General features: G+C 39.6%; 1 long non-coding RNA gene and 1 pseudogene across 1 annotated transcript; one reads left to right on the forward strand and one right to left on the reverse strand.

The window, feature by feature from the left end:
- The first annotated feature begins 15,639 nt into the window (after positions 1-15,639).
- Positions 15,640-16,806, forward strand: LOC107766382 (large ribosomal subunit protein uL10 pseudogene; annotated as a pseudogene).
- Positions 16,807-31,550: 14,744 nt separating this feature from the next.
- On the reverse strand, positions 31,551-34,600 carry LOC107766383 (uncharacterized). The gene is made up of 3 exons (XR_001643681.2): positions 34,043-34,600; positions 32,490-32,777; positions 31,551-31,732 (listed from the first exon to the last, which is right to left on the reverse strand). It is a non-coding gene; the product is annotated as an uncharacterized LOC107766383 (long non-coding RNA).
- Between the last annotated feature and the right edge of the window lie 37,489 nt (positions 34,601-72,089).

Here is a 72,089-nt window from a genome sequence, read left to right on the forward strand (position 1 = left end):
TATGTTGCGAGATTGCCCAAATAGAGATTCTGGGGGAATGGCACAACCAGCGAGTTCAGCAACAGGATCATCTATGTCCGTGCATCCTTCAGGGCGCGAGTCTCAGTCTTTGGCTGGTAGAGGTCGAGGCAGAGGTAGAGGTTCCAGTTCAGGTGGTAATCAGAACCGTATCTATGCTTTAGCGGGTCGACAGGACCAGGAGTCTTCACCAGACGTTGTGACAGGTATATTAACCATTTGCTCTCACGATGCTTATGCTTTGATAGACCCAAGATCTACTTTATCGTATATTACCCCATTTGTCGCGAGGAAGTTTGGTATAGTGCCTGAAATACTAAGTGATCCTTTTGCGGTATCTACACCGGTCGGAGAATCGATTATTGCTAGACGGGTTTACCGAGGTTGTACGGTGACAATTTGTAGTCGTCAGACCTCAGCTGACCTAGTTGAGCTAGAGATGATGGATTTTGATGCTATCATGGGCATGGACTGGTTGGCAGCTTGCTATGCCACAGTTGATTGCCGAGCAAAGGCAGTCAGATTTCATTTTTCGGGTGAGCCAGTCCTTGAATGGGTAGGTAATACAGCAACACCCAGAGGTAGGTTTATTTCCTATCTGAAGGCAAGGAAAATGATCGCAAAAGGGTGCATTTATCATATTGTGCGAGTTAGAGATGCAGATGCTGAGATACCTACACTTCAGTCTATTCCCGTAGTCAAAGAGTATGCAGATTTGTTTCCAGATGAGCTTCCAGGTATTCCTCCAGAGCGAGAGATTGATTTTAGCATCGATTTGCTTCCAGGAACTCAACCAATATCCATCCCTCCATATAGAATGGCACCTGCCGAATTGAAGGAGTTGAAGGAGCAGTTAAAAGATTTGTTGGAGAAAGGTTACATCAGGCCCAGTACCTCACCTTGGGGTGCACCGGTACTATTTGTGCGGAAGAAAGACGGCTCGCTGAGGATGTGTATCGATTATAGGCAGCTGAACAAGGTAACTATTAAGAATAAGTATCCACTTCCAAGGATCGATGACTTGTTTGATCAGTTGTAGGGGGCTAGATGCTTTTCAAAGATAGATTTGAGGTCGGGGTACCACCAGGTCAGAGTTCGGGAAAAAGATATTCCGAAGACAGCCTTCAGGACCCGATATGGCCACTTCGAGTTCCTTGTCATGTCCTTCGGGTTGACTAATGCACCCGCCATATTTATGGACTTGATGAATAGCCTATTTCGGCCATTTTTAGATCTGTTCGTGATAGTATTTATTGATGATATTCTTATTTATTCTCGTTCAGAGGATGAGCATGCGGACCACCTGCGAGCGGTAGTCCAAACCCTCCGTGATCGTAAGTTGTATGCTAAGTTTTCTAAATGTGAGTTTTGGTTGAAGTCTGTAGCATTCTTGGGGCATATTGTATCAGATGAAGGTATAAAGGTGGACACTCAGAAGATTGAGGCCGTGAAATCTTGGCCTAGACCTACCACTCCGACAGAGGTTCGTAGCTTTCTAGGCTTAGCAGGATACTATTGGAGGTTCGTAGAGGGTTTTTCTTCCCTTTCGGAACCATTGATGAAGTTGACACAGAAAGAAACTAAGTTTCAATGGACAGAGGCTTGTGAGCGGAGTTTCCAAGAGCTTAAGAACAGGTTGACCTCAGCTCCAGTTCTAACACTTCCAGAGGGTCTAGAGGGTTATGCCGTGTATTGTGATGCATCAGGTGTCGGGTTAGGATGTGTCCTGATGCAACATGGGAAGGTAATTGTGTATGCTTCAAGGCAGTTGAGGAAGCACGAGAGGAATTATCTGACCCACGACCTCGAGTTAGCTGCGGTTGTCCATGCACTTAAGATATGGCGGCATTATTTATATGGTGTTCATGTTGATGTATTTACTGATCATAAAAGCCTACAATATATCTTCAAGCAGAAAGAGTTGAATTTGTGACAGAGGCAATGGCTTGAGTTATTGAAAGATTACGATGTAAACATTCTCTACCATCCAGGGAAAGCTAATGTTGTAGCAGATGCCTTAAGTCGCCGATCTATGGGTAGCTTAGCACATGTAGAGCCCGAGAAAAGACAATTAGCTAGAGAGATTCATCAATTGGCTTCGTTGGGGGTTCGGTTAGTAGATTCTGAGGATGGTGGAGTTGTACTCCAAAACACTGCAAAATCATCCCTCATAGCTGAAGTCAAGGAAAGGCAGTACGAGGACCCAGAGTTGGTCGAGTTGAGAGAGCGAGTTCCGCAGCAGAAGAAGCCATTGTTAGAGCTCAAGGGAGATGGGGTTCTCAGATACAGGGGTCGTTTGTGTGTTCCAGATGTAGCAGGGCTACGAGACAAGATTATGTCAGAGGCACATTATTCATGATATTCCATCCATCCTGGATCGACGAAGATGTATCATGACATTAAGGATATGTACTGGTGGAATGATATGAAGAAGAATATTGCTGAGTTTGTCGCCCAATGTACTAGTTGCCAGCAAGTGAAGGTAGAGCACCAGAAGCCCGGAGGGCTGATGCAGACTATAGGGATCCCGACATGGAAATGGGAGGCGATAAATATGGACTTTATCACGGGTTTACCTCATTCTAATCGTAAGTTCGATTCCATATGGGTGATAGTCGATAGGCTCACGAAATCAGCTCACTTCCTACCGGTCAGATCTACATATACAGCAGAAGATTATGCAAAGTTATATATTAAGGAGATAGTGCGGCTACACGGAGTACCAGTTTCTATTATATCTGACCGTGGGGCTCAGTTTACAACACATTTTTGGAGGTCATTTCAGAGAGGTCTAGGGACTCAGGTGAATCTCAGCACAGCTTTTCATCCACAGACTGATGGACAAGCCGAGCGCACAATTCAAACGCTCGAGGATATGTTACGAGTATGTGTGTTGGATTTTAAAAGAAGTTGGGATGAACATCTACCTCTTATCGAGTTTGTATATAATAACAGTTACCACTCCAGTATCCAGATGGCTCCGTACGAGGCTTTGTATGGGCATAAGTGCAGATCTCCTATAGGGTGGTTTGATGTTGGAGAATCTGGGTTACATGGGCCAGACCTAGTTCAGCAGGCCATAGAGAAAGTAAAGCTTATCCGGGAGCGACTGTTGACAGCTCAGAGTCGTCAGAAGTCATATTCTGACGTGCGGCGACGAGACTTAGAGTTCAGGATTAATGACTGGGTATTCTTAAAGGTATCACCTATGAAGGGCGTGATGAGGTTTGTCAAGAAAGGCAAGCTTAGCCCACGGTATATTGGGCCTTATAGGATCATTCGGAGAGTGGGCCAAGTAGCTTATGAGTTAGAGTTGCCCTCTGAATTGGAGTCTGTCCATCCGGTTTTTCACGTATCTATGCTACGGAAGTGCAATGGCGATCCTACCCGAGTGGTGCCCACAGATGATGTACAGATTACAGAGGACTTGTCATACGAGGAAATTCCAGTTGCCATCCTAGACCGACAAATCCGCAAGCGATGAAATAAGGAGGTAGCTTCCGTGAAGGTTTTATGGAGGAGCAAGAATGTAGACGAGATGACGTGGGAATCGGAGGAAGAAATGAAGTCTAAATACCCCCACCTATTTCAAACTGAAGATATGGTTCGAGATGGGACGCTATAACATAGCTCTATGTAGGCTAGCAGGTCATCAGGTAAGCTTTTATTTTTCACTTTCAATATTTATGATTTACGGTCGGTGAGGCAAATTGCTGCTATTTATAAAGATTGGCCATGTGTGGCACGCATAGTATGTTTTCTGGCTGCGTGCAGGTTGGTTTTAACCTAGTGTACGAAGGATACTCTGGCAAAATTTTCCAAAGTCTCTAAGAGTAAACATTCGAGGACGAATGTTCCCAAGGGGGGAGTGATGTTACACCCTATATTTTTGTACGTAAAAATGCGTCGTAAGAAAACTAATGTAGGACCAAAAATGAGATAATATTTAAAAGTATATAAAGTAAGTTAATCATGTTACCTATGAGGTTACAAATATTGAAGATCATGAACAACAAGTACAAAGAGGGTTGGACAGTTCAGAAGCTAAAGCAATTGAATAAAACAATGTTTCGTCGAAAGTCGACAAGTTGGGAATGTTATAACATATACCTTTGGAGTGAGACTAGGGTGTTTAACATGATAAGGAGATTATGTTATGATTTATATTTGTCGTATGACATCCGTGTGTTATGTTTTAATGTCAAGCGAGTTGTGGAACAAAAGTCGATGAAAGTCATCACAAGTTACACTCATAAGTTTTACTGAAACTTTGGGTCAAATCTAACTGCAATTTTCTCCCAATATACTTAGAGTTATGGGGTGTTCCATCCATCAAATTAAAGATCTATGAGTCTATTTTCCAATGCATTAAACCGTTTGTCAATACGACATCGGAGTAGTGAGATATGGGCATGTTTGCGATACTGCGCAAGCTGCTAGGTGACAAGTAGGTGTGTCACCTACTTGCTTAAATGAAAGCCCAAAAATGGGCCATTTCGGGTCGTCCAAAGAGGCCTTTTAAAGGCCTATTTTCTTCATATATTAGACTTAAAATAGAGTATAATAACCAGACATAAGCTCTGCAAAGAATCCTCCCAAATATTTTCCACAAACCCTAATTGATTTTCTCTCCCTTTCAAGTTCTAATTGGAGGTAAAACCTAGAGTTTGAAGAACCAAGATAGGAGCTGAGTTATCCAACAAATAAGGTGAGTTTACTGATCTCTTTCATCCATTTTTTCTTCTGTAAATTCATGGTAAGTCGTTCTATACTTGTAAGAACTCACGGGACGGTGATCGGAAGCCGTGAGTTCGAGTTATTCACTTGTAGCGGACTGTTTTGTGGACTGTTTTGTGTTGCTGTTGGGCTGAGTGTTTTACTACTGTTTTGTGGAGTTTTGGAGGAGGAAGGGGGTGTAGAAACACCATATGAATGTAGGGTGGTTGGCTGGTCGTTCGTCATAACATTTCCGGGTCGTTTGACACTACTACGGTGGTCGTTTTGTGTATGAAGAGATTGGGGTGTGTTGGGCTGTTTTGTAGTATTTGATGGCGTATATAGGGCTGAAAAATGGTGTACATATGTTGTTATTGTTCTGTTCTTGTATTGTTGGTGCTATCTTGAATTTGGAGGAAGTAAGGATTATAGGGGAGATGCTGCCCGTTTTAATACAAAATAAGTTTGTCGTTCGTTGTGCGATAGTTGTACCTTTCGTAACTTAACGATAGTATTATTATCATTCTTGTAGATTAAGGTGCGAAGAGGTGAGTTCAACTTGGTGATTGGAAAGATTGTGATAAGGTATGTTAAGGCTAAGCCTTCCTTCATTTTGGCATGATCTCGTAGCTACATGTGTTAGTAATGAGACAAAAGAGAAGTTCATATTCATGAATTTATTCACACTATTCTAGTCTCATAAGTTACAATATTATTCCTTATCGAGATTCTATATTCAATTTAGTATTGTCTTATTCCAGTCAAGAGAGCAGAAAGCCTATATATACAGTATTACAGTATTTTCATTACCATCGAGCTATAATCGATGGGCAGGCCCCTATTGGGCAACCTCTGATCAGATGAAAAGTTATATACCGAGCCTACTGTGGCCGAGCGCCTATGAGCGAGCCCAGCATGGTCGAGATACATAGCCTAGTATGGCCGAGCGCCTATGAGCGAGCCTACTACGGCAGAGCAGTTATATATACCGAGCCTTATAAGGCCGTACAATTATTTTACTTACTATATTGAAGGAGTTGAGTCAATATCAACAGGTAATTATATCTCCAGATCATCTTTGACTCCCAATTATTTTCAGTTATTATGTTATCAGTTCAGTTTCAACTTTCAGTTATGCTATCGCCTTATATACTCGGTACATTATTTTGTACTGACGTCCCTTTTTCGGGGACGCTGCATTTCATGCATGCAGGTTCAGATAGACAGACGAGTTAACCTCCTCAGTAGGTGTTTCCAGAGTTTAGCCTGATTGGTAAGCTCCACATCCTTCGGAGTTATCGGGTCTAAGTTTTTGTGTGCATCTTATGTATGTATTTATATATATAATATGGGTAGGTCGGGGCCCTGTTCCGATCACAATATATCTATCAGTAGAGGCTTGTAGACATATCCTGTTGGTTAGTGCAGTATGTTGGGTTTGTAGGCCTGGTATGTATAATTTTGTGGTTTGTCAGCTGTAGTAGCTATGACGGCCTTTTCAGCCTAGTTTTATATTGATGTTTAGTTAGCGCTAGTTTCCATTCAGTTTTATATTTTGCTTCGCAAATTGTCTTGCAAGGTGGCCCCATGGCCAAAGTATGACATTATATGTTCAGAGTCCCTTAGTCGCAATTTGGTACGCTAGGTTAGGTGAGGCACCGGGTGCTTGTCTCGCTCCTAGGTTCGGGGCGTGACAGAAACCCCATAATACATGTTATGTGATTGGTATTGAGGTGGCGCACATGCTAGGTGACGGGCGTGTGAGCGTGCACCATGTGAATTGGGACTCTGTTGCTTCTATGGCACTGTATAGTGGTCCTACTTTGTTGATGTCCGTGTTTTCACCATGTGATAAAGTAATTGAGAAGTCAATCATGCTAGATATCATGTTTAGGCTTTATGACGATATTGCTAGGACCCATAGTGGTCGTTTCTTGCTATAATTTCACTGATTTCATTGATATTTCATACCTAGTCATATTCATGCATTTATATTATATCTCAGTCTCAGTTGTTATTTATTGATACATCATATCATTGTTGTCTCGCTAGTTTCATGACATTGTGAGCCTGTGAGTGAGACCGAAGAGATTGATGACTGAGTAAGGCTGGGGGCCTGTTTGTGAGGATATTGATACTATAGCACGTGAGTTATCCGTGCGGATGCAGATATTGATATTATGGCATGTGAGTTGTCCGTGCAACACGTGTGTTGTCCGTGCGGATTATAGCGCTTGGGCGATAGGAGCCCCTCTGGAGTCTGCACACCCCCAATGAGCGCAGTCAACTATATATATGTGGATCGGGTTGCACGCCGCAACGGGCCTTATGGTCATATGTGGATCGGGCTACACGCAGCAATAGGTATTGTACAACGCTGAGTGATTGAGTGTGCGGAGCTTGAGCATAGTGAGAGAGACTGCGAGACAGTGAGATTGAGTACTCTGAGAGTGTGAGTACATGAGCTCATCATTAAGATGCATTGCATTTGACATGCGTACTTGAGATATATGCATAGAGATGCATTTCCTTCTGCTACCCGGTTTTGGTGTCATTTATGATTTTACCTGCATCATGACATGTAGGCATAGAGACGTACTGTCACGCCCCGAACCTAGGAGCGAGACAAGCACCCGGTGCCTCACCTAACCTGGCGTACCAAATTGCGACTAAGGGACTCTGAACATATATGTCATACTTTGTCCATGGGGCCACCTTGCAAGACAATTTGCGAAGCAAAATATAAAACTGAATGGAAACTAGTGCTAACTAAACATCAATATAAAGCTAGGCCGACAAGGCCGTCATAGCTACTACAGCTGACAAACCATCAAATATACATACCAGGCCTACAAACCCAACATACTGCACTAACCAACAGGATATGTCTACAAGCCTCTATTGATAGATGTATTATGATTGGAACAGGGCCCCGACCTACCCATATTATATATATAAATACATACATAAGATGCACACAAAAACCTAGACCCGATAACTCCGAAGGATGTGGAGCTTACCGATCAGGCTAAACTCTGGAAACACCTACTGAGGAGGTCTACTCGTCTGTCTCTCCGAACCTGCATACATGAAATGCAGCGTCCCCGGAAAAGGGACGTCAGTACGAAATAATGTACCGAGTATGTAAGGCAATAACATAACTGAAAATCGAAACTAAACTGATAATATAATAACTGGAAGTAATTGGGTGTCAAAGATGATCTAGAGATATACTTACCTGCTGATAGTGACTAAACTCCTTCAATATAGTAAGTAAAATAATTGTACGGCCTTATAAGGCTCGGTATATATAACAGCTCTGCCGTAGTAGGCTCGCTCATAGGCGCTCGGCCATACTAGGCTATGTATCTCGACCATGCTGGGCTCGCTCATAGGCGCTCGGCCACAGTAGGCTCGGTATATAACTTTCCATCTGATCAGAGGTTGCCCAATAGGGGCCTGCCCATCGATTATAGCTCGATGGTAATGAAAATACTGTAATACTGTATATATAGGCTTGCTGCTCTCTTGAATGGAAGAAGACAATACTAAAATTGAATATAGAGTCTCGATAAGGAATAATATTGTAACTTATGAGACTAGAATAGTGTGAATAAATTCATGAATATGAACTTCTCTTTTTGTCTCATTACAAACACATGTAGCTACGAGATCATGCCAAAATGAAGGAAGGCTTAGCCTTAACTGTCACGCCCCGAACCTAGGAGCGAGACAAGCACCCGGTGCCTCACCTAACCTGGCATACCAAATTGCGACTAAGGGACTCTGAACATATAATGTCATACTTTGGCCATGGGGCCACCTTGCAAGACAATTTGCGAAGCAAAATATAAAACTGAATGGAAACTAGCGCTAACTAAACATCAATATAAAGCTAGGCCGACAAGGCCATCATAGCTACTACAGCTGACAAACCATCAAATATACATACCAGGCCTACAAACCCAACATACTGCACTAACCAACAGGATATGTCTACAAGCCTCTACTGATAGATATATTGTGATCGGAACAGGGCCCCGACCTACCCATATTATATATATAAATACATACATAAGATGCACACAAAAACCTAGACCCGATAACTCCGAAGGATGTGGAGCTTACCGATCAGGCTAAACTCTGGAAACACCTACTGAGGAGGTCTACTCGTCTGTCTATCTGAACCTGCATGCATGAAATGCAGCGTCCCCGGAAAAGGGACGTCAGTACGAAATAATGTACCGAGTTTGTAAGGCAATAACATAACTGAAAATCAAAACTGAACTGATAATATAATAACTGGAAGTAATTGGGAGTCAAAGATGATCTAGAGATATACTTACCTGCTGATAGTGACTAAACTCCTTCAATATAGTAAGTAAAATAATTGTACGGCCTTATAAGGCTCGGTATATATAACTGCTCTGCCATAGTAGGCTCGCTCATAGGCGCTCGGCCATACTAGGCTATGTATCTCGACCATGCTGGGCTCGCTCATAGGCGCTCGGCCACAGTAGGCTCGGTATATAACTTTTCATCTGATCAGAGGTTGCCCAATAGGGGCCTGCCCATCGATTATAGCTCGATGGTAATGAAAATACTGTAATACTGTATATATAGGCTTGCTGCTCTCTTGACTGGAAGAAGAAAATACTAAAATTGAATATAGAGTCTCGATAAGGAATAATATTGTAACTTATGAGACTAGAATAGTGTGAATAAATTCATGAATATGAACTTCTCTTTTTGTCTCATTACTAACACATGTAGCTACGAGATCATGCCAAAATGAAGGAAGGCTTAGCCTTAACATACCTTATCACAATCTTTCCAATCACCAAGTTGAACTCACCTCTTCGCACCTTAATCTACAAGAATGATAATAATACTATCGTTAAGTTACGAAAGGTACAACTATCGCACAACGAACGACAAACTTATTTTGTATTAAAACGGGCAGCATCTCCCCTATAATCCTTACTTCCTCCAAATTCAAGATAACACCAACAATACAAGAACAGAACAATAACAACATATATACATCATTTTCCAGCCCTATATACACTATCAAATACTACAAAACAGCCCAACACACCCCAATCTCTTCGTACACAAAACGACCACCGTAGTACTGTCAAACGATCCGAAAATGTTATGACGAATGACCAGCCAACCACCCTACATTTATATGGTGTTTATAAACCCCCTTCCTCCTCCAAAACTCCACAAAATAGTAGTAAAACACGCAGCCCAACAGCAACACAAAACAGTCCACAAAACAGTCCGCTACAAGTGAATAACTCGAACTCACGGCTTCCGATCACCGTCCCGTGAGTTCTTACAAGTATAGAACGACTTACCATGAATTTACAGAAGAAAAATTGGATGAAAGAGATCAGTAAACTCACCTTATTTGTTGGATAACTCAGCTCTTATCTTGGTTCTTCAAACTCTAGGTTTTACCTCCAATTAGAACTTGAAAGGGAGAGAAAATCAATTAGGGTTTGTGGGAAATTTTTGGGAGGATTCTTTGCAGAGATTATGTCTGGTTATTATGCTCTATTTTAAGTCTAATATATGAAGAAAATAGGCCTTTAAAAGGCCTCTTTGGACGACCCGAAATGGCCCATTTTTGGGCTTTCATTTAAGCAAGTAGGTGACACACCTACTTGTCACCTAGCAGCTTGCGCAGTATCGCAAAAATGCCCATATCTCACTACTCCGATGTCATATTGAAAAACGGTTTAATGCATTGGAAAATAGACTCATATATCTTTAATTTGATGGGTGGAACACCCCATAACTCTAAGTATATTGGGAGAAAATTGCAGTTACATTTGACCTAAAGTTTCAGTAAAACTTATGAGTGTAACTTGTGATGACTTTCATCGACTTTTGTTCCACAACTCGCTTGACATTAAAACATAACACACGGATGTCATACGACTAATATAAATCATAGCATAATCTCCTAGTTATGTTAATCACCCTAGTCTCACCCCAGTGGTACATGTTATAACATTCCCAACTTGTCGACTTTCGACGAAACATTGTTTTATTCAATTGCTTTAGCTTCTGAACTGTCCAACCCTCTTTGTACTTGTTGTTCAGGAATAATATTGTAACTTATGAGACTAGAATAGTGTGAATAAATTCATGAATATAAACTTCTCTTTTTGTCTCATTACTAACACATGTAGCTACGAGATCATGCCAAAATGAAGGAAGGCTTAGCCTTAACATACCTTATCACAATCTTTCCAATCACCAAGTTGAACTCACCTCTTTTCACCTTAATCTACAAGAATGATAATAATACTATCGTTAAGTTACGAAAGGTACAACTATCGCACAACGAACGACAAACTTATTTTGTATTAAAACGGGCAGCATCTCCCCTATAATCCTTACTTCCTCCAAATTCAAGATAACACCAACAATACAAGAACAGAACAATAACAACATATATACATCATTTTCCAGCCCTATATACACCATCAAATACTACAAAACAGCCCAACACACCCCAATCTCTTCATACACAAAACGACCACCGTAGTAGTGTCAAACGACCCGAAAATGTTATGACGAACGACCAGCCAATCACCCTATATTTATATGTTGTTTATACACCCCCTTCCTCCTCCAATACTCCACAAAATAGTAGTAAAACACGCAGCTCAACAGCAACACAAAACAGTCCACAAAACAGTCCGCTACAAGTGAATAACTCGAACTCACGGCTTCCGATCACCGTCCCGTGAGTTCTTACAAGTATAGAATGACTTACCATGAATTTACAGCAGAAAAATTGGATGAAAGAGATCAGTAAACTCACCTTATTTGTTGGATAACTCAGCTCCTATCTTGGTTCTTCAAACTCTAGGTTTTACTTCCAATTAGAACTTGAAAGGGAGAGAAAATCAATTAGGGTTTGTGAGAAATATTTGGGAGGATTCTTTGCAGAGCTTATGTCTGGTTATTATGCTCTATTTTAAGTCTAATATATGAAGAAAATAGGCCTTTAAAAGGCCTCCTTGGACGACCCGAAATGGCCCATTTTTGGGCTTTCATTTAAGCAAGTAGGTGACACACCTACTTGTCACCTAGCAGCTTGCGCAGTATTGCACAAATGCCCATATCTCATTACTGCGATGTCATATTGACAAACGGTTTAATGCATTGGAAAATAGACTCATAGATCTTTAATTTGATGGGTGGAACACCCCATAACTCTAAGTATATTGGGAGAAAATTGCAGTTACATTTGACCCAAAGTTTCAGTAAAACTTATGAGTGTAACTTGTGATGACTTTCATTGACTTTTGTTCCACAACTCGCTTGACATTAAAACATAACACACGGATGTCATACGACTAATATAAATCATAACATAATCTCCTTATCATATTAATCACCATAGTCTCACCCCAAAGGTACATGTTATAACATTCCCAACTTGTCGACTTTCGACGAAACATTGTTTTATACAATTGCTTTAGCTTCTGAACTGTCCAACCCTCTTTGTACTTGTTGTTCATGATCTTCAATATTTGTAACCTCATAGGTAACATGATTAACTTACTTTATATACTTTTAAATATTATCTCATTTTTGGTCCTACATTAGTTTGCTTACGACGCATTTTTACGTACAAAAATATAGGGTGTAACACGTACTTTCCTCATGCTATCTAAAAATGAAACATCTTACTTATCATTGAAATGAGTTTTGGAAAAAATCACATTTTTCAAACTTACTCGTATTTTGGCATTTTCGGTAAAAGATTTGGGTTTTCACTGAGATACTTGAAAAGAAATGCATATTTTTTTCTGGAACAGTGACCGAGCTAAGCATTTTATTTCTGAGATACCTCTTTTATTACTTGTACTATGTTGTTATGAACTGTTGTGGAATATTGGTATTGGACCCGACCTTTGTGTTAGCTCATCACTACTTTCAACCTAAGGTTAGATTTGTTGCTTAATGAGTACATGGGGTCGTTTGTACTCATACTACACTTCTGCACCTTGCATGCAGATATTGACTGCTAACGTAGCTGTGATCGACGGGAGCCGGAATTGAAGATGTACCTATGTTCCGGTTGTAGCTGCCTCTTGCTCATGGTAGCCTTAGATCTATGAAACTTTGTTTATGTCTTTTCAATCAGATGATGTATTTACTTCATTTCAGCTTTGTAAACTCTATTCTTAGAAACTCATGATTTATACTACCAGTACTTGGAAAATGTATAAGATTCATATAATTTCTTTACTTGACTGTCTTATTAAATATCATTGGAATTAGACAGTTGTTAATTGGCTTGCCTAGCTGGTTGGGTTAGGTGTCATCACGACTAGTTGGATTTTGGGTCGTGACATTCCCCTGGGCTGGATTGGCCTTATACAATACTGGGCGACTGACTGTCAGTTGATGTGTACATATATATGAGGGATGGTTCTTCCCTGGGTTGGATTGGCCATATACAGTACTGATTAATTGAGTATTTTTAGATTGTGAGTACACGAAGTTTTCATTAAGGTGTATCACATACGGTATGTACATTGGCATTTAGATACAGAGATGTAATATTCCTCATATTGTTCAGAATTGATCTATTTTTACTTATGCTGAGTTTACCTGTTGAACTTGAAAATATGCCTACATTTCTGTACCGTTATTTCTATACTGGATTGTACCTGCTAAGCTAGTCACTACTTTTAGCCCAGAGGTTAGTCTTGATACTTTATTGAGTTGGTTGTACTCAGACTACACTCTGCACCTCGTGTGTAGATCCAGGTTCTCCCGGATACGGCGGTTGCTAGACTTGGTGATTTATCTGTTGGAGACTATCAAGGTAGCTGCTTGGCTTCCGTAGACCTTGTCTCTCTTCCCTTCAGTTATTATGATGTTCTTTATTTTTCAGACAGTATTCTTATCAGTCAGACTTTATTATTATTAAGATGCTCATGTACTCAGTGACACCGGGTTTTGGAAGTGTATTTTACATCAGTATGTTGGATTTTTCTATTAAATTTATATATTATATTTTCAAACTTAAAATAAATTGTGGCTTATTGAGGTTGTTAGCTTGCCTAGTATTGAGATAGGTGTCATCACGACATGCGGATTTTGGGTCATGACAGTGGCGACATTTTTGACCCACAGGGTCGCGTTGCTATTAAATTATTTGTTTGAATTGTAATTCTCTTTACTCAGTCACATCCATCATTTGCATATCATATCTTAGTCTCTTTTGTCATTCATTGATACATCATATCATCATGTCGGGTTGATTTTCATGTCAATGAGAGCCTGAGAGACTGGAGAATTTGAGTGATATTATATGGATCGGGTTGCATGTTGCAGCATATTTTATTTATTTATGCTTGGATCTGACTATTATAGCGCTTGGGCTGAAGGAGCCCCTCCGGAGTCTGCATCCCCCACAGTGAGCGTAGTTCATTTATATTGAGGGATAGATCTTTCCTGGATATGGATCTTGTCCGAATCATTTATATCTGGGGATGGATCTTCCCTAGGGTTGGATTGGCCTTATCAGCAAGATTGTCCGTCCACACGGTGTGCCAGTGTCTATCATTTCAGATTGGGGTACGCAGTTTACATCACAGTTTTGGAGGACAGTACAGTGGGAATTAGGTACCCAGGTTTAGCTGGGTACAACATTTCATCCTCAGATGGACGGACAGTCCGAGCGCACTATTCAGATATTGGAAGATATTCTACGCGCTTGTATTATAGATTTTAGAGGTTCCATGGATACGTTTCTGCCACTGGCAGAGTTTACCTGTAATAATAGCTACCAATCGAACATTCAGATGGCTCCGTATGAGGCTTTATATGGAAGACGGTGTCGGTCTCCGGTGGGTTGGTTTGAGCCGGGTGAGACTAGGCTATTGGGTACTAATTTGGTTCAGGATGGTTTAGAGAAAGTTAAATTGATTCAGGAGCGGCTCTGCATGGCACAGTCTAGACAGAAGAGTTATGCCGATCAGAAGGTCCGTGATGTTGCTTACATGGTGGGGGAGAAGGTTCTACTCAAGATTTCGCCCATGAAGGGTGTGTTGAGGTTCGGGAATAAGGGCAAGTTGAGCCCTCGGCATATTGGGTCGTTTGAGGTGCTTAAGAAGATTGGAGAGGTGGCTTATGAACTTGCATTGTCGCCTAGTCTATCGAGTGTTCATACAGTATTTCATGTATCCATGCTTCGGAAGTATGTCGGGGATCCGTCTCATGTTTTGGATTTCAGCACAGTGCAGTTGGATGGTAATTTGACTTATGATGTGGAGCCGGTGGCCATTTTAGTCCGGCAGGTTCGAAAGTTGAGATCAAAGAACATAACTTCGGTGAAAGTGCAGTGTAAAGGTCAGTCAGTCAGAGAAGCTACTTGGGAGACTGAGCGAGAGATGCGGAGCAAATATCCACACCTATTTGAGACTCTAAGTATAGTTCTAAACCCGTTCGGGAACGAACGTTTGTTTAAGAGGGGGAGAATGTAACGACCCGGCCGGTGGTTTCGAGTATTACAACCTCGTCTCCCCATTTACTGCTCAAATTGTGCTTTACGGTTGTTATTTGACTTGCCGGGGTAATTGGTTCGGGTCCCGTGAGGTTTTGGAATGACTTGCGACACTTAGTTCCAAGGTTTAGCACTTAAGTTGAAAAGGTTGACCGGATGTTGACTTATGTGTAACGACCCCGGAAAATATTTGCTAAGGAAATTAAGGTTTCATGGTGTCGAACTAGGCTCAGACCTTTTAGGTTGAACAATGTGCTGGTGAGTAAAAAAAAAAGATATATATATATATATATATATATAACATAGCAAACCAACATTAGGGTTTTTCGTTCTCATTTTCCAGCAAACCCGAAATCTGAATCGAAGAGGTTAAAGTGACGACGACGTCGTTGCTGTCCGCCTTGGCTGAACTCTGAAACCAGTCTTGGCCCTCATTTTGTTGTAACACCCCCAAATCTCTTCCTTTCACTTTTTAGGGGTTTGTTAGTTATTAACTTATTATGTACATTCACATACAGTTAGTTTGTTGTATCTCATCTGAAGCTTTATCAATGGCACCCAAAGCAACTAAGGCCGAGAAGAAGATCGCTTATGACTCAAAGATGTGCCAACTTTTGGATGAGTACAATCAGGTGCTCGTGGATGCTGCTGGCAACGTTGGATCCAAGAAGCTCCAGAACATTAGGAAGGGTTGAGAGGTGACTCCATTGTTCTCGTGGGAAAGAACACTCCATTGTTCGAATCCACGCTGAAAAAACCGGCAACAACACCATCCTCAATTAATCCCCCTCCTTGTTGGTAACGTGGGATTGATCTTCACCAAGGGTGACTTGAAGGAAGTGAGCGAGGAAGTTGCAAAGTACAAGGTTGGAGCACCTACTCGTGTTGGTTTGGTGGCACCAGTTGATGTTGTGGTCCCTCCTGGCAACACTGGACTGGATCCCTCTCAGACATCTTTCTTTTAGGTGCTCAACATTCCCACCATGATTAACAAGGGTACTGTTGAAATTATCACCCCTGTGGAGCTCATCAAGAAGGGTGACAAAGTGGGTTCCTCTGAAGCTGCTCTGCTTGCCAAACATAGAATCAGGCCCTTCTCATATGGTCTTGTTGTTCTCTCTGTTTATGACAATGGATCTGTCTTCAGTCCTGAGGTTCTTGACCTGACTGAGGATGATCTCATTGAAAAGTTTTCCATTGGAGTTTATGGTTACCTCCTTGTCATTGGCCATCTCTTACCCAACTTTGGCTGCTGCACCACACATGTTTACCAATGCCTACAAGAATATGTTGGCCATTGCTGTTGAGACAGACTATTCTTTCCCTCTGGCTGACGAAGTGAAGGAATACCTGGAGGATCCTAGCAAGTTTGTCGCTGTTGTTGCTGCTCCTGTTGCAGCTGCTGGTTCTGCTGCTGCTCCTGCTACTGCTAAGGAGGAGGAGAAGGAGGAGCCTGCTGAGGTGTCGGATGATGACATGGGTTTCAGCTTGTTTGATTAAGTCTTTTGTTTGTGATGTTGTTTACTTGTTTGATACCTGAAATGATCTTTATCTCCGTTATGTTTTAAAGATTTGAACAATATGTTAGATTAGGTTATTAAGTGTTAGTTGGATAGTTGAAGTTTTGGACTATAATACATATATATATATATATATATATATATATATATATTTGGTTGCGACCGCATAACAAGTATGCGGGCTGCATAATGACCGCATACTGAAGTAGTGATGCTCAGTTCCGGAGAGCCTTTTGCGACCCATTATCCGGGCCGCATAAGCATTATGCGGTCGTATATGTGATCGCACAGTGTGTTTCGGGACTTCATTTTTCTGGTTTTATAAACTTGACCCCATTCTTATAAAACACTATTAGGGTCATTTTAAAGGGTTTCATTTGATATTTTAAAGATAGGTGAGAGCATCTTGCAGAGAGAAAGTGAAGACCTAGCCATTTGTCCATCAATTCATGTTCAAGGTTTGAAGATTTCACAAGGATCTTGTTAGGGCTTCAAAGAGGTAAGAATTTCTAACCCTAGTCTTCAATTTCGAGTTTGGGTAAAGATAGGTGATTGGGAGTATGATTCTTGGATGTAAGAGTATTATTTATACATACACGTACCAATAAGGTTTGTGAAAAGATTGTTGAGTTCAAATGGGTAAAGATTGGGTTGAAAAATTTAGAAAACCCTCTTAGTTTAATTTGAAGATTTGAGGGTCGAGTTGATGTCGGAATTTGGTGAATTTTCTATGGTTTAACTCGTGGTTGGATGGACGTTCATAATTCGTAATTTTTGTCGGGTTCCGAGACGTGGTCTCCACGGGTGATTTTTGAGTGCAATTTCGGATTTTATTGAAAAATTAGCATTTTCATATGAAATTAATTCCTATAATTTGTTTTGACTGAATCAAATTATTTGTGGCTAGATTCGAGGTATTTGGAGGTCGATTCGTGAGGTAAAGGCATTGCTGAATAAAGAATTAGACGGTTTGAGGTAAATAACAGTTCTAAATTTTGTCCTGAGAGTATGAAACCCCGGATTATGTGTCATGCGATCGGTTTTTAGGTGACGTACATGCTAGGTGACGGGTGTGTGGGTGTGCGCTGTAGGGATTGTGACTTGATCAAATTTCATGAAACTGTGTAGTTGAATAATCTGCTGTGATCTGTACATTCTCTATATAATAGAGATATTGAACCATATATCATGTTCAGATTATGTGTTGGCAATCTATTCTTATCATATTTTTTGAGCATACCTTTCACTTGCTCTTCAGTTAGTGGGTGACTCACACCTCTAACCGGAATGATGTACCAAGGCATTTTTTCTTTCTTCTTTGGTATACTTCTTCTTTGTCTCCTTAGGAATATAAGGAAAGTGGTGGATAAATTTCCAACAAGGGACGCTTCATATATATAAAAAGGCCAGCTTAGATTCCGTGATAAGTCTTTTTCTGGGCGACTGTTTTTGCTCGGATAAAGATTAAGAATTTATTCTTTCTTTAGCCGTTTCCTTCTTCCTTTAACTAATTATTAGGATTAGGATGAATGTGTATTAACGCAAACTATGTTAGGGTAAAAAGAAACTAAATAATCTTAATTAAATATCTAATAATTCTATTCCTCCTTTCTACTACACCATTCTGTTGAGGTGTGTAAGGAATAGTTAATTATCTTGTGATGCCTTTTCATTACAAAATTCTTCAAATTATCATTATAGATATTCATGCCCTCTATCAGTTCTTAAGGTCTTAATCCTTTTGTCTAATTGATTCTTACCTTCATTCAAATATTTCTTAAAGCATTCTAGTGCTTCAGATTTATGAGAAATCAAATAGACAAAACCAAATAGCGTGAAATCATCAATAAACGTAATGAAATATAAAACACTAGATGTAACCCTCACATTCATTGGACCACATATATTATAATGGATTAATTATAATGAAAAATCAGCTTTCTTAGCCTTTCCAAATGGTTTACATATAATCTTTCCGGTAAGATAATTTTCATAAGTTGGCATTTCAATTTTCGAGAAAGAACCTAAATGTCCTTCCTTAGCCAATCTATTAATTCGATCCTGCCCTAGGTGACCTAATCTTGCATGCCATGTAGTAACATCAACACCATTATGTCATAACCCAAACATCTCTCCGAGACATGTCGTGATAGCACCTAGTATCTACGACTAGGTAAGCCTAACAGATTGCGGAAACATCAATAATGGAAGCAAAACAAAACAGCTAACTGCATTAGATACTGAATAACCAATAATAATGCCGCTCGGCATATACAATAACCAAAACACTAGACGTACACAGTTTCCCAAAACCTGAAACCTCGTGAATCACAAACTACATAAGGAAACCTAGTATCTCTATACATCAGAGTCTAACAAAAGAAATACAGAAGATAATGGACATGGGGAAGAGTAGAAAGGGACTACGAGGTCTGCGGACACGGAAGATATACCTTGAAGTCTCCAAAGCTGTCTTGACTCAGTGATAATGCGGCTAGTAAGAAGTACCAGGATCTGCACACGAAAACATATGCAGAAGAGTAGCATGAGTACACCACAACGGTACCCAATAAGTGCCAAGCCTAATCTCGGTAGAGTAGTGATGAGGTCAGGTCAGGCCCACTGGTATATAATAAATAAAGTAGGAGAATATAACAGTATAATAAGAGACTGAAATTTAACAAAAGGAAAATACAGCGAAATAACAGTACAACACACAGGGATAAACAACAGGGGATCTCTCGAGATACCGTCTCGTAGTCCCAAAATAAATATGCAGCGAGAACTCCCGAGGTACCGCCTCATAGTCTCAAAAGTAAATATACAGGGAGAACTCTCGTGGTACCGCCTCGTAGTCTCAAAAGTAAATGTGCAGGGAGAACTCCCGAGAAATCGCCTCGTAGTTTCAAAAGTAAATGTGTAGGGAGAACTCCCGAGGAACCGCCTCGTAGTCTCAAAAGTAAATATACAGGGAGAACTCCCGAGGAACCGCCTCGTAGTCTCAAAAGTAAATGTACAGGGAGAACTCCTGAGGAACCTCCTCGTAGTCGCAAAAATAAATATACATGGAGAGCTCCCGAGGAACCGCCTCGTAGTCTCAAAAGTAAACACACAGCTCAAACCGACAAATACAATACTTAACAGCAAGATTTCTACAGTTATACTGATAAAGGACAAGGAAAAGCAGGAAAATCAGCTAGGCATGCTTCACAAAGTTCAAATAAGCAGTTAAAGCACGTAGACATGCGATATTAGACTAAACAGGATAACTACGCACATTGGAATAGCTCAATTAGGAATGAAAACACACTAATACTCATTTAAACGGTATAACTCAAATTAAAGGAAAACCAGATAGCTACTCAGTAAAATAAAATAGGTTTTTCAACAAATAGCCCGTGTACGTACTCGTCACCTCACGTTCACGGCACTCAAATATCACAACAGTACCAAATCCTAAGGGGATTTCCCCCACACAAGGTTAGGCAAGCCACTTACCTCGAACCAAGCTCAATCAATCGGTAACAATGCCTTTTCCACGAATATCCGACTCCGAATGGCCCAAATCTAGCCAAACCCAATTACATATCATAAATACAACAATAATAGACTAATCTAATTAATGAAATCAAGACTTTAACAAAAATTCCATACTCCGTCCTAAAAAGTCGACCCGGGAACACGTCTCGAAATCAGGCAAAAATCACAAAATCCGAAAGCTCATTCACTCACGAGTCCAACCATACCAAATTTATCAAAATACGACCTCGAGAAAACCAAACTCTTCAAATCCCTAGCCTCAAACTCCAAAATTCCACCTTAAATACACACAAACTAGGTGGAAACATAAATGGGGAAGCAAGATTATTGATAAAAAATAAGTACAAGGGACTTACCTCACGAAATCCCTCAAAAATGTTGTCAAGAAATCGCCAAACCCGATCTCAAAATGATAAAAATGGCCAAAATCTCGAAATCTCGCTTAAGTAGGTTCTGCCTAGGCATTTCCGCACCTACATAGACTGGCATCGCACCTGTGCGGAAAAATGAGCATTTCTGTGCAAACCACTTACTCCCCTCTGCATCCGCACCTGCGATGATGGGGCCACACCTGCGAGTGCGTGCCTGCGGAATCTTGTTCGCTTCTGTGGTCCCTCTTCGCACCTGCGGTTCCTCTAGTGCATCCGCGGACATCGCAGATGCAGCATTTTCCATGCACTTGCGACCCCCACCCAAATCTCCCAACTCCACTTCTACTATAAACCTTGCACACGTGCGAACCCGCACCTGCGGTCTCCCCACCGCAGGTGCGAAATACCAGAAACCAGAAGCTTCAACCATTTGCCCAAGTCCAAATTCAATTAGTTAAGCATCCGAAACACACCCGAAGTCCCCCGGGACCTCAACCAAATATACCAACAAGTCCTAAAACATCATACGAACTTAGTCAAACCCTTAAAACACGTCAAACAACAACAAAAAAAAATGAATCACCCTCTAATAAAAAATTAATGAGCTTGAAACTTCAAATTTCTACAACCAATGCCGAAACCTATCAAACCACGTCTAATTGACCTCAAATTTTTCACACAAGTCGTATTCAACATTACGGACCTACTTCAACTTCAGGAATCGGAATCCGATCCCGATATAAAAAAGTCCACAACCGGTCAAAATCTCTAAAAATTTGACTTTCGCCAATTCAGGCCTAAATTAGCTACATACCTCAAATTTACAGTCTGGACACGCTCCTAAGTCCAAAATCACCCAACGGAGCTAATGGAACTGACGGAACTCCATTCCGGAGTCATCTTCATATAGTTCCGACTACGGTCAAAATCCTAAGACTTAAGCTTCTGTTTTAGGGACTACGTGTCCCAAGACACTCCGAAACCAAAAACAAGACCTCCCAGCAAGTCACATAAGCAGAAACAGATACGGGGAAAGAAGAAAATAAGGGATCAGGGCTATTACTCTCAAAATGACCGGCCAGGTCGTTACATCCTCCCCCTCTTAAAATAACCGTTCGTCCTCGAACTAGCATAAAGACATACCTGAAGTGGTGAAAAGATGAGGATAACGATATGCATATCCCGCTCGGTCTGGATAATGCGCTTGGACCCAACTCCTGCTGTACAGCCCTCCACAATCATGATGTAAACTGCGTACCCCGGTCAAAGATGATAGATACCGGTACGCCATGAAGCCTGACAATCTCGCGGATATAAATTTGAGCCAACTGCTCGGAAGAATAGATAGTCATCACAGGAATAAAATAAGCTGACTTGGTCAGCCTGTCCACAATCATCCAAACTGCATCAAACTTCTGCTAAGTTCGTGGGAGTCCAACAACGAAATCCATAGTGATCCGCTCCCATTTCCACTACGGAATCACTAACTTCTGAAGCAACCCACCTGACCGCCGATGCTCAAACTTCACCTGCTGGCAATTTAGACAGCGAGCAACAAACTCCACTATGTCTTTCTTCACCCTCCTCCACCAATAATACTGCCTCAAGTCTTGATACATCTTTGCGGAACACGGATGAATGGAGTACCGCAAATTGTGAGCCTCCTGAAGAATCAACTCTCGCAAACCATTTATATTGGGCACACATAACTTGATCTACATCCTCAATGCACCATCATCCCCAATAATGGCCTCCTTAGCATCACCGTGCTAGACCGTTTCCTTAAGGACAAGCAGATGGGGGTCATCATACTGACACTCCCTGATACAATTATAAAGAGTAGACCGAGAGACCACATACGCCAATACTCCACACGGCTCAGAAATATCCAATCTAACAAACAGGCTAGCTAAGGCCTGAATATCCAATGCCAATGGCCTCTCTGCTGCTGGTAGATATGCTAAGCTCCCCAAACTTTCCGTCCGACGACTCAAAGCATCGGCCACCACATTATCCTTCCCAGGATGGTACAAAATGGTGATATCATAATCCTTAAGAAACTCCAACCATCTCCACTGACGCAAGTTATGATCCTTCTGTTTGAACAGATGCTGCAAACTCTGTTGATCGGTGCAACTCTCACAAGGGACACCGTACAAATAGTGACGCTAATTCTTCAAGGCATGAACAATAGCTGCTAACTTAAGGTCATGGACAAGATAGTTCTTTACATGCACCTTCAGTTGTCTGGATGCGTAGGCAAGCACCCTACCGTCCTGCATTAACACCGCACCGAGACCAATCCGCGATGCATCACAATATACAGTATAAGACCCCGAACCTGTAGGCACCAATACTGGGGCTGTAGTCAAAGTTGTCTTGAGCTTCTGAAAGATCTCCTCACATTCCTCTGTCCACCTGAATGGAGTACCCTTCTGGGTTAGCCTGGTCATAAGTGCTATAATGGATGAGAATCCCTCTACAAAATGGCGGTAATACCCCGCCAAACGAAGAAAACTCTGGATCTCCGTAGCTGATGACGGTCCAGGCCAACTCTACACTGCTTCCACCTTCTCCGGATCCACCTAGATCACATCACTCGATACTGCATGACCCATGAATGCCACTGAGTCTAGCCAAAACTCATACTTTGAAAATTTTGCATATAACTTATTTTCTCACAAGGTCTGAAGCGCAGTCCTCAGGTACTTCTCATGATCCTCCCGAGTCCGAGAGTACACCAGAATATCGTCAATAAACACAATGACGAATGAGTCAAGATAAGGCCGGAACACAACGTGCATCAAGTGCATAAATGCTACTGGGGCATTGGTCAGCCCAAATGACATCACAAGAAACTCGTAGTGACCATACCGAGTCCTGAAAGCAGTCTTCGGGATATCTGGCTCCCGAATCTTCAACTGATGATAGCCTGAACGTAAGTAAATCTTGGAAAACACTCTGGCACCCTGTAACTGATCAAATAAGTCATCAATACGAGGCAATGGATACCTGTTCTTCACTGTGACTTTGTTCAACTGGCGGTAATCAATACACATCCGCATAGAACCATCCTTCTTCTTCACAAATAAGACAGGAGCACCCCAAGGTGACACACTTGTCCGAATGAAGCCCTTATCAAGAAACTCCTGTAACTGCTCCTTCAACTCCTTCAATTCAGGAGGAGCCATACGATATGGAGGAATAGAGATGGGCTGAGTGCCCGGCGACAAATCAATGCCAAAATTAATACCTCTGTCGGGCGGCATGCCCGGAAGATCAGCTGGAAACACATCTGGAAAGTACCTCACTAGTGGGATTGACTCAACTGTAGGGGTTTCAATACTGACATCTCTCACATAAGCTAGATACGCGTCACACCCATTCTCAACCATTCATTGAGCTTTAAGAAATGAAATAACTCTGTTGGGAGTATACTCTAAGATACCTCTCCACTCTAATCGCAGTAAACCTGGCATAGCCAACGTCACTTTCTTAGCGAGACAATCAATAATAGCATAAGGGGACGATAACCGGTCTATGCCCAAGATAACATCAAAGTTTACCATGCTGAGTAATAATAAATCGGCTCTGGTCTCAAAATAACTAAGAGCAATCAAACACGACCGATATGCACGATCCACAATAAGAGAATCTCCCACAAGAGTAGACATATAAACAGGGGAACTCAAAGAATCCCGAGATACGCCTAAATACGGGGAAAAATAAGAGGACACATAGGAATATGTAGATCCTGGGTCAAATAATACTGGCGCATCTCTATGACAGACCGGAATAATACCTGTAATGACAGAGTTAGAAACAACTACCTCTGTTTGAGCCAGAAGAGCATAATATTTGGCCTGGCCTCCCCCTCTAGGGCAACCTCGGCCTCCCCGATCTCCAACTCGAGCTGGCTGAGCATGTGGGGCAGTAGCTAGTGCTGGAATCATAGCCTGAGGACCCTGTGGAGCACGCTATGCCTGAGAAGTCTGTGGAGGTGCACCCCTCCTAATTCTGGGATAGTCCCTCACCATATGGTGAGTGTCGCCACACTCAAAACAAGCTCTCGGAGAGCGTGACTGGCTCGGGCCAGGTCTGCTGGACTGACCGCTAAAAGCACCCTGTGTAGGACGCACACTGGACACTGGCGGTGCATAATAAGGCTCCTAGGTCCTGGAAGGGGCTGGAACAGCACTAGTGGCTGGAAGAGCTGAATGAACGGGGCGACTCACATAACCCCTACCATGGCGAGCTGTTGGGGCATGAGCACCAGAATAAAAACCAGTCTCTCGAGACCTCTTGGCCTCTCTCTCCTCTTTATCACAGGCAAGCATGCCCTCCAATCTCCTGTCGATAGTCACAGCCTGATAATAAGAAATATCCATCTCTAACTCCCTGGCCATACTTATTCGGATACTGCGGTGGAGTCCCTCAATAAACCGTCGAACACTCTCTCGAACTGTTGCAACCAAGGCCGGTGCATGTCAGGCCAAATCACTAAAGCAGATTGCATACTTTGACAAAGTCATAGCACCATGGCGCAGCTGCTCAAACTCCGTGCGCCATGAGTCCCTGAGGCTCTAAGGGACATACTCTCTCAAAAACATGTCCGAGAACTGAGTCCATGTAAGTGAAGCTTCCTAATCCGGACTACTCAACTTATAAGCACGCCACCATTGATAGGCTGCTCCTCTAAGCTGGAAGGTGGTAAAAGAAACCACACTCGTCTCCTCTACGCCAATAGTATGGAGAATATGATGACACTCCTCCAGAAAACCCTGAGCATCATCCGTAGCCAATTCGCTGAAGGTAGGTGGGTGGTACTTCTTGTACCTCTCAAGTCTGAGCTACTCCGCCTCAGAAGAGGTTGTCCTAGTCTCATGCTAAACTAGATCTACTGGTATAAATATACAGGGAGAACTCCCGAGGTACCGCCTCGTAATCTCAAAAGTGAATGTGCAGGGAGAACTCCCGAAGTACCGCCTCGAAATCTCAAAAGTAAATATACAGGGAGAACTCCCTATGAACTGTCTCGTAGTCTCAAAAGTAAATGTGCAGGGAGAACTCCTGAGGAACCGCCTCGTAGTCTCAAAAGTAAATATATAGGGAGAACTCCCGAGGAACCGCCTCGTAGTCTCTAAATTAAATATACAGAGAGAACTACTGAGGAATCGCCTCGTGTTCTAAAAAGTAATCACATAGCTCAAACCGACAAATATAACACTTAATAGCAAGATTTTTATAGTTATACTGATAAAGGACAAGGAAAAGCAAGAAAATCAACTAGGCATACTTCACAGAGTTCAAATAAGCAGTTAAAGCACGTAGACATGCGACATAGAGGTGGCGTTCGCGAATGCTTGAGGAGGTCGTGCATCGCGATCGCGAGCAAGGAGCCGCGTTCTCGTAGAAGGAAGACCGGCTTGGGGTCATCAGTCATTTAGCCTTCGCGTTCACTGATCGCATTCGCAAAGGAGGAATTGGCAGTTGGGGAGATTTGTGCTTCGCAAACGCGAGGAACCTTCCGCGTTCGCAACGAAGAAAGAACTGGATAGACTGTTAAAAACCTAAACCAAGGGTTAGAGTTATTATTTCATATTTTGAGTTGTAGAGCTCGGTTGTGGGCGATTCTGGAGGGGATTTCAAGATTAGGATTGGGGTAAGTGTTTTTGACTTAGATATATTATTATTTCATGATTCCATCTTTATTTTTAGCATCTAATTAGCGAATTATAGTGAAGAAATGGGGGATTTTGTGGAGACTTTTCAAAAATAAAAAATGGATGTTTGAATGTAGATTTGAGGTCAGAATGAGATGATTTTGGCATGGTTGCACTCATAATCGAATGGGTGTCTAGAATTTATGTATTTTGTCAGGTTTCGAGGTGCGTGCCCGGGGTTGACTTCTTGGTTTTGGTTAAAAATCTTAGATTTATCGTATGGAATGAATTCATGTAGCTTGTATTGATTATAATAAAATGTTTGTGACTAGATTCGAGTTGTTCGGAGGATCATTCGCTAAGAAAGGTCTTGTTGGAGTAGCGAGTTGTACGTTTTGAGGTAAGTCACATTTCTAAACTTGGAATTGAAGGTAATTATCCCTCGAAAATATGTTATTTGTGTTGTGTTGGGGTGACGGGCGTGTGGGCATGCACTGTAGTAACCATGATCCGGGTGGCATTTTTGTATGGAGTTGCTATCAAGTCTTGTTTTATCCGTGTAATCCCTACTTGTTAGAGTAATTGAACTGTGATTCATATTAGAAATCATGTTAGGCTATGTGCTTATTCGGTTGTGACCTAATGAGGCTATTTCTATTATTTTTGAGTTATTAACTTTAACTGCAATTATGTACTCAGTCATAATTCTTCATTTGTATATCATATATCAGTCTCTGTTATCATTCACTATTACATTACATGTTATCATTATTTGGGCTGACATGTACGAGATCTGCGAGCCCTTGAGACTTGAGATATTGATGATTGCGTTGGTCTTGAGAGCCAGTTTGTGAGTGTTATTGTGGATCTGGCTGCACGCTGCAGCATGCCTTATTGGCTTATTTATTATTGTGGATCGGGCTGCACGCCGCAACAGGCCTTATAGGCTTTATATTAGCGCCTGGGCAGGATCCACCCCTCCAGAGTCTGACATACTAGCAGTGTACGCAGGAACAATGATGTATATATACACGTGCTTTGGTGAGGGGCTTAGATGCCAGGCCCCCGTACAATACTGAGTGTTTGTGTGTGGATTGTATGGGCATTTGGTAGTCATATTGAGTATTTATGAGAGAGTGAGTATTTGGGGATACCACCATGAAATCATACAATTGACATGCATATTTTACATGTAGGCATAGAGATATACCATTTCTCATTCTAGCTATACTTGACATGTTCTTATCACTGATGGTCTTTAAATGTTAACTTGAAATCATGTCTAAATTTCTATACCCTGAATGAGCTGATCTGGAAATTTATCTGAGTTATTTATTATCATTGTCATTATTATACCTGTGTTGTCATCATATTGGTTCTGACTGTATCCTTATGAACTCGTCATTGCTTTCAGCTCAAGGTTACTTATTGAGTACATGAGGTCAGTTGTATTCATACTATACTTTGCACTTCATGTGCAAATCTAGGTACATCTGGACGAGGTGATTACTAGATCCATGCTAGTACCTGCTCGGAGACTTAGAGGTAGCTGTTATGATGCCCGCATACCTTGACTCTCCTTCCTTTTATTTTCTGTAGTACTGTTCTATTACTCAGGCAGTTGTACTAGAACTTTGGTTATGTTTATTCTTAGTAGTACTCATGTACTCGTTGACATCAAGTTTTGGGGTGGTTGTAGTAGCATTTCAGTTATTTTTATCAGATGTTTATGACATTTTCTATTATTGAGCTTATTAAAACATGCTTTATTCAAATGTTTAGTTGTTATGTGATTGTTGGTGTGCCTAGCATGTGTGTTAGGTGTCATCACGATAGGTTGAGATTTTGGGTCGTGACAATAAGTGCGTAGAGAACTGGCCTTACAAAATTCTCCTCGGACCAGCTAATATTTCACACTTATCTAGGTGATTTCTAAATGTGTCATCCTATAGATACACTATTTTATATACCCCGTATCAAATTTAGAAACCATTAAAAAGTATTAATGCTTTATCCTTGGTACTGAACATTGTCTCATCACGAGAGTGGACTAAATTATTTTTGTATTTGACAATGTTGAACCGTCATTAATGACTTTATTTGATCTCCTTGAACCTAGATCTTGGGATCTCCAGTCTTCTAGGTAAAGTTACCGCCACAATAATTTGTCATCAGCCATAGTCTCATTCTCATCGATAATCTTTCAACTACCTCTCTAGTTAGGCCTTTCGTAAGTGGATCCATCACATTATCCCTTGAGTTCGCGTGTCAATCGTGATAATTCCTCTAGAGAGTAATTGCCTAACGGTTTTATTTCTTCGTTGTATATGATGAGATTTTCCGTTATACATAATGCTCTAAATCTTTTCGATTGTTGCATGACTATCGCAATATATATCCATGTTGATACCAACGATTATGTGACTCACATGGTAAAGTTTCTCTTTATTTAATTGTAACGACCCGGCCAGTTATTTTGAATATTACAACCTCATTCACCTATTTACTGCTCAATTTGTGCTTTATAGTTTTTATGTTACTTGCCGGGATAATTGGTTCGGGTCCGGTAAGGTTTCGCAATGAATTGATACACTTAGTCTCAAAGATGAAAACTTAAGTTGAAAAGGTTGACTGGATGTTGATTTATGTGTAAACGACCCCGGAATAGAGTTTTGATGATTCCAATAGCTTCGTATTGTGATTATGGACTTAGGAGCATATCCGAAAAATTATTTGGAAGTTCGAAGTAAAATTAGGCTTGAAATGGCGAAAATAGAAAATTTAAGTTTGGAAGTTTGACGGGGAGTTGACTTTTTAATATCGGAATCTAGTTTTGAAAATTTTCATAGGTCTGTTATGTCATTTATGACTTGTGTGAAAAATTTAAGGTCAATCGGATTCGATTTGACAGGTTTCGACATCGAATGTAGAAGATGGAAATTAATAGTTTTTATTAGGATTGAATTGGGGTGCGATTCGTGTTTTTAGTGTTGCTTGATGTGTTTTAAAGACTCGACTAAGTTCGTATGATATTTTAGGACTTATTTGTATATTTGGTTGAGGTCCCGGGGGCCTCGGGTAAGTTTCTGATGGTTAACAAATCAAATTTAGACTTAGAACAAAGTTGGAAAATTTGCTGCCTACTGATGGAACCGCACCTGCAGAAATTATCTTGTAGGTGCTAGCTCGCAGAAGCGCACCTGGGTGCACAGAAGCGACATTGGCTTGGCAAGGGCCGGGATCGCAGATGCACGTGATTGACCGCAGAAGCAGTTGCACACCTGCAACACATCCATCGTAGAAGCAGAAATGTTTGACCGCAAAAGCGAGTCCGCAAAAGCGGAACCGCAGATGCGGTTAAAAATTTTGCAAAAGCGGAACCTCTAGGCACTGTACAAAAACAGAGGGGTCTGAGATTTTCTCATTTTTTGGACATTTTCAACACGGGTTGAGGTGATGTTTGAGAGAGAATTCATGCGAAATCTTGAGGTATGTCACTTGTGATCATTGTTAGTCAATAATATTGAATTATCATCGATTATTCCGACTAGATTACGTATTTTTTAGGAGTAGTTAGAGGATTTGGACCTAGGGATTGGAAAATAAGATTTGAGGATTTGAAGGTCGAGTTATTGTCGGAATTTGGTATGGTTGGACTCGGGGTTGAATGGGCGTTCATATTTTGTAACGTTTGTCGGGTTCCAAGATGTGGCCCCCACTAGTGATTTTTGAGTCGAATTTCGGATTTTGTTAGAAAATTAGTATTTTCATATGGAATTAATTCCTATAATTTGTATTGACTAAATCAAATTAATTGTGATTAGATTCGAGGCGTTCGGAGGCTGACTCGCGAGGCAAAGGCATAATGGAGTAAATAATTACACGGTTTGAGGTATGTAACATTTCTAAATTTGGTTCTGAGGGTTTAAATCCCTGAATTACGTGTTATATGAATTGATTGGAGGTGAGCACATGCTAAGTGATGGGCGTGTGGGCGTGCACCATGAAAATTATAACTTAATTGATTCCGTGGAGTTTCATAATTAAATAAATGTCATTATCCACATATCCTCCACGTGTTAGAGAAATTGAGCTGAGACTCATATTAAAAATAATGTTTAGGCTACGTGCCGATATTTTTGGGACCCACAGGATCGTCTTGCTGTTGAATTAATTATTTTAAAATGTAAATTTCATACTTAGTCATGTTCATCCATCTGTGAGGATACTTATGGGATCAAGTTGTGCGCTGCAACATGCCATATTGCCTTTATATATATTATTATTATGTCTATCGGGGTTGCATGCTGCAACATGCCTTATAGGCTTTATTATTGGCTTTATATAGCGCTTGGGCTGAAGGAGCCCCTCCGGAGTCTGCACCTCTACAGTGAGCACAACTGATATTTATAATTGGAATGGATTTTCCAAGACATGAAGTTGCCTTCTATTTTTTTTATAATATGGATGGATCTTCCCCGGGCATGGATCTTTCCCAAAATATTTATACCAGTTGGGGCTGGATTGGTCTTATACAGTACTGACACTACTAGAAATCACCCTTATTGTGTCGACCAAAGTCGCTACAAAATCCCGGCTAGTCGCTGCTAAATGGTATCAGTGGCGACTTTTGTATTGTCATAAGCACAACCGTAACTGAAAGTTATTTGTGACGACATTTGAAGTCGCCGCTAAAAGAACATATTTTGCGGCAACATAGTTGCCACAAAAGGTTTAAAATAATTCTACAAAAAATTGTTCCACAAGAACAAATATTAGATGGGATGCCACTGTATATTCACCTTTAGCAGCGACTAGCATCGCCACAAACACATTTATGTTCAGTGGCAAGATTATGTCGCCACTATAAATGGCTTTTCGTAGCGACGGGTGTCGCCACAAAAGATTAAACCATGAAAGACACAATATATTTCGGTAGCAACTAAAGTTGTTGCAAAAGAAAAAAACCTACAGTGAAAACTTTTATATCGCAACAATTACTAATTTGTTGTGGCAAAACTATGTCTCCACTAAAACTTATTTTCTCATCAACTGTAATGACCAAAATTATATATATTTTCATGCTAGTTGGAACCTAATTCTCTAAAATTTTATATAGGGATATTCATATCAATTGACTACCAATATTATTTAACAAACACCAAATGAATTTCTCAAGCCGAATATTATAAATATTATCATTACTAAAAAGTCAATTACATATATACTACACGACACTTCATTGTGCATTGTAATTGTACGCATATACATATCCCAAAAAAAATAAAATATTAAGTGACATGTAGCTGCTCTTTGCTCGATACCATCCTTGAATGATACCACTGTTTATGTGTCTTGTCCCTGCTAGACAAAAGCAATATATATAAGGAACATAATGAGATTTGTTATATCCAAAAACATGCATAAACGAATAAAGTACAAGCTAATACATTAGTATAACACAAAGTAAATTTGTTCTATGCTATTTCAATTGTGAAATGAAATGGCACAAGTGTGAGAACATAAGTTTTGAGGCAGCAAAAGAATGAGAATACAACAGTTGCACGAAAGCCGGATAAAGTAGAGGCATTGGACAATGCGAGGAATAGAAGCCTCTTCCAACTTTAGCTCTACCCCTGTCCTAGCCTTAATTACCGAATTTCATGTGCTTATAATTTTTCATTCACTGAACCTACTTAAATAACTAATCTGCATTAACAACCAAGACAGTCCAAAACTGCCTGAACACTAATCTCAAATTTTTGTTACTGCATTTTTGCACATGCACTATCAGTTAAATAGCTACAAGAAGTTTAAAGAAATGACTATGAACTTTTCTATTCAGGTAAGCCAAGAAAAGGATCCCACAAGGACCAAAATAAATTTCAAAAGATTAAGGAAATTGCCAACTCGCAAAAGCAATATTAATCAGAATACAGAAATAAACTCGAAAAGGTGCATCTAGTTTGCATCAATTAACATCAACATTGAACAATAAAACTTAAATACGCCCAATAGCAGAATAATATTTTATATATTTAATCTCTTGTTGTTTATTAGTAGCTCCGCTCAATCAGTAAAAATAATTTTCACAAAACAACAAAAAAAGAAAACTAACTTGCACAATTTTCAGCCCTGGAGAGCGATGCACAGTTTCTGCTACATTTCATGATGATTGTGTTTCTAAAGAAGGTATTTGGAGAGAGTTAGTAGATACTCGTCCGGTCTGTAAAGGTCCTTGACTCGGGTTACATGGTTGTCCTATCTCTACAGATGCACCAGATACGTGTCCGATATGTATGTGTGGCTGAGACGTCGCTCCAAAATTGTCACGTCCTTGAAACTTTTCACGGCCACAACTCGTCCCACCTCTCCCACGTTTTCCTCGTCTAGTTCCTTTCATTTCCTACAACATCACATAAAAAGAAAATGATTAATCAGACTAGAGAAATATTAATTCACTAATTTTACTTCACCACTAATTTTGTTATGAAATTAATGATTCAAACATTACGAATTAATTTCATTCAGTATAATTAGGACAAAAATACAGAGAACCTTTCAAAATAAGATGTAGACATAAAGTTTTAAGCATCACGAACTAATTTCATTGTAAATATAATAAGGACAAACACAGAGAACTTTCAACAATGAGATATAGACATAAAACTTCAAGCATCAGAAGAGAATCAAAAAAAGAAATTTTAATCAAGATATGTTAAGAGACTCTAAACATGGAGGAGAAATCTTTGAATGACTAATTCAGATAATCTCTGGTTCACCTAAACTTTAGAAGAGAATAAAATGAACTTATGGAAATGTTTCCAGTGAGAACATTCATCCACTGATCTTTCTACAATGAAAAAAGATCTCACAAGACCTTATGAGTCGGGATTAATGAAAAAGGATCTCACAAGACCTTATGAGTCATAGATAATCACGCTCAATCTATCTGCTGCTCACGTACAAGTTGTCACAAGTTTGAAAAGATACATTGACAGTTCCAAACATTTACTGGGGGTAGTATAAAGTTATGGTAAACCAATAAAGTTGTCAGTTTTCTCATCCTAGCAACATATATTACCCTTTTGTTTGTGCTATAGAAGAAAAGATTTATAGGCAGTTATACACTAATTCACTACTTTCTGATGCATTAATGTAGATGAAACACAATTCAGTAACACAGGAACTGTTAAAAGATAATAGTTGATTAGAAATGCATTAGGTAAGGGAAGTACGCTTTGACAGAAGCAGATGTACTTGTAGAAAATTTGTACTCTTTTAATTCTTGTTATTATGGTTATCCTCTGCCCAGAGTATTTGGATTGCATACAAGAATAACACAATAAAACAGTATACATTGTTGAAGACTAGTAAGACACACAAACAAGAAAACAGATGCATAGGGCAAGGTTGATCAGATACTTAGAGTGCCTCTCAAGCACCGTTAACAATATAGAAATACCTCTCGAGAACCACAAGAGACTCTAATTTCACCACATCATTCACAAAGAATTATTATGTTTTCTTATAATCATACAATAATATATGCCTGCCTTATAAAATTAAAAACTCCATGCCTACTAATTTAGGCACATAACCATATAAGAAGAAAATAAGAATAGAATGCCGACATGTAAAGGGTCTCTCAAGAAGAAGATTTTAACTTACCCAGGGAAATATATAGCTGAGATTCTATCAAGACAGAGAATTCACAATAACAACACCAAATACGCTTCAAATGATTCTTTCTGTGTGATTTTATTTTTGTTGTATTCCTATAGATTATCAAAGGGCTCAGAGAAATTTGAGATGAAATTTGAGAATACAAATGTGAAATTGCTAAAAAAAGAATAATTATCCCTAACTGCATGTTGAAAATTTGGTCTTAGAGAATCATTATAAAAAAAATTAAATGTAAATATATCTTATATAAATCTTTATGGGATCTTAGTTAGATATGAGATAGTAACAAATAAGAAGGAAAGGATGCACGAAATCGATTAGGAACAGAAATTGTTTCTTTGATTCTTCCTCTGTGAAATCGGTTGATTAAAATAGAGCAACTTCTTTCCCAAAAAAACGAAAAGATTAGATATTTCAACATACGTGACAAATGAGATTCACATTTTGATTTGAGAAATTTTGATTTGGCTGAAAATTTTGCCGAGGAGAGAGTTGATTCTAGAGAGAAGTTCAATTCTTTAGAGAGAGTTTTGTGCTTTCTATTCTTTCACTAGAGGAGAGTTTTGGGCATATGTTCCAGCAGACAATGTTTAATTAGGATAGGTATTTTTATTTTCTTTATTATTTTAAAAATAAAAATCTACTGTATAGGAGTGACCCAGTCGCTGCAAGAGAGATTTTATATACTTTTAAATATTATCTCATTTTTGGTCCTACATTAGTTTGCTTACGACGCATTTTTACGTACAAAAATATAGGGTGTAACAGTTTCATACCCTCAGCACTATATTTAGAAGAGTTACTTACCTCGAACAAGCCAATACCAATGCCGAGCAAGACAGTCGATGCTCCAAAGATGCCATCACGCGCGTTCCGACCTCCAAACGGCTCGAAACTAACCCAAAATGACTCAAGTACATCAAACAATGCTAAAGGAACCAATCACGATCGAAAAAGATCAAATCTTGAATCAAACGCCCAATATCGGCCAAAAGCCCAACCCGGGCCCGCACCTTGGAACCCGATAAAATTTACAAAATCCAACAACCCATTCAATTACGAGTCCAACCATACTAGTTTCACTCAAATCCAACTCCAATTCTACGTCAAAACTCAAAAATTCACATTATGAAACTTTAGGCCAAAACCCCCAATTTCCTCTTTAAAATTCACAATCGAATTACCAAAAACGAAGATAGATTCATGAAATATAGCCAAAACCGAGTAGAGAACACTTACCCCGATCCTTGTGATGAAAATTGCTCCAAAAGTCACCTCAATACGAGTCCCACATATCAAAATATGAAGAAAGAACCAAAACCTTGATTTATAGCTTCTGCCACCATTTTCGCATTTGTGGACAATTCATCACATCTGCGACCACCGTATTTGCGGAAAAATGCACGCATTTGCGAGCCAGGCCGCTTCTGCAATGGCAATGGTCGCATCTGCGATTGGGCAGGTGCGTCCAAGCACCCGCATCGACGGTCCTCAGGCCCAGCTCCCATCACGCTTCTGCGATGACGCTGCTGCTTTTGCGGCTCCGCACCACGCCGAACACTCCGCAGGTGCGGTCACACCAGAACCAGAAAAATTCCAGCCTTAGCCAAAACTTCCAAAATGCTTCGAACCTCGTCCGAAACTCACCCGAGCCCCTCGGGACCCCGTCTGAACATAAAAATAAGTCCCATAACATGATACAGACCTACTCGAGGCCTCAAAACACACATAACAACATCAAAACTACGAATCACAGCTCAAATCGAAATCTATGAACTTTGAACTTTCAAATTCAATAACTCGTGCAGAAACATAGCAAATCAACCCGGAATGAACCAAATTTTTGCACACAAGTCCCAAATGACAATACAAAGCTTCCAATTCTCGGAATCACAATCCGAATCTGATATCAAAAAGTCCACTCCCGGTCAAACTTTTCAAAAATCCAACTTCCGCCATTTCAAGCCAAATTCCACTACTGACCTCAAAATCACAATCTGGACGCGCTCCTAAGTCCAAAATCATCCAACGAACTTACCGGAACCATCAAAACTTCTTTCCGGGTTCAAATTCACAAAAAGTCAAACTTGGTCAACTCTCCCAATTTGGTAATTCCGAGTAACCTGAAAACCAAAGCCGACGATTCACATAAGTCATAATACAACATACGGATCTATTCATGCTCGTAAACTACCGAGCGAAGTGCAAATGCTCAAAATGACCGGTCGGGTCATTACATCGTCCTCGAACGTGTTTAGAGTTGTTCTCAAAGCCGTCAAACCGCCGTATAAACTTACCATGCACATACCCGGGGGTGATCCTACGTCACCCTATCCCATACAGGTCCGATAACACAACATAACTGAAATTTCTTAATTCAACCTAGCCCACAAACCTTAGAATCCAATTTCCAACATCCGAAATTTCTTATAAGATCTGAATCTCGCAACCTACACCCTGTATAAGTCTGAATAAGCTGTACCAAGCCGCAACCATAACCCAATATACAATCGCATGATATATCATATAACAAAGATACTTGTAGCAATGATTTCTAATCATAGTAACTGCTCAAAACAACCCAATGTCGATAATAAACCTCATATCAAACAAGACTCCATTCTAAAACCTTCGTACACTGCCGATGATAAAAGAAACACGCAGAACTCATAACAATTCATCAGATCAAACAGTCATGAAACTCCGTCTCCTTCGACAGGAACTATAGCAAATTTCTAGGCCGACTTTCGATATAATCCTTCCAACCATGTTATAATCAATTCTGATAGTATCCCGCAAGTTCAACAAGTACCACCATAACCAAAATGCTACGAACCCATCATACCTAGTAGAATCAAGACACATGAATCTAACACAAAGGATCAGATCTTAACATAACTCCGCTGCAATGCGTGACCCCATCCCAACACTGGTCCATATGAAATACTTCAGCCACCATGCTCAAAATCAATAACCACGCGAAAATCGACATCAAGTACCCAAAGTGCATTACCGTAACCACGGAGAGCAAATAACACAATACGACAACCCAACAAGAACATAGCCAACGCGCAATAAATCACGCAATACCCAAATACTGATCTTGCTCAAATTCCGCTATAAAGCCCAGTTAGAACCACACTGTGTGTGCATATAACTCACGAATCGCAACCCCTCGTAGCATAGAAGAGTAACTCACAGATCATTTCAGAACATGAAATGGTACATCCCTCAACAATAGTAATGTGGAGCCAACCAATCCGGCTCGGTTTAGAATACACATCCTAATTGGGCCTACCAATGGAACCCCAAATCAATTCTGGGCAGCGACAATTAGATAAATAACCCTTTGAAAGCCCACAATGACTGAATCACAACACATACTATTATCTGGCTAGCTTCGACCATGACTTCACAGTCCACAACCATGAAACAATCCTCTCCTGAGAACTCCCAGTCTCCAAATCCATAGAACACACGAATCATCATATCTGATCCCAACTCCACCGCCAGAATGTCTAACACATATCTCATACATGACCATTCCACGAAAAATACTTCTAAAATTCTTTCGTGCCACATAGCAAAATTTGAATATCAGCAGTTGATCAACCGGGAGAGTGCCGCAGTACCAGTGAAGTATCCATAATGAAAAACACATTGCCCCTATGAAATGTATACTATCAAGAAGACATACCAAATAGTAATATCATTTACCTAGTCATCTAAAACCATCCATGTTGCCTACGAATTTTATGACCTTCTCTTCTAAATGAACTGTTATCTCGCTCACGTAAATCTAAATCCCACGCAACACACCGCATATACCATGCCATCATATGAAAACTATGAGAACTTCATAGTCCACCCCGAGTCACAAGCAACTACATACTCAATTAGCCAAGGACCTTCCATTTAATTTCATCCAGGAAAAATTCACTATACACCACATGCTCCTCATGCCAACAGGAAATATACTCATCGAACTGTGGTAAAACCCATTGAGAACTCTTCAAAGTCTATTTGCACATAACCAAGCTATCAGAATCGAATCTCTCTAACTCAACTCAGCCACGCAGGTCGCCAAAACCCAAGAGCATTGCTACGAAACACCTATAGAGACTAGCCACATCATAAGTACCCAAAGAACCGATTATTTCCATTATTGTGCTGATCCAACCTATTACCAAGCTGTCCTATTTCTCCAAGTCCTTTCCAAATTGCCTTCAAATTGATACTTCTTCTTGCTAGAATACCACGATCCTTAACAAAAATTCACCATACAAGAGACCCTACTATAAAACCAAAACGCCCTAAGGCCCATAAGCCGTTGACTTCCCTTTTAAGCACCCCAAAGCACCACGAACGAGACACCCACTCTAAAGATACCTTATGTGAACCTAAAATGGTTTCCTTCACCTTCTTTATACTGAAATGCATAACCCACAATGATATAAAAAAATGCCATAAGTCTCAACACCGTCCAATGAAACTCTCAGTTTCTAGCCATACACAAATCTTGAAAATTCCAAATCACTACATATAAATCTTGAATCCATTAGAACCATTCTCGAGAGTCATCCACTCTACTCAAATCTCAATTAAACCAACCAAACAGACCAAACGGCATGTGCCCCATTAGCACACCAACACTCAAGGGAGTGACCCACACTCCTAGGCAACCAAGAAAATTCCTACTCCATGTATACTATTTCCTTCACGAATAACCACTCAATTATTTTATGATTCACATATACCCATAGAGTGTAATACAATATATATCCAGAAATTCCTTTACCCGAGTCATCCTCGATCTCGACCTCTGCAAGTCATAACTGATTCACCAGTATACCTCAAACCGAAACCAATACAACATATAACCGTGTAATCAACTCGTCGATAGCAGACTTCCCCACATGGCTCAAAGCCAATGAATAAAGCATCTGATAACTTACAATACCCATACGCTGTTGCTGCCAAAATTTCGCACTGAAATTCAATTAAATCCTTCATAAGCCCGAGTAACACAAACCATATCATACCTCAAATCACAAATATAACCTACTGGTAGAAAAGAAAGCCTCCACACAATATCATAAAATCACACATCCGTACATTACCTCGCAGGTTATTACTCACCTGCTTTGCCTCAAACTGACATCTCTCTATACCTTTCCACAGTTACAACTACTACGCAATCACTTAGTCTTCCTGATTCTGAACTCATCAACAAGAAATGAGAATCTACTTTACTCCACAACTAAACAACATGAGAGATCCCTCAACATACCCATAACTCGAGACCATACACCAAATCAAAACAGAAATCAAACACCCTATAGTCCTTGCTACATCTCAAGTAAACTCTTCTCGCCACATTCGAACAATCTGAACATATTTCGTAGTCACATCATACTTACCACATAGTCATCCAATATCAAATTCCACTAATAAGGACACCAACGGACCTATAAATCCCAAAAGCATGTGCTCACACAATCAAAATCTCTATGCTCAAGCTACAGTCAAAACCCAGCCTCAAGTCCTCTAGACTGGCCCATCATCAGCACGCCAAAATCACATCTCGTACCTCAACCATGGAATCACAAGTTATCGATGCACCGCTGATAACAAGCGCTCACATGCGCACAAGAAGGCATGGAAGGAATTCAAAGAGTTACGCTGCAAGCATAATCAATGTCGCACGATAAGAAAAGCACTTGGGAAGTATATCCTAAATTCCCTGTAGCCTCTCAAAGATAGGTATGGACGTCATCATACCGATTCGCAAGACTCTACTAGACACTTTCTCATGACTTGTAGAACCTATGAATCTAGAGCTCTGATACCAACTTGTCACGACCCAAAATCTAATTAGTCGTGATGGCACCTAACCCAACCCGCTAGGTAAGCCAATTGACAACTATCAAATTCCAATGATAAATAATAAGACAGTTAAGTAATTATCTAAATCTTATACATTTCCTAAAGACTGGTAGTACAAATCACTAGTTTCTAAGAATAGAGTTTACAAAGCTGAAATAAAGTAAATGCATTATCCGTTTGAAAAGCACATAAACAAAGTTTTATAGATCTAAGGCTACCATGAACAAGAGGCAGATACAACCGGAATGCAGGTACATCTTCAATTCTGGCTCACGTCGATCACACCAACGTCAGCAGCCAATATCAGCACGCAAGGTGCAAAAGTGTAGTATGAGTACAACCGACCCCATGTACTCAATACGTAACAAACCTAACCTTGGGTTGAAAGTAGTGACGAGCTAACATAAAGGTCGGGTCCAATACAAATATTCCACAACAATTCATAACAACATAGTACAAGTAATAAAAGAGGTATCTCAAAAATAAAATGCTCAGTTCGGTCACAGTTCCAGAAACAAATAGGTATTTCTTTTCAAGTATCTCAGTGAAAACCCAAATCTTTTACCGAAAATGCCAAAATACGAGTAAGTTTGAAAAATGTGATTTTTCCCAAAACTCATTTCAATGATAAGTAAGATGTTTCATTTTTAGATAGCATGAGGAAAGTACGTCTCTATACCTACATGTCATGATACAGGTAAAATCATAAATGACACCAAAACCGGGTAGCAGAAGGAAATGCATCTCTATGCATGTATCTCAAGTACGCATGTCAAATGCAATGCATCTCAATGATGAGCTCATGTACTCACACACATTCAATCTCAATATCTCGCAGTCTCTCTCACTATTCTCAATGCTCAGCACACTCAATCACTCAGCGCTGCACAATACCTGCTACGACATGTAGCTCGATCCACATATGACCACAAGGCCTGTTGCGGCGTGCAATCGGATCCACATATATATAGTCGACTGTGCTTATTGGGGTGTGCAGACTCCGGAGGGGCTCCTACAGCCCAAGCACTATAATCCGCATGGAAAACTCACGTGTTGCACGGACAACTCTCGTGCCATAATATCAATATCTGGATCCACACGGACAACTCACATACTATAGTATCAATATTTGGATCTGCACGGACAACTTACATGCTATAGTATCAATATCCTCACAAACAGGCCCTGGCCTCACTCAGCCATCAATCTCTCCAGTCTAACTCACGGGCTCACAATGTCATGAAACTAGCCCGACAACAATGATATAATGTATCAATAAATAACAATTGAGACTGAGATATGATTTGACTGCATGTATATGACTGAGTACGAAATATCAATTAAATCAATGAAATGATAGCAAGAAACGACCGTTATGGGTTCTAGCAGTATTGTCCTAAAGCCTAAACATGATATCTAGCATGATTGACTTCTCAATTACTTTATCACATGGTAAAAACACGGACATCAACAAAGTAGGACCACTATACAGTGCCATAGAAGCAAGAGAGTCCCAATTCACATGGTGCATGCCCACACGCCCGTCACCTAGCATGTGTGCCACCTCAATACCGATCACATAACATGTATTATGGGGGTTTCATTCCCTCAGCACTAAGTTTAGAAGAGTTACTTACCTCGAACAAGCCAATACCAATGTCGAGCAAGCCAATCGATGCTCCAAAGATGCCATCACGCGCGTTCCGACCTCCAAACGGATCGAAACTAACCGACAATGACTCAAGTACATCAAACAATGCTAAAGGAAACAATCCCGATCGAAAAAGATCAAATCTTGAATCAAACGCCCAAAATCGGCCAAAAGCCCAACCCGGGCCCGCACCTCGAAACCTGACAAAATTTACAAAATCCAACAACGAATTATATTACGAGTCTAACCATACTAGTTTTACTCAATCTGACACCAATTCGATGTTCAAAATTCACAATCCAATTACCAAAACCGAAGATAGATTCATGAAATATAACCAAAACCAAGTAGAGAACACTTACCCCAATCCTTGTGTTGAAAATTGCTCCAAATATTGCCTCAATCCGAGTCCCAGATATCAAAATATGAAGAAAGAACTAAAACCTCAATTTATTTTCGCATTTGCAGACAATTCGTCACATCTGCCATCACCGCTTTTTTCTGAAAAATGCACGCATTTGCGAGCCAGGCCGCTTCTGCGATGGCCATGGTCGCATCTGCAATTGCGCAGGTGCGTCCAAGAACCCGCATCGGCGGTCCTCACGTCCAACTCCTTTCACGCTTCTGCGATGACACTGTCACTTTTGCGGCTCCACACCTGTGCCCAACACTCCGCAGGTGTGGTCACACCAGAACCAGAAAAATTCCAGCCTTAGCCAAAACATCCAAAATGCTCTGAACCTTATCCGAAACTCACCCGAACCCCTCGGGACCCCGTCCGAACATACAAACAAGTACCATAACATGATACAGACCTATTTGAGGCCTCAAAACACACATAACAACACCAAACGACGAATCACACCTCAAATCGAAATCTATGAACTTTGAACTTTCAAATTCAATAACTCATGCTGAAACATAGCAAATACACCCGGAATGAACCCAATTTTTGCACACAAGTCCCAAATGACAAAATGAAGCTATTACAATTCTCGTAATCACAATCCGAATCCAATATCAAAAAGTCTACTCCCAATCAAACTTTCCAAAAATCCAACTTCCGCCATTACAAGCCAAATTTCACTACGGACCTCCAAATCACAATTCGGACGCGCTCCTAAATCACCCAAAGGACCTACCAAAACCATCAAAACTCCGTTCTAGGTTCAAATTCACAAAAAGTCAAACTTGGTCAACTCTCCCAATTTAAAGCTTCAATAATGAAATCCATTCTTCCAATTCGATTCCGAGTAACCTGAAAACCAAAGCCGACTATTCACATAAGTCATAATACAACATACAAATCTATGCATGCCCGTAAACTACCGAGCGAAGTGCAAATGCTCAAAACGACCGGTCGGGTTGTTACAGGGATGATCCATCCCCAAATATCAATGGTTCAGACAAGATCCATGTCCAGAGAAAATCCATCCCTCAATATAAATGCTTCGGGCAAGATCCATGCCCGAGGAAAATCCATCCCTCAATATAAATGCTTCGGGCAATATCCATGCCCAGGGAAGATCCATCCCTCAATATATATCTATCTATGGCAAGATCCATGCACAGGGAAGATCCATCCCATATATATATATATATATATATATATACCAATTGCGCTCACTGTGGGGGTGCAGACTCCGGAAGGGCTCCTTCAGCCCAAGCACTATAATATCCAAATCTAGGCATAATTAAATAAATATAAATATCACTCAGAATCTCCAGTCTCTCGGGCTCTCAATGACACAAAAATCAACCCGACGTAATGATATGATGTATCAATAAATGATAACAAAAACTGAGATATGATATGCAAGTGACAGATGTGATGAGTACAAAATTATATTTTAAACAAATAGTTCAACAACAATACGACCCATGTGGGTCTCAAAATATATCGGCGTGTAGCCTAAACATGATCTTTAATATGAGTCTCAGCTCAATTTCTCTAACACGTGGAGGATATGTGTATAATATCATTTATTTAATTACGCAACTCCACAGAATCAATAAATCACAATTCTTATGATACACGCCCGCACGCCCATCACCTAGCATGTGCGTGATCTCCAAACAATTCATACAACACGTACTTCAGGGATTCATACCCTCAGAACTAATTTTAGAAGTGTTACTTACCTCAAACCATGTAATTTCTTTATTCTGTAATGTCTTTACCTCACGAATCGGCCTCCAAATGCCTCGAATCTAGCCACAAATAATTTGATTCAGTCAAAACAAATTATAGGAATTAATTCCATATGAAAATACTATTTTTCCAACAAGATCCGAAATTTCATCCAAAAATCACACGTGGGGCCCACATCTTGAAACCCGACAAAAATTACAAAATCCGAAAGCCCACTCAACCACGAGTCTAATCATACCAATTTTACCAAAATCCAATATCAACTCGACACTCAAATCTTCAAATTAAACCAAGAGGGTTTTCTAAATTTTTCAACTTAATTCACCCATTAAATGTTAAAAAATCCATAGATTCGGGTAATTTGACCAATATTGAGTTAAGAACACTTGCCCCGTTGTTTTTCTTAAAAATCTACCGAAAATCGCCTCTTCCCGAGCTCCAATTTGCAAAAATTCAGAAATTAAACTTTCTGCCCAGCGATTCCTTCTTCGCGTTCACGGCCCTTGCTTCGCGTTCGCGAAGCACAAAAATGCTGCCAAACTTTTCTCCTTCGCTTTCGCGACCTCCTCATCACATTCACGAAGCTTTCCGACCTACGCCCTTCGTGTTCGCGAGCCACCAGCTGTGTTCGCCAAGGCTTAACGCCAGGCAAGACCCCAACTTCCCTTCCTCTTCGCTTTTGCATCCGCCCACTCGCGTTCGCGTAGGCTTCCCCAACCTGTTTTTCGTGTTCGCATCTTCTTCATCGTGTTTTGATGAGCAAATCCCAGCAGCCCACAAATCCTTCTTCGTGAACGCGTGAGACCCTTCGCGTTCGCGAAGAACAACACTAGATGCCAGTTCCAGCAGTTGCAAAACAAGGAAAAATGATACGAAACCATCACGAAACTTACTCGAGGTCCCCGGGACCTCAACCAAATACACCAACTAGTCTTAAAACATCATACGAACTTATTCTAAACCTCAAATCACATCAAACAACGCTAAAACAATGAATCATATCCCAATTCAAGCTTAATGAAACTAAATATTTCCAACTTCGACACTCGACACTGAAACCTATCAAATGAAGTCAGATTGACCTCAAAATTTGCACACAAGTCATAAATGACATAACATAGCTATGAAAATTTCCAGAATTGGATTCTGACTCCGATATCAAAAAGTTAACTCCCTGGTCAAACATCCAAACTTATATTTTTATTTTAGCCATTTCAAGCCTAATTTAGCTATGGACTTTCGAATAATTTTTCGGACACGCTCCTATGTCCAAAATTACCATACGGAGTTATCGGAATCATCAAAACTTTATTTCGGGGTCGTTTATACATAAGTCGACATCCGATCGCTATTTTAACTTAAGCTTTAAACCTTGGGAGTAAGTGTTCCAATTCATTCCAAAACCTCACCGGACCCGAACCAATTACCCCGGCAAGTCACACAACAATTATAAAGCACAAATTGAGCAGTAAATGGGGTAACGGGTCTGAAATACTCAAAATAACCGGTCGGGTCGTTACAACAATGTGGCTTAAACTTGATCTTCAACCCGATTCCCAGCTCAATTTCCTATAACACGTGGAGGATATGTGGATAATGACATGATTCTTTAATTATACAACTCTACAAAATTTATTTATGTCACAATTTCTATGGAGCACACCCACACGCCCTCACCTAATATGTGTGTCACCTCTATATAATTCACATAACACGTAGTTTAGGGATTTATGCCCTCAGAACCATGTATAGAAGTTTTACTTACCTCAAATCGTGTACTTCTTTATTCCAACAGTTCCATATGAAAATACTAATTTTCCAACAAAATCCAAAGTTCAACTCAATATAGTCAGTGGAGGCCACATCTCGGAACCTCACAAAAGTTACAAAATATGAATGCCCATTCAACCACGAGTCCAACCATTCCAAATTTACCAAATTTCGACATCAACTCGACCTTCAAATTCTCAAATCTTATTTTCAAATCTCTAGACCCAAATCCTCCAATTTCAAATCAAAAATGCGTAATCTAGTCGAAATACTCAATGATAATTCAATATTATTAACTAACAATGATCACAAGTGACTTATCTCAAGTTTTCCCTTGAATTCCCTCTGAAACATCGCCCCAAACAGTGTGTTTGAAGTCCAAAAATGAGAAAGAACTTCAGAACCCCTCGTTTTAACACTGCCAGTGTTTTCGCATTTGCACAATTTTGACCGCTTCTGTGGTCTTTCTTTCGCTTATGTGCCTCTTTTGCTCCTGCAGACAAGTGTCCGGTTCTGCGAAGAAGCTATCCGCTTCTTGTAACTATCCGACTTGTCATTTTAAGAATTAACGTCATGTTCAGCGACTCAAGGTCCCGAGCAGCTTTTTAATGTGTATTATGACTTGTGTGTGTGATCAAGTTTGATTTTCGGAAGATTCAGAATTAAATTAAAAGAACAATTCTTATTTTCGAAGCTTAAATGAAAAGAGTTGACCGGAATTTGAATTTTGAGCAAACGACTCCGGAATGAAATTTTGATAATGTCAATAGGTTCGTATGGTGATTTCGGACTTGGACGTATGTCCGGATTTGGATGATTTTTGGACTTGGGAGTATGTCCGTATTTGCTTGAATTTTGGATGATTTTTAAAACATTTGACCGGGAGTAGACTTTATCGATATAGGAGTCAAAATTCGACTCCAGAAATTGAAACAGGCCCATTATGACTCGTGTACAAAATTTAAAATCATTCCGGATCGATTTGATATGTTTCGGCACAAATTATAAAAGTTGGAAGATTTAAAAACTCATAATTCGATTCGAGGCACGATTCGTAATTTCGGCATTGTTTGATATGGTTGGAGGCCTCGATTAAGTTTGTATTGTATTTTGGGACGTGTTGGTATATTTGATTAAGGTCCCGAGGGCCTCGGGTAGATTTCGGATGGTTAACAGATCAATTTGGACTTGAAGAAAGCTGCTGAAAAAATGGGCAGCAGCTGGTGCAATCACTTCTGCGATGCCTTGGTCGCAGAAGCGACATTGCAGAAGCGTGAAGCACTTCGCAGAAGCGGCTGGGAGTATACTGGGTAGAGGTCGCAGGTGTGAACCATTTCCCTCACCTGCGTGATTGCAGAAGCGGGCAGAGAAGGTGCATAGGCGGAAGGCATCGCAGATGCGCATTTGGCATTGCAGAAGCGATATCGCGGAAGCGAAAATGCCTCTGCAGATGCGATGGGGCTGCTGGACTGTGTTCCCTGCAGAAGCGACGAATGAGTCGCAGAAGCAGCTCCGTAAATGCGACCACTTGTCCGCAGAAGCAAAAATCGGGCAGAATCATAAGGACCAAAAATGGTCATTTCTTCATTTTTCAATTGGGATTTTTGGAGCTCGGTTCTTGGGCTATTTTGAGGATTTCTTCCTGATTTTGACTGGGGTAAGTGTTCTACATCCGAAAGAGATTATATTTCATAAATCCATGGTTATATGCATAGTTTAATTTGAGTTTTAAATTGGGATTTTTGTAAAACGTTTCAAAAACGGAAATTCAAGATTTGGAAGATGATTTGTTATTTGAATTTGGTAAATTTTGTATGGTTGAAAGCGTATCGGAACGGGTGTTCGGATTCCATGAAAATTCTGTAGGGTTCCATGATGCGGGCCTCGCGTTGAATTTTGGATGTAAAATTTTAAGTTGACGTTTTATTATCCTGAATTATTTCTGATAAATTTAAATGAAGTGATACAATTAATTTGGATAGATTTAGGCTTTTCGGAGATCAATTCAAGCAAGAACACTATTTTGGAATATCGACACAACTTCAAAAAAAAAGGTAAGTATCTTGCCTAACCTTGAGTGGGGGAATTACCCCTTAGGCATTGAGTCGTAAGTGCCATTTGTGAAATGTGAAAATCCGTGTACGCGAGGTGACAAATACGTACTTGGCTTATATGTGCAAATTATACCGGTTAAAATTCTTAGACACCCTTAAATATTGAATTGGAAATTTGTTGGCACTTACTAAATCCTCTATTTGCCATGCCTAAATCCTTGTTGTTGAATTTATTTTTATATGATAATTTGGTGAGATTGCCACCTTGTTTTTTATGTGAATCCCGTATTTTTGTTGAGTTGATATCCTGGAGAAAATTTTATTATGAATTATTTATTTGCAAATAATTTATTAAATAAATTTAAAAGGAGGCATTAATCTATTTGACAAAAAATTGGATTAAAGAAGGCGTTGTTCCTTGATGAAGTACTTTCCAGTTCATGTTGTTGAAATTGATATTGAGTTATAAAGGCCGTAAATCATATTGAGGCAAAGTGTTAAATTGTGAAATATTATTCTGTTGAGTTGTTCACTCCCAGATATTTTTGTTAAGGTTTTGTGCACATTATGGTCGAGCCATGGACTCCTTATCGTGAAAAATAATGTATTGTTGATTTCTGTGGCGAGTTGTAATATTTGAGCACTTGATGTGTAATTTGTGATATGTTGTGATATTTGAGCACTTGAGGTGCAATTTGTAATATGTGGTGATATTTGAGCACTTGACGTGCAATTTGTGATATGTTGTGATAATTGAGCACTTGAGCTGCAATTTATAATATGTTGTGATATTTGAGCACTTGAGGTGCAAGTTGTGTTATGCTGTGATATTTTGGCACTTGAGGTGCGATTTGTGAAATATGGTGATATTGATATGCATGCGGTGATATAAGATCAGGGTGTTGAAACGCATGCGGTGAGATATGGTGGGATTGATACGCGTGGCTAGTAGGGAAAGTACTAGAAGTCATGCGGTGTTATAAGGTGGGCTAAAACACAGGATGCTATTTCGAAAAAAAAAAAATTTAAAAACTAAATGTGAAGGCTCCTTCAGTGATATAAGGAAAGATTAAAATTTATTTATGATTTGGGACCACGAGGCGGTACCTCGGAAGTTCCCTTTGTTGAAATTTATTTAAGATTTGGGACTACGAGGCGGTACGTCGGGAGTGCCCTTGTTGAAATTTATATTTGTTTTGGGACTACGAGGCAGTACCTCGGGAGTGCCCTTTGTTGATATTTCTCTATGGATGCACTTGCCTTTGGTTATTTTGTTTTTCCGTCATATGTAAATTCTCTTGTTCTTCTGTGATGTATTATTTGATTTTATTATGTGTTTTGTATTTCTTGTTGTATTGTGTTGGCTTTGGATCTTCGTACGAGACTCTGGGGGTTTGTGTTTCTTGTTTTTACTTGTTTTTGAGGTTGAGTTATTTTGTATAATAGAAATTGCTATTATGTTTTAATTTAATAAATTTTACATCCAAATCAGTAGCTATCAGATGCTTCATTTTAATTGAAATGTCCTTTTCTTCCCCAAACGAGTTCAAAAATAAACTCATTTCTTTGTTGATTTCTTATTTGGTTTAAAAATTGTAAAATTACTTTATTGAAAATAAATTGATCCTGCGGATCTTATATACATTGATATTTCGGTACGTGAGTTGTCCGTACGATTGTAATAGAGATATGGTCACGAGGTGCCGTGAAAAATATGAAAGTGGGTTGAGACCCGTGTTTTATGATTATGGAATGAGGTGTCACATAGTGACTTTTATTTGAAAGAATTATATTCGAAAGCTTTTTATTTGAAAAACATACATTTGAAAGGTGTATATTTGAAGGACTTTATTAATTGGTTGTACTTATATACCTTATTCGTTTGAGCAATATTTATGATGTTCTTGTTGCCTTATTGTTCATCTCCCTGATTGATCTTTGTCGTCGTCACTGCTATTTGTTTTTCTATTATCCTTATATATTACTATATTGCACAGGTTAAATGACTAGTGAGTATCTTGACTGTACCTCATCACTACTCCACCAAGGTTAATCTTGATACTTACTGGATACCGGTTTTGGTATACTCATACTATACTTTTGCGCATTTATTTGCAGAGCGAGGCATTGGAGATATCGGATTCAGACAGAGTTAGAGTGTAATCGCAAGGATTCAAGGTATGGATACTTGGTCGTCGCAGTCACTTAGAGTCTTTCAATTTTATTATACTGTCAACTCTTATTCGAACAATATTGTATATTCAATCCTTGAGATAATTGCATGTATTCAGTTAGAGTTTATGATTCTATATTACCAATCTGGGGAGGTTGTTATAATTATTTCCGCTGTTGGTTTTAATTATCTATTTTTTTAAAATGGCTTGAATTGTAATTAAAAATCGGCTTACCTAGTCTTAGAGATTAAGTTCCATCACGATGCCTGTGGTGGGATTTTGGGTCGTGACACTTCAGCGGTGAGGCTGCCCCTTCCTATTTTCGCTCATGCGATGGATGTGTCGCAGGTGCGGAACCACTTCTGCAGTCAACCACGCGCATATGTGATCCCAGCCTTTGCCAAACCAATGTCGCTTATGTGCACCCAGGATCGCTTCTGCGAGCTCGCACCTGCGAGATAATTTTGTAGGTGCGATTGCATCAGTAGGCAGCAAATTTCCAGCTTTGTTCTAAGTCCAAATTTGATCCGTTAACCATCTGAATCTCACCCGAGGCCCACGGGACCTCAACCAAATATACCACTAAATCCCAAAACATCATACGAACTTAGTCGAGGCCTCAAATCACATCAAACAACGCAAAAAACACAAATCATACCCCAATTCAAGCTTAATGAAACTAAGAAATTCCAACTTCTACATTCGATGCCGAAACCTATCAAATCAAGTCTGATTGACCTCAAATTTTATACACAAGTCATAAATGACACAACAGACCTATTCCATTTTCCAGAATCGGATTTTGAGCCCTATATCAAAAAGTCAAACTTCCAAAGTTAAACATCATATTTTCGCCATTTCAAGCCAAATTTAACTACAGGCTTCCAAATAATTTTCCGGACACACTCCTAAGTCCAAAATCACCATATGAAGCTATTGGAATCATCAAAACTCTATTTTGGGGTTGTTTACACATAAGTCAATATCCGGTCAACTATTTCAATTTAAGCTTTTATCTTTGAGACTAAATATCTCAATTCATTTCAAAACCTTACCGGACCCGAACCAATTACCCCGACAAGTCACGTAACAACTATAAAGCACAAAATGAGCATTAAATGGGGAAATGAGGCTGTAATACTCAAAACAACCGGCCGGGTTATTCAGAAATGCTATATAAGTGGTTGAGGTAGCACAATCAAAGCTAATTTCATAATCAAGAACAAGCCTTCAAGACTATATTATAAAGAGTCGACTCTGGTATAATGGAATTATTCTTTGTAGATGCCTCTGGCGTAATCGAAATAATATTTCTATGACATGCATTACTTGCAAATATCATATCAAGAGGCATGACACTATTAGCAAGAATAGCAAGTGGTGTACCAACAATGATTTTATTGTCGGCCACCCACTTTAGATTTGATATACCTCATAAAATAACTTAAATAACCATCACAAATATTTCAAAGTCGAGCAATGATACTAAATTTATCAGGAAAGCAAAATTGATAATAGTATATGAAGCTCTTATGGCAAAGTGTCAAACGATCAAAATAATTTCCTAGAGTTCATATTAATGAACCGTTTGGTAGAAAATTAATGGTTTGGGAGGTGATTTCTATCAAGTACTACCAGTAGTTCTAAAGTCGACAAAAGCAGAGACTGTAAAAGCTAGCTTGCCAAATTTATGCTTTTTGCCTCAAATGAAAAAGATTCAAGTGAAAAAAATATAAAGTAAGAACAGATCCAGTATTCAGTGTCTTCTTACTTCGTGTCAGAAACGAAGAAGAGCATCCAATAAAAGATGATTTGATTTTTCCTGAACACTTTGTTATCAATCCCAATGGTAATAATAGTACATTTAATAAGATAAATATTTCTATCATGTGATGACCCAAAAGGTCATCTTATATTTTAGAACTCGAATTTGCGCAGTCCATGCAGGTTTACGGAAAGCTTTTATGTTGAAAATTGATAAAAATAAGAATTTATGCCTTAAAAAGTTTAGTTTTGTTGACTTCGGTCAACAATTTTCATAAACGAGTCCGGATCCATGTTTTGATGGTCCCGGTGGGTCCGTATCGAATTATGGGACCTGGGCGTATGCCCGGAATCGAATTCGGAGGTACCTATCTCAAGTTATGAATTTTTGATAAAAATTAAAAGTCTGAAAATTAATTATTTTTAATAATTGATTGATGTTTGGCATTGTTAGTGCCGGGTCCGTATTCTGGTTCTGGAGCCCGGTACAGGTTCATTAAGATATTTAAGACTTGTATGTGAAATTTGGTAAGAAACGGAGTTCATTTACCGTGATTCGGACGTCCAGTTGAGAAAATAGAAATTTTAAAGTGTTCTTGAGAATTTTATTTGATTTAGTGCTAAATTCGTAGTTCTAGGTGTTATTTTGGCGATTTGATTGCTCGAGCAAGTTCGTGTGACATTTTTAGACTTGGGTGCCTGTTTAGTTTGGAGCCCCGAGGGCTCGGGTGAGTTTCGGATAGGCCACATGATGTTTTGGACTTTGGAAATATGGTATTTTGCTGCAGCAGGTGTTCTGGCATGTCCTTCTTCGCGTTCGCGAAGGTACTCTCGCAAACGCAAAGAGTAAACTGGGTAGGTGAAGATTTCTTCTTCGCGAACGTGAAGGCTTGGTCGCGACCGCAAAGCGACGGGGGCGTTACTCTTTGCGAACACGACAAGCCCATCGCGAACGCGACAAGCCCATCGCAAACACGTAGTGTTAGGCATTGGGAAGGGGGAGTCAGCCGTTCCTTCATCGCGAACGCGAACAATGCCTCGCAAACGCGAAGGCCAGGGGGGAGTAACCATCGCAAACGCCAGCTAGGTCTCGCGAATGCGTAGGCTTGGTAGCCAGTACCCTTCGCGAACGCGACAGTGATCTCGCGAACGCATAGGCTTGGCAGCCAAAAATTCATTTTTCTTAAAAACCAAAGGGTGAGAGGCGATTTTTCAAGAGCCATTTCTTCCCCAAATTGTTGGTAAGTGATTCTAAACCATTTTCTTTCAATTACCCATTACATTTTACGAATTATAAACCTAAAATCTAGAGTTTTCATGGTAGAATTAGGGGTTAGGGTAGAAACTAGGGATTTCGAAAATTTGAGGATTTAGACCCCAATTTGAGGTCGGATTCCAAAACTAATTACATATTCGGGCTCGGGGGTGAATGAGTAAATGGATTTTGGTCCGAACCTTGGTTTTTGACCAAGCGGGCCCGAGGTCGATTTTTGACTTTTTGGAGGAAAAATTTGGGAAATCTGTAATTATTCATTAAACTTGATTCCTTTAGCAATGCTTGATATTATTGAGTCATTGTGAATAGATACGAGTGATTTGGAGGTGAATTCCAAAGGAAAAGTTGTGATTGAGAATTAAGTGGCCTTCGGAACAAGGTAAGTGTCGGGTCTAACTTTGGTTTGAGGGAATAGGTATTGTGTGAGTATTTGCTACGTGTTTTGTTGTTGAATATGATGTATAGCTGAGGTGACGAGCATCTATGCGTTGTGGTCAAGTCATAGCATGCGAGTGAAATTCCATTCTTGCAAATTTGTAGTTTTAAATCTTGTTATCCATGCTTATTGTTGCTGTTGAGATGTTGTAAGACTTGTATCCGGTTCCGCCAAGGTTGATAAAATTGTGAATATTGATTCGAGGTTGAGATGTTAAACTGTGAAAGTAATCATTGATGAAATATAGATCTCTTTGTGAAACTTCTCTCTATCCGTTGTTATTGATTCTTTGAATTGTGAGGAAGAGTGTAAAGCACGAAGGGTGATGCCGTGCATGATTTATTTATATCGTGAGTAAGAGTGTAAAGCACAAAGGGTGATACCGTGCATGATTTGTTTCTATCGTGAGGAAGAGTGTAAAGCACGAAGGGTGATGTCGTGCATGACTTATTTTTATTGTGAGGAAGAGCGTAATGCACGAAGGGTGACGCCGTGTGTGATTTATTTCTATGGTGAGGAAGAGTGTAAAGCACGAAGGGTGATGCCGTGCATTAATTAATTATATTATGAGGAAGAGAGTAAAAGCACGAAGGGTGATGCCGTGCAGTCTTATTTATTATTTGGTGAGGTTGAGAGTAAAAGCACGAAGGGTGATGCCGTGCAGTTTTCCTTGCTGTTTTAATTGCTCAATTCGTTTAAGGATTTCCGGTTTAATTCTGTCTTTTCATTATTCTCACTCTTTATGTTGTATTCCCCCATGGTATGTTCCCTTCCCATTATTTCTGTGTTATTTCTTTATTTACTGTTGTTTCCACTAGCATGATTATACTGTTCAGGTTATATGTGGGTGTCTTGTCCTAACCTCGTCACTACTTCGCCGAGGTTAGGCTCGACATTTACCAGTACATGGGATCTGCTTTACTGATGCTGCACTCTGCACTTTCTATGCAGACTTTGATACCGGTTTGGGTTGATCGAGATTTTGCTATTGGTCCGCTGTCTGGAGACTCAAGTAGATCTGTCGACGTTCACAGACCTTGAAGTCCCCGCCTATTTTTATGTTCAACTGTTTCTTTCATTCAGACAGTTGTATTTCTTTCAGATTATTACTTGTAGTAAATTCTAGAATTCTCGTGAATTGTGACTCCAGATCTGGGTGGTAGTAATTAATACAGTTTTATGATATTCCGCACTTATTATATTTCATCTCAGTAAATTATTGTTAATTATTTAATGAAAATAAGGAATTAGTTTAATGATTCTCTAACGTTGGCTTGCCTAGCAAGTGAAATGCTATGCGCCATCACGGTCCCGTCGGTGGGAAATTTCGGGTCGTGACAGTTGGTATCAGAGCACTAGGTTACATAGATCTCATGAGTCACGAGCAAACTTAGTAGAGTCTGAAGGATCAGTACAAAGACATCTGTACTTATCCCTCAAAGGCTATGAAGTTTAGGAACAATATCACTTCTTTCATTCCTTATCGTGCGACATTGATTTTGGTTGAAACCTATATCTCGTATTCCTTTGTATCCACTCGTGTATGCCGGAGCAATGAACCTATTTGAAGTGGCCCATTTCGTACCAGAGATTGTGCACTTAGTATCAGTTGTGCGTCGACGGTTCGTGATGCCGCAGATGAACTATGAGGGAGCCAGAGATACTCAAACAATGCCTCAACGTGTGATTCTGACTGAAGATGCGGATGTATAAAGAGATCACCCAGTGAATAATGTGGGGGTGCAACGTACCTTGGCATCTGGTTGATTTATACAAGTTGTGAAGGTTAGTATTGTGGACCATCGGACATGGTGAACTATGACTTCGCGCCGAGTAGGGGAGTCCACTATCAATGAATATATTGCAGGGTCATGTGTTATATTAGTTTTGGCCTGAAATGTATATAAGTGGTACTGAAAGGTTCCCCAAAAATTTACACATGTTTAAGGCCTGAGATTTTGTAGAAGATAAGGTTGGTACTTGCGGTATGTCCGCCTACTTGATAATCCTATACTTCAGGACCAAAGGAGTTAGAGAAATAACTTTAAATTTACAGAAGATCTACTCAGCGTGGACGTCATGGTTGCGGATTTTGGGATGCTTCGGCGGAAGTACAGTGGTTGACGAGATTCTGGACTATGTGGTTTGTGCCAAGATTTGTCTGTATGGAGCTCTACTTTTGTGATCATTGTGTATAAATAGGGGTAAGGGTTACCTCTGAGAAGAATCAAAGAGTATGTTAAGAAATGGGTCAGCTCAACAGTGTTGAGTCAGCATAACAAAAGAAGAAATTGGCCTTGGGAGAGATAATTCTCCACATGTGTCCGTGGCAAGCCTATGAAGAGGGCAGACCAACCAATGCAACACTGCCCACTTGGCTCAGTTCTCAGAAACTCTTTTGAAAGAGTTTGTTCCTGGACTCTCTGTAATGCATGGAGCATAGGGTTTGAACGATTGCGTCAGGTCACCATGACAGTGTCATAATATGCCATCGGGTTCAATAAGTTAGCCTGTCATATTCCTACTTTGCTTCCTACAGCCAGAGAGCGAGTCCACAGACTCATTAAACGACTTAATTATGATCGTAAAATTTTGTATGACTCGGGAGCTACAGGATGATACTTCATTTCCACTAGTGGTAGAAATTGCCAAGATATTAGAATGTGTTCGGGGTGAGGAAAAAAGGAATCTAAGGAGACCAAGACGTCTCAAGGTTCTAGGGATTCAGTGGATTCTACTCTGCGAGTATAGATCATTATGGCTAGGGCTCGGGTAGTCGGCCAGCCCAGTTCGCACATCGAATTAATCGAGGTGCTCCAGTAAGTTCTTTTAATGCACCACTGGCATAAGTTTCCTACAATAGTTATTCCAGTTATCTGGCACAGACTCAATATGAGCAGCCAAACCCGCAAAGGGGTTGTTATAAATACGGCGATACTAGGTATCATGAGAAAATTGTCCCAGACTTGGGAGAGATATATTTCATCAAAGCACTCAGGCTACGTGCCCCATTGCAGTTACTACAATACCCACCTGATCAGTTAGGGGTGGAGGACAGGCGGGTAGAAGGCGTGCTAGAGGTGGAGACCTAGCCATTGTTATATTTGTTTTATGGTATGGTGGAGGTCGTTACATCAGATGATGTCGTTATGGGTACGACATCGATTTAAAATAAAGAAATAATTTCCTTAACTTTATTCGGTTCTGAGTATCAAGACGAGTCCTTCTATTGTGCTTCACTTATGAGTGAGCTTCGTAATTGTATAATCTACTTATGTGTCTACTTCTGTGGGGAGGTTTTATGGAGATAACTACACCTATCATTCCATGATGGACTCTAATAAGATCTGTGAGGCTAAAGGTGCCTTTCTGGTACTTATTTTGGTATGTTTTGATGTATTTCCTGATAATTATTTACAAATTGTGAATTATATGCCCTACCGGTGTGAGGTTCATTATGTGTTGTGATTTTGTTTAATGAAAGTTATTTAAAAGGAGAAAATGGAAAGTTTCGATTGGCAAGATGTGCATATTACTTGTGATTCAAAACTGAGGACGAGGTCCTCGTATTTTTAAAATAAATTGATATGTTTAAACCGGGCTATGAGTTGTAGTGGAAGTTATATAAGGACGAGTTCCTTGTGATACAAATTCTTGTGTTTAAATTCTCCCTTGTGAAACTTAAATTTATACTATAGTACTAATAGGGAGTCATGCCTGCTAGGCTTATTTGAAAATTTTTTGTATGAAATTCTCTGTGCATACTTGCCAAATTCGTGTTGTAATATTATGTTGTAACCTACGAGGTAGGTTCCCGCCCAGGTGGCGTAAAATGTGACTCATTAATTCGGGTGTAAATAATTATGAGGTCTTCATGCCTCGCATCTCGTTATTAGTATTGTGAAGGTTTGAAACGAGATTTTTGTTAACATGAAGTTAATTGGCGATTCTGTAATTGGTTATGAACAACTATTAAGACTAGATTGACCCAGAAGGGTGCCCCATTTAGATGTTCAGACGAGTGTGAGTTGAGCTTTCAGAAGCTCAAGACCGCTTTGACTACAACGCTAGTGTTGGTATTACCCATAGGTTCAGGATCGTATACGGTACATTGTGACGCCTCTCACATTGCACTTGGTGCAGTATTAATACAAGATGGCAAGGTAATTGCATATGCGTCACGACAACTGAAAGTTCACGAGAAAAATTATCTTGTTCATGACTTAGAACTGGCAGCCATTGTTCCTGCGCTGAAGATTTGGAGGCATTACCTCTACGGTGTTTCGTGTGAGGTATTTACTGATCATCGTTGCCTTCAGTACCTATTCAAACAAAAAGATCTTAATTTGAGGCAGATAAGATGGTTGGAGTTGTTGAAAGACTATGATATCACCATTTTGTATCACCCCGAAAAGGCCAATGTGGTGGCTGATGCTTTTAGTAGAAAGGCTGTGAGTATGGGCAGTCTTGCGTATATTCCTGTTGGTGAGAGGCCATTAGCTGCATATGTTTAGACTTTGGCTAATCAGTTCGTGAGGTTAGATGTTTTGGAACCCAGTCGGGTTCTAGCTTGCACAGTCGCTCGGTCTTCCTTATATCAGCGGATCAGAGAGAGGCAATATGATGATCTTCAATTACTTGTCCTTAAGGACACGAAACGACACAGTGGTATCAAACAGGCTACTGTGGGGGAAGATGGGATTCTGCGAATGCATGGTCGTATTTGTGTGCCTAATATGGATGGGCTTCGTGAATTAATTCTTGAAGAGACACACAGTTCCAGGTGTTCTATTCATCCAGGTACCGCCAAAATGTATCAAGATTTTTGGCAACATTATTGGTGGAGGAGAATGAAAAAGGATATAGTTGCATATATAGCTCGCTGTCTGAATTGTCGGCAAGTTAAGTACGAACATCATAGACCTGGTGGTTTTCTTCAGAAGTTAGAAATTCCTGAGTGGAAGTGGGAGCGTATCACTATAGATTTTGTTGTTGGGCTCCCACGGACTCAGAGAAAATTTGATGCAGTTTGGGTCATTGTGAACAGGTTGACCAAGTCAGCACATTTCATTCCAGTGGCAGTTACCTATTCTTCAGTGAGGTTAGCTAAAACTTACATTCGTGAGATTGTTTGCCTTCAAGATGTGCTCGTGTCTATCATTTCTGATCGAGGTACGCAGTTTACCTCACACTTTTGGAGGGAAGTACAACGTGAGTTAGGTATGCGGGTTGAGTTGAGCACAACATTCCATCCTCAGACGGACGGACAGTCCAAGCGTACTATTCAGATCTTGGAGGATATGCTTAGCTCCTATGTTATTGACTTTGGAGGTTCTTGGGATCAGTTCTTACCATTAGCGGAGTTTGCCTACAATAACAGCTACCAGTCGAGCATTCAGATGGCTCCATATAATGCATTATATGGAAGGCAATGTCGTTCGCCAAATGGTTGGTTTGAACCGGGAGAGGCTCGGTTATTGGGCACCGATTTGGTACAAGATATCTTGGATAAGGTCAAGATTTTTTAGGATTGACTTCGCACAACTCAGTCTAGGCAAAAGAGTTATGCCGACCGTAAAGTTTGTGATATTGCATTCATGGTTGGAGAAAGAATATTGCTTCGGGTATCGCCTATGAAGGGTGTTATGAGACTTGGGAAGAAGGGTAAGTTGAGCCCTAGGTATATCAGACCTTTTGAGATTCTGGAGAGAGTGGGAGAGGTGGCTTACAGGCATGCGTTGCCACCTAGTTTAGCAGCTGCTCATCCGGTATTCCATGTGTCCATGCTTCGAAAGTATCACGGCGATCCATCCCATGTGTTACATTTCAGCTCTGTCCAGTTGGACAAGGATTTGACCTACAAGGAGGAGCCGGTGGCAATTCTAGCCCGGCAAGTTCGCCAGTTGAGATCAAATAGTTATCCTTCAGTTCGAGTGTAGTGGAGAGGTCAGCCTATTGAGGCAACTATTTGGGAGTCCGAGTCCGATATGCAGAGTAGATATCCCCACCTTTTCACCAGCCCAGGTACTTTTCTATGTCCGTGCGCAGTCCGGGCAGGTTTCCGGAAAGCTTTTATATTGAAAATTGATGAAAATAAGAATTTATGCCTTACAATTGATGGTAAACGGGGCCAGATCCATATTTTGACGGTCCCGGTGGGTCTGTATTGAGTTATGGGAACTGGGTGTAAGCCCGGAATCGAATTCGGAGGTCCCTAGCTCAAGTTATGCATTTTTGATGAAAATTAAAAGTCTGAAAACTAATTATTTTTAAGAATTTATTGGTGTTTGGCGTTGTTAGTGCCGAGTCCGTATTTTGGTTCCGGAGCACGGTACAGGTTCATTATGATATTTAAGACTTGTCTGTGAAATTTGGTGAGAAACGGAGTTGATTTGACGTGATTCAGATGTCCAGTTGAGAAAATAGAAAATTTAAAGTGTTCTTGAGAATATCATTTGATTTAGTGCTAAATTCATAGTTCTAGGTGTTATTTTGGCAATTTGATCGCACGAGCAAGTTCGTATGATGTGTTTAGACTTTTGTTCATGTTTGGCTTGGAGCCTCGAGGGCCCGGGTGAGTTTCGGATAGGCCACGAGATGTTTTGGACTTTGGAAATCTGGTATTTTGCTGCAGCAGGTGTTCTGGCATGTCCTTCTTCACGTTCGCGAAGGTACTCTCGCGATCGCAAAGAGTAAACTGGGCAGTTGAAGATTTCTTCTTCGCGAATGCGAAGGCTTGGTCATGAACGCGAAGCGATGTGGGCGTTACTCTTCGTGAACGCGATAAGCCCATCGCGAACGTGTAGTGTTAGGCATTAGGGAGGGGGAGTCAGTCGTTCCTTCATCGCGAACGCGAGCAATGCCTCGCGAACGCGAAGGCCAGGGGGAGTAACCATCGCAAACTTGAGGTAGGTCTTGCGAACACGTAGGCTTGGAAGCCAGTACCCTTCGCGAACGCGACAGTGCTCTCGCGAACGCGATGAACACTGTCGCCCAGCACTTAACATAATCCAAAACGAAATTTTAGCCAAAAATTCAATTTTCTCAAAAACAAAACGGTGAGAGGCGATTTTTCAAGAGCCATTTATTTCCCAAATTGTTGGTAAGTGACTCTAAACTATTTTCTTTCAATTACCCATTACATTTTATGAATTATCATGCTAAAATCTAGAGTTTTCATGGTAGAATTAGGGGTTAGAGTAGAAACTAGGGATTTTGGAAATTTGAGCATTTAGATCCCAATTTGAGGTCGGATTCCAAAACTTATTACATATTCGGGCTCGGGGGTGAATGGGTAAATGGATTTTGATCCGAACCTTGGGTTTTGACCAAGCGGGCCTGGGGTCGATTTTTGACTTTTTGGAGGAAAAATTTGGGAAATCTATAATTATTCATTAAATTTGATTCCTTTAGCAATGTTTGATGTTATTGAGTCATTTTGAATAGATACGAGTGATTTGGAGGTGAATTCCAAAGGAAAAGCTATGATTGAGAATTAAGTGGCCTTGGGAACAAGGTAAGTATCGTGTCTAACTTTGGCTTGAGGGAATAGGTATTGTTTGAGTTTTTGCTACGTGTTTTGTTGTTGAATACGATGTATAGCTGAGGTGGTGAGGATCTATGCATTTTGGTCGAGTCATAGCATGCGAGTGAAATTCCATTCTTGCAAATTTATAGTTTTAAATCTTGTTATCCATACTTATTGTTGTTGTTGAGATGTTGGGAGACTTGTATCCGGTTCCACCAAGGTTGATAAAATTATGAATATTGATTCGAGGTTGAGATGTTAAATTGTGAAAGTAATCATTGATGAAATATTGATCTGTTTGTAAAACTTCTCTCTATCCGTTGTTATTGATTCTGTGAATTGTGAAGAAGAGTGTAAAGCACGAAGGGTGATGTCGTTCATGATTTATTTATATCGTGAGGAAGAGTGTAAAGAACTAAGGGTGATTCCGTGCATGATTTATTTCTATCGTGAGGAAGAGTGTAAAGCACGAAGGGTGATGCCGTGCATGATTTATTTCTATTGTGAGGAAGAGTGTAAAGCACGAAGGGTGTTGCCGTGCGTGATTTATTTATATGGTGAGGAAGAGTATAAAACACGAAGGGTGATGCCATGTATGAACTAATTATATTGTGAGTAAGAGAGTAAAAGCACGAAGGGTGATGCCGTGCAGTCTTATTTATAATTTGGTGAGGTTGAGAGTAAAAGTAGGAAGGGTGATGCCGTGCAGTTTTTCTTGCTGTTTTAATTGCTCAATTCGTTTAAGGATTTCTTGTTTAATTCTGTCTTTTCATTATTCTCACTCTTTATGTTGTATTCCCCTACTATATGTTCCCTTCCCATTATTTCTGCGTTATTTCTTTATTTACTGTTGTTGCCACTAGTATGATTATATTGTTCAGGTTATATGTGGGTGTCTTGACCTAGCCTCATAACTACTTCGCCAAGGTTAGGCTCGACACTTGCCAGTATATGGGGTCGGTTGTACTGATGCTGCACTCTGCACTTTTTGTGCATACTTTGATGCCGGTTCGGGTTGATCGAGATTTCGCTATTGGTTCACTGTCCGGAGACTCAAGGTAGATCTGTCGGCGTTCACAGACCTTGAAGTCCCCGCCTATCTTTTCTATTCTATTATTTATTTCATTCAGAAAGTTGTATTTCTTTCAGATTATTACTTGTAGTAAATTCTTGAATGCTCGTGAATTGTAACTCCAGATCCTGGTGGTTGTAATTATTACAGTTTTATGATATTTCGCACTTATTATATTTCATCTTAGCTAATTATCGTTAATTACTGAATGAAAATAAAGAATTGATTTAATTATTCTCTAACATTGGCTTGCCTAGCAAGTGAAATATTAGGCGCCATCACGGTCCCATCGGTGGGAAATTTCGGGTCGTGACATATCATTAGATTAAAATGTAATTTGTGCAAATCGCAGGATATAATTAAAAAGATATCTTAATTAGCTACCAAAAATGCATATGTTGATCAACTAAATAAAAATATTGATTGCAAAATTTTATATTAAGAATAAAATATTTTTCGATTTTTGACTCAGCAGAAAATGATACCAATAATTACTACCAAGAAGAATACTTAAATACCTTAATACCAAATGGCCTTCTACCATATATGTTTGTTGTCAAGTTTATTATTTCTTACGTATGTTAGTGTCACTGTATATATAGTAGACCAAGTAAATATTGATCTTCTATTGTATATTGGTTAATTTTGAAAAACAATATGTTTGTCATGCTACTCAAAAACTTAGATATGCCGAATAGCTTATGTAATAGCACACATATGGTATATAGAAGTTTTGACAATAACGTCATACATGCAAAAAATATGATACTGGTCAATGTGCATTTAAGTATATTCTTATCCCTGAATTCAACATTCGTCTTCCGAAACTAAGGAATGTCCTTTTAAATTTGTGTGAAAATAATTTTTAGTATGTCTATGTTTTGCAAATATAACAAATAAAGTACAAGGACAAACATCCTAAATATTGGACTATAGTTACCGCAATATGTTTTCTCGCATGAACAACTGTATGTTACACTTTTAAGAGGGATATCAAGATCGACAAAAAGATATTTGGTTAAGGCAAAGCAACCAAAGCATTAGGAGAAAGCATACACAAAACAATATTGTCCACAAAGAAGTGTTCGTTAAGATATCATCACATTAAATACTTTTAAACTATAATACATAATTATCTAACTAACATGAAAAAATTAATCATTGGTGTAAGTTTTAATAATGTCCTTTTATTTTAAATTCATGTATTATGCTAATATAATAATTATATTTTTCGGCATTTAGATGATCGTTGTATTATTATACATAAAATTTCTCTCATTAATTAAATTTTACTGTTCCTTCATATAAATAAATGTTTAAATCATCACGTGCAATTATTAACGTGCAACACACGTTCATAGATATTAATACTATATTAAAAGTACGAAGGCCCTTAGCGAAAAATCATTTGCCTTTTTTACCCTTTTAAAATAGTCTTTACAATAGACAAAATTGTACTTTAGTTTTTATTTTTCTAATATTTAGGACTTTGAAATCCACTAAAATTTTCTTTTATTAAATCTTTACTTATTTTGAATTAAAATTATTGTCTTAATTATATTTGAACTACTATCCTTTTATGTATGAACTACGTATTATGTAAGACTTTTTCTTTTCCTTATAGTTTCTCGGCAATTTCCATATAAAAAGTATTTAGACATTCATTCTTCTCATCATAGGGAACTTATTCTTAAAAGGGAAAACTTATATAGATTATAACTATTAAAAGTAAGAGGTATGTACTTATTTAAATTTTTTTAATTATTGAATGTAATTTTAAAATATTATTCAAAAACTAATTAAGAGAAAAATTATTGTTCGAGTAGGAATGGAGTTAAAATATTATCTATATTTTCTAAGTTATTTTAACAGCACACAGTCCCAATGTGAAAAGAAATTAAAATCTTTGAATTAACTAAATAGAAAATTAATCTAATTCAATTCCTTTTCAAAATCTTCATGTAAGTAAGATTATTTTTTAAGTTGATAAAACTCTTAAGTTACATAAATTTATTTTCACAAGAGAGTACTAGCGGTGAAATAAATTAGAAAATAGAGCAAAATTAACTATATCATAGTATTATTTATTACTTATTTTCGGGATTAGGTAACAAAAAACAATACTTTCATAAAAAATCAGCAAATCAACATTACCCCGACCCCTCAACAGGCTTGTTGGATGGTTAGGAAGATCTTTGAAGCTCGAGGTTCCCTAGAGAATATTATACTTTTACAAACACCTCAGAAGAGCCTAATCAGGCAAATATACTTTTATCTGCTTGGTGACTATGCAAGGGTTGAATGGAAAAGTATCATGTTTAACAATGATGCACGACCAAAAGCAAAGTTCACAATGTGATTATTGATGCATGGAAGACTATTGACAACTGGTAGATTAAGAAAATGGGATATACATGTGAATACACAGTGTGCCTTATGTCAATAGTGGGAAGAAACAAAAGAACACTTGTTTGTGCACTATAGATATGCAAGAGATGTATGGACAAAAGTATGGCATTGGATACAGTTACAAGAGCCTGCTACAAGAGGTTGGAGTGAGTACAATCAATGGATCATTAAGTGTTCAAGAGGGAAATCCCAACAAGCACTGATCTTCAAACTGGTCTATACAGAGGCTATTCACCATATCTGGATCGACAGGAACTTACGAATATTTGAACAAAGGAGTAGGCAATATGAAAACATTGCAAAGGAGATAGCTTATATTTGTTGTATTCGGGCACCCCCTAGGATCAAAGCTCAACTACAGTCCTATGTCTTCTAATATAATCAAAGTAGAGAGTAGGTAGTTTGCTATGTTTATTTCCTATTGAGATAGCTAGCTTTGTTCGCTTAGCTATGGATTTGTAATTGATTGCTTTGGTGATTAATAAAATTAAGTTAGTTACCAAAATAAAAATACTTTTTATCATATATTAGTACATAGGTCATCGAAATTCACAATAAAGTATTGTCACGACCCAAAATCTATTAAAGGTCGTGATGGCGCCTAACACCACTGTAAGGCAAGCCAACAATAAGAATTTAACTTAATTATTCATTTTAGTATTTTTGAAATCGCAAATTTCCTTCAATTAAATAGTAAGAGATAAAATTTTACAGAGTAGATGATAATATCTTCACGACAACCATACAGAACAACCCATAATCATCCCCAAAATCTGGTGTCACAAGTGCATGAGCATTTACTAGGAAGTAAAATAAAATACAACATCTATCCGAAATACATATTGGACAGGAGAATATAAATAACTCTGAAGAAGACTCTGTTGGCTGCGGATCGTAACATGAAATGCAGTGTCACGACTCAATTTTCCCTCATTTGGTTATCGTGATGGCACCTAGTCTTAGGGACTAGGTAAGCCTAACATTTACTGAATAACAACAATAATAAATAACATCTAACAACTTTTGAATGGATTCCTCTATAAAATTTATAATTCCAAAACCCGGTAGTACAAGTCATAAGCTTTACAGAGTTTGCTACAACTTCTAAAAATAAATGCTTGGAAATTGGTAAAAACAATATGAATACAAAATAGGAAGGTGACTTCGAAGCCCGCGAACGTAGCAGCAGGTTTACCTTGAGTCTCCACAGCAAAAATCCGCATAGCTAGCAAATGATCAACTGACTTCGAAATACCTGGATCTATACAAAAATGTGTAGAAGTGTAGTATGAGTAACCAGCAAGTATCAAGACTAACCTCAGTGGAGTAGTGACGAGGAACAGTCAAGACACCTACTGGACTAAATAACCTAGACAAAATATAAGTATATAAATAACAGAGTATAATACCTACATAAAGACTGCGTGATATGACTAACAATACAGTAATTTCAATAGGAAAGGACAACAACAAGTATCAGCGGAATACCATAATAATGACACAGAAGGGTGAACGTAACACAACCTAAATCTGAAATTACTGATACAACAAGGACAAATAATAACTCAGCAACAACGACCGCTTTCGCATCAGTTTTTTTTTTGTCAACAAACTCTACAAGGTACCGAACCTCGGACAATTCACAACTCACGGGTCCCAACACCTAAACCCTAACACTTGGCATCATGTACCCTCATTACACTTCATAGCCGCACTGACGACTCACGTGCCAAATAGAGCCATTCTTACATAGAAGGAAAGTAAACAAGGGTGTGCATCTATACTCAACAATATCAAGGAAATCTCTTATCCGATAAGAGTGCTTAACTACATGTATGCTTGTGCAAGTGTCCTAACATAGTTCATACCAGCTAGTGAGCATAAGGAAAAGAACAGACAGCACGTAGAATATTTTCTCACAACTTTCACAAGATAAAGCTCACACAGATAAGTGTACCACTACACAAATATCAACAACAAGAATTCCCCCGGGCCATCACAAATTATCACAAATCAATCCCTGACATAGCCTGCCTTGTCTTGCCACGTGTGCAATAGTAAATGCCCGCCTTGTCTCGCCACACGTGCATAATAATGTTCCCACCTTGTCTCGCCACATGCGCAACCCACACACACATATATATATATATCCCACCTTGTCACGCCGCATGTGCAAATATCAATAGTAACAATAGCACTGCAGAAACCTCGTGCAACCCCATAACAATAACAGAAATATCGTGCAACCCCAAAACAAAGAGATGTCAATAAAGGGCAGTTCCGAGATACCTTGTTATAGTCCAAAAAATAAATGCTCAATAAGGGATCTCCCGAGGTATCACCTCGTAGTCCTAAAAATAAATATACAAGACATGGGGATCTCCCGAGATACCGCCTCGTAGTCCCAAAGTAAATAGGCAAGAACAACAAGTACAACATCAACAATACCACTAATACAAGGGTACGACAAATAAATCAACTCAGAAATTCTAGAACTCAAAGGAACAGAGGAATTAATTCACAAGGAGTGACCACAATAGAGAATTCTAGTCATAATAAGAACAGCTCAACAAGAAAGGAAATAATATGTAACAACAGTCCACAATGTACAGTTCGACAATGACGGAGCTAACAAAAGGCGAATAATTCCAAATAAGGACAAGTCAACTAAAATATAGGATATCTAACTTCTTTTAAGGTTGGCAATTAAGAAAAAGATACAACAAATTCAATTAAAGATAAGCAGCAGAAAGATAATCATAGCCTCAATTAAGGATGAACAATTACAAAAGAGATAATTATAACTTCAAATAAAGATAAGCAGTTAGGGGAAAGATAGCATGGCAATAGAAGAGATAACAATTTCAGTTAAGGCAGAAATGACTCAAATAAGCATCAAGGGCGGATCATAAAGCAATTAATTCTAATTAAAGCAGGTAGAGGTGAAACTAGTGATTAAGAGACGTATTCATAACATAACAACTGCATAATCAGTGAATACAAGGACCTAAGAACCCTAAAAGGCCAACTTTCCACAAATACGTCCGCGCACGTACTCGTCACCTCGCGTACACGGACTACAATTAGCATAGAAGACTCAAATCCTAAGGGGTAGTTCCCACACGAAGTTAGGCAAGGTACTTACCTCGAACCAAGCTCAATCAATCAGTAAGAATGCCCTTTCCTCGATTATCCGACTACGAATGGCCCAAATCTTGCCAAACACAATTACATATCATGAATAACATTACGAGAAACTAATTTAAATAATAAATCTATGACTTTAGCAAAGAATCGAAAAATCCGGCCCAAAAAGTCGACCCGGGCCCACGTCTCGGAATAGGGTAAAAGTGACAAAATACGAACACCCAATCAACCATGAGTTCACTCGTACCAAATATATCCAAATTCGACATCAAAATCCCAATCAAAACTCAAAAACTTAGTTGAAGAACTTCTCCCATTTTTCCCAAATTTCTCAACCAAATTTCTTAATTAAATGATGAAATCAATAATAGATTAGTGGAATATAACCATAAATGAGTTAAGAATCGTTACCCAAAAGCTTAATATGAAAATCTCCCAAATTATCGCCCAAATCCGAGCTCTCAAAGTCCCAAAATGAAAATGACACCAAACCCTCGAAATTTGATCTTTTCTGCCCAGCGATCTCGCACCTGCGGACCCATAGTCGCACCTACGACGCCGCACTTGCGGAAACTCCATCGTAGGTGCGGACTTGACTTACACACCTGGGTCTGCTTCTGCGATCAAATGGCCTCACTTGCTAGTGCGTGCCTACGAACAAATTTCTGCTTCTATGGACTGCCCCTCCAGCTCACTCTCCTTATCTGCAGAACTTCAAGCGCATTTGCGGGCTCACAGATGCGGAAATTCCCTCGCACCTACGACCCCTGGCCATCTCTTCAATTCCGCTTCTACACTTGGCCTCTCGTACGTGCGTGTCCGCACCCGCGGCCACCCCACCACATGTGCGATTACACCCTAAGCTTGAAAGCTTCAGCAATAACACAAGTCCAAATTTCGATCTGTTAAACATCCAAAACTCACCCGAGGCCCCCGGTACCTCAACCAAACATACCAACCAGTCCTATTAAACCATGCGAACTTAGTCGAGTCCTCAAATCACATCAAACAATGCTAAAAACACGAATCACCCTCCAATTCAATCTTAATGAACTTTGAAATTTCAAACTCCTATAGCCGATACCGAAATCTATCAAATCACGTCCGATTAACCTCAAATTTTTCACACAAGTCATATTTGACATTACGTACATACTCCAACTTCTAGAATCAAAATCCAACCCCGATATCAAAAAGTCCACTTCCGGTCAAAATCTCCAAAAATTCGACTTTCGCTATTTCAAGCCTAAATCAGCTACAAACCTGAAATTCACAATCCGGGCACGCTCCTAAGCCCAAAATCACCCAACGAAGCTATCAGAACCGACAGAACTCCATTCCGGAGTCGTCTTCACACAGTTCTGATTACAGTCAAAATCCTAAGACTTAAGCTTCCAAAACTTGCATCCTTCTTCTGATTTGACTCTGAATCATCCGGTAACTGAATTCAACCATGCACGCAACTCAATACACATAATACGAAGCTGCTCAGGACCTTATGCCACCGATTGGGACTTAAATTCTCAAAACGACTGGCCCGGTCGTTACATGCAGCTTGCGGTAAGTCCCCGCATCATCCGTGCCTCTACGCTCAAAGGACCACCAGACATAAAAGTACCTGCACAAAAATGTGCAGCATGTGTATTATGAGTACATAAATCAACGTATACCCAGTAAGTATCTAGCCTAACCCCGGAGGAGTAGTGACGAGGGCTCGACATCGACATTCACTAGTGGTCCAATAATATTAGGTACAGTAAAAAGGTGAACAATTATGAATACAATAGGCTCAAGCTCTCAATTAGAAAATTTCCTCCTCAACCGGAGCATATATATAAATATATAGTGAACCTTACTAAAATGGGTCGTTATACTTCAAATCAGGAAAAACTCACAGATACATTGGCTTCTTGCCAAATGTTATGCACTATTTCATGAGAATATTTTATAGAAATACCGAGGCGTACGGCCCGATCCCATCATAATATGTGCACTGCCGAGGTTCGAACGACACAAATCATAGATGCATCTATTAACCTGCCGAGGCGAACGACCCGCTCCTATGAGAGTGTGGTACATAAATCCTGCCGAGGCGAACGACCCGATCACATTAGAATAATAAGCTTTAATGGGTCCTTGACCCACTCAAGAATAAACGTGTGAGTTGTAATTTCTTTAACGAAAAACCTTTCAATGAAACATACATATATATATCGCGGACACAATTTCATAAGAGGAGTACAATTGTTTCGTGACTAATCATGAAACTCATAATGTCTCTACAATAATGAGTCTATCACTCTACGCATGTCTAGTCTCAAGTCATAATGTGAAATAAAAGAATTAAACGAGCAATGATAATCTTTATACTGCAAGCATAGCATGGTGTTAACCTAAGTCTACTCGGACAATAACATAAATCTAGCTACGTACAGACTCTCGTCACCTTGTACGTACGTAGCCCACGCATAAAGTTACACATATTAAATATATCACCTAGGGATAGTTTCCCCCTCACAGAGTTGGACAAGAGACTTACCTCGCCTCAAAGCTTACTTTCGGTCCACAATTGTGCTTTAAACCCTCAACTCGGTGCCAAACGACCCGAAACTAGTCAAATGACATTTAAAATAGTCAATACATGTTTAAGAGTTCATTTCCTAAGTATTAAAGTGATTTTCCAACCCAAATTGAAGAATTCTTAAAATTCACCCCCGGGCCCATGTGCCCGGATTCCGAAAATTGTCAAAGAAAATTATTACCCATAACCTCATGAAGTCAGATATATGATTTTCACCAAATTCCACAACCATTTCAGTGGTCAAATCTCATTCTTATCTAAAACCTAGGTTTTTTCATCTAAACCCTTGATTTCACCAATTTTTACATGTTAATCTACCCATAATCTATGTATTTAACTCATGTTGTTTAGAAATTACTTACCTCAAAGTGTTAGGTGAAAAACCCCCTTCCAAGAGCTCGAAAATCGCCCAAGAGATGAAAGAAAATGAGCTAAATGACCTAAGTCCCGCATTTAATACAGCTGTGCACAAGTTTCAGATGTCACATTTACGACAACTGGTTCGCAAATGCGACAAATCCATCGCAAATGCGAACCTGGACTTCTACTGCCAAGGTCGCAAATGCGACTAAAGAGTCGCAAATGCGGACACTGTTGAGATCGCAAATGCGACCAAAGTGTCGGAATTGCAAACACTGTCCAGGTCAGGCTTCTTCGCAATTGCGAAGCCTTTCTCGCAAATGTGAACAAATTCTCGCATTTGCGAGACCTGCAACAGGTGCCAAGAAACACCAAGTTTTTCTCATCCTCCCGAACGTCCGAAACTCACCCGAGCCCCTGGGGCTCTACACCAAACACACACACAAGTCTAAAAATATCATACTAACTAGCTCGAGCAATCAAAACACTGAAATAACATGAAAACACACGAATCGGACACCAAAACGCATGGATTAACTCATGAAATCAAAAACTTTCTAAAAATACCCCCGCGCGTCTGATTCCTATCAAATCAAGTTGGAATGATGCCAAATTTTGCGTGCAAGTCTTAAATGACATTACGGACCTACTCCAACTTCCGGAACCGGACTCTGAACCCGACATAAAAAAGTCCACCCTCGGTCAAACTTTCCAAAAACTTCAAATTTCTATTTTTTCGCCAAATAACCCCGAAATGACCTACGGACCTCCAAATTCACTTCCGGACGTGCCCCTAAGTCCAGAATCACCATACAGAGCTATTCCCAGGCTAGAATCCCAAACGGGCATCGATAATATTGAAATGCACTTCAACCCAAATTTATGAAATCCTTCCAAAATGCCAACTTTCCACAATAGGTGCCGAAACGCTCTCGGGTCATTCAAAACCCGATCTGAACATACGCCCAAGTCCAAAATCATCATACAAACCTGTTGAAACCTTCAAATCCCGATTCTGAGGTCGTTCACGTGAAATCACACCTTAGTAAATTCTTTCAATTTAAAGCTTCCGAAATGAGAAATTTTCTTTCTAAATCAACTCCGAACTTTCTGAAATTCAATTCCAACCACCCGTACAAGTCATAATACCTAAAGTGAAGCTACTCATGGCCTCAATTTGTCGAACGACGTGCTAGGGCTCAAAACGACCGATCAGGTCGTTATAAGTATATAAGAATTTTTACAGGGCAGTATTCTTTATTTATTGAACTAGCTAAATTGGATCAACATTTATCAATTTTAAGAACTTATATTTTCTTTTAATTTTTGTTCCATAGCTCTAACACATTATTTAATAATAATTACTTAATGTTTTGAGATTGTATATTCACTTATATAGGGTACAGATACAAAGTGCGTACCTTAAGACTAGTACTATATTACCCTTTAAAAATAGAGTTCGCACTAGATAAAATAGTCATTTAATTCTTCTCCTAATATTTAAGACCTAGAAATTCGTTGAAATTTGGTTATTATACCTTTATTTATTTAAACTAGGTACCTAAAGTTTAGGTCTTTAAAATCAATTAAAATTTTACCTTAAATAAATATGTTAAAAAGTCAATTTGGAACATTAGTACAAAATTTATAGATGCCCGTCTGAATTAGGTTATACATGGCAATTGAAAAGTGATATCCTAATGGTACTCAAATTGTATTCATGGTCAATAAAATAATTTTTAAACATCAAAAAGTAATTTTTTGAAGAATAA

Source organism: Nicotiana tabacum, chromosome 12 (genome assembly GCF_000715075.1).
Source record: "Nicotiana tabacum cultivar K326 chromosome 12, ASM71507v2, whole genome shotgun sequence".
In the NCBI taxonomy this organism is placed as follows: Eukaryota; Viridiplantae; Streptophyta; class Magnoliopsida; order Solanales; family Solanaceae; genus Nicotiana; species Nicotiana tabacum.